Source organism: Lonchura striata, chromosome Z (assembly GCF_046129695.1).
Source record: "Lonchura striata isolate bLonStr1 chromosome Z, bLonStr1.mat, whole genome shotgun sequence".
Lineage (NCBI taxonomy): Eukaryota > Metazoa > Chordata > Aves > Passeriformes > Estrildidae > Lonchura > Lonchura striata.
In genome coordinates this window covers 47,345,101-47,417,189 of record NC_134642.1, presented here as the reverse complement: position 1 = coordinate 47,417,189, position 72,089 = coordinate 47,345,101, and the positions used below count along the sequence as shown (strand labels likewise).

Below are 72,089 nucleotides of genomic sequence, written 5' to 3'. Positions count from 1 at the left end.
TCTTGGTTTAATTGTAACAAAATTATATGAATATAAAACACATACAAAGCATTTATGTTATCTTTAGTCTATATTCATACTTTTTCACTACAAGAATGCCTACAACATATAGTTTATACATATCTATAAATAGAAAACATGTCACATTATAAAAACATATAATATGTGATTATAACACCCTATTAATTTGCACTGCACTCTGCCCCAGAACATGGCATAGCTGAACCAAGGACAGCACTGGGGATGTAGCAGTGGACTGCCTGCATCCCGTGCCTGTTGGAACCAGAATGGAGCTGCGCCCAGATGTGGAGATGGGGGAAAGCTAGAGCCTGACCACACTCCATGCAGAACAGTAAGGTTCTATTAAACTGTACTTCCATCCTCAATTGGACCAGTATTCCTGTTTTAAATAATCATCGTTTTTCCAATAACCAGACTTTATTTCAACTTTGTAGCCTTTCCATTAAGGCTTATGAAACGATAGCAACAAAAATAGTAATATTACATGACAACGTTTATTGTCTATAAAATTGGCAGGGAAACAACATAAAATTGCTAGGCTGATCGCACCAAATAAACAGAGCATGCCCTCAAAACCCAGCAAGGTTAAATACCTAATTGTTATAAATCTGCCTGATGGAGTAGGTCTGGAGTCCCTTCCCAGGACAGGCCCGTGGTGGGAACTACTCACTCCGTGGAAAGATGAAGATCACCGGTGAGATCCCACTTGTCTGTGAAAGCTTCCACAGGCACCTTTTCTTCTGACAGCAGCAGCAGCTCCAGGGCTCGGGGTCCTCCTTGAAAATAAGAATACTAACAGTTAAAACAGACACCAGCAGCAATACACTTTACCAAGAAAGTCCTAAAAGCATTATGTTTAAGGCAGCAGGTTACTCGCAATTTTCATTTTTAATTTGCCACTGTAACCGAGCACATGTGCGAGCACACATATGCCGTTCTGCAGCAGGATGTGCACCCTGTGCACGACGAGCCCCGGCTCGGCCATGCATTCAGCGTTGGTGGGTATTCAGTTTCTATTGCCAAAGCTGTCGGTCCATCCTCTCACCACTGCTCCGGCACCTGCATCCCACAGCTAGGTAGACATTCATTTATCTGAATTTTGCCTTGCCGGTCGGGAAGCAGTAGTCATGGCAGGGGAGTAGAGGAGGAAAAAACAACGGGGGGAGGGAGAAAAAAAGCTTCTCTCGAAAAGTGCTTTCATTTCGAAATGGCCGATTTTGCTCATCCAGTTTCCCAGGCTTGAAATCGGACTTGAAAAGAAACCATTACAGACTTTTCCTTATCAGCATTGTTGTTAGGGTTACTCCGTGCTTTCTGTTGACATTTCGTCCATCCGAGAGAAGGAGGTTTTTATTGTGGGGGGTGTTGTACATATCGAATATGATGATGTTCACCATCCTTCCCAGGGACTGCCACTCCCCAACCCGGCGCTTTTCCCGCTGCTTCCTGCAGTCCCCGCAGTGAGCTGCCCCGATCCCTCTCCCAGCCGCCTCTAGCCGTGACCATCCAAGCCGGGCCCCGCCACGCCCCGGGAGGGGGAAGATGCGCCAGCAGAAATGAAGCTCTCCCGGTCCATTGCTCTTCTCACGCCTCGCACGGAGGTACCTCGCACCCGGGAGGGGGGCAGCGCAAGCAGAAGAATTCTAGGGGTGGGGAATGGGACAGGGAGGTAGCAATAACCCTCTCCACCGCCCAGGGATGCTCTGCCCGGCGTCAGAGCTGGCTCAGCACCGGCTGTCGCGGGTCTCGGCTGCTCACCGGCACTTCCTGGAGCCGGATGGGCAGCGGACTGCCAGCAAGTGGGCAGGGGCTTCTGACTGACCCTCCGCTGTTCCCCCGTCCCGTTCCAAAACCTCGTCCTTCAAAAGGAAAGCGAAGAGGTCCGACACCGCGGAGCACGACCGGGGAGAAGGCCCGGGGGCTGGGCGGGGAACCGTTCATTACCCGTTTCGGTGACCGGCGCGGGGAAATAGAGATCCTCTTTTCTTTTCTCTCCCTACTCTTGGCGCCCCCCCTCCCCCGCTTCGCTGCGCAGCGCTCCCGCGTCGCGTTCAAATGGCCATGTGACAAGGAAATAGCTACTCGCCCGGGCCAGCACTGGCCCGCGCTCTCAGAGGGGCAGCGATCCGCTAGCCGGCTCTCACGAGAGCCAGCGCCGCGCTCCAGGCCGCCGCGGGCCCCCTTCCCGTCGGGGTTTTCCCGGGAGGAGTGCGGTCCGGGAGCAACTGAACAGCAAGAAAAAAAACCCAAACCAAGCGGGAGGCGGTGTGTTTGGAGGGGCAGAGCCGGGGGAGGGCAAGGAGATGTCGTCAAGGCTTTATTTGAAAGCCTCGGAGCGCCCTGCGATTGGCCAGTCCCCACGTCTATCTGGTGGTGGTGCTCTTCCCCGGCGATCTTCCCCCTCCCCATCCCCCGCTGCCAACCTTCCTTCGCCCGCTTTTCGAAGCGGGAGCCATCATCGTGGGAGGAGTTTAGAGCGGGGCGTAGGGGAGGGGTGGGGGAGCGGAGGGGGTGTGAAGTGAAATGGGGAGTCGAAATCAGCTAAACGGAAAAGAAAAAAAAAAAAAAAAAAGAAAAAAAAAAGGAGAAAGAAAATTCTCTCCAATGAATGGAGGGTGAGAGGGCCGATTCACCGGTGGGGCCCGGCTGGGGAGGCTTTTGTAGCCTGACGCGCCCGCGGCTTCTCCGCACCAATGACCCCTCGGATAAGGTGCACCATCCACTTTAGGCGCTCCCGCAGCCTTCCCCGGGCCTGGGCGCTGGGCTGGCGCATCCTCCGCCGCGTTCTCGGGGCGCTGGGGCGGCGCTGGCCGCGGCGCCTTGCCCTGCAGCTGGTTCTGCGGCGGAGGCGCCGCGGGAGCCCCCGGCCCAGGTAGGACACCGGAGCGGGGCCGCTCGGGGGCGGCGCGGGCGGCCCGACGGGGCGGAGGGAGCGGGGACGGCGGCCAGCGCTGGTGGCAGCGCCGCGGGGACCCCTCCGCGCCGCATGCTCAAATGGCACCGGGAAACATCAGATTTCTACGGGGGGGGGGGGTATTTCTGTGCGGATATTTTTTTTTTTTTTTTTTTAACGCAGTAGAAAATGTCCGGTTCTTGAAAAGTTACTGTAACTTATTTCTGGCTTGCCTCCCACCTTTTGAGAAGTTTTCTGTATAGTTTATTAGGAAAATATAAACCCACTACCCCTTCCCATCCTTTTCAGACAGTTTCTTGCAAACAAGGAAGATAGCTACTGCTCTGAAGAGAGAAAATGGCCACTGCTTCCCGGCCGTGTATTACTTTCCACTCATGCAAACGACAGTGAAATACAGTGGCCTACTTTTCCTTCCCTTACTGTCAAAAAATATGGGAAATAAGAGTCAGAGCAGCCAAGCAGCGTCAGAAAGTGTAATTAAAATACACTTGTATTAAAGACCTTGAGAGACATCCGAGGCTCGGGCAGTTTTAGAGACTTTTTCCTTACTGCAGAGTGCAAAATCGGATTGTTGCGCCATTGATTGTCACACATAAAAAACACAATAATAATTAGACATACAGTAAAGTTAAAGTGAATATTAATTTTGCTGAGAATGTGAAGATTGTTCTGCAAAATCCTCATAGAAAGTTATTAGAGCATTACACAACCTTCTCTAATACAGAGTACAGTCTAGAAAGAACAGAGGTGGAAGAGAAGTAGACATACTTGCCTCAAAATTACTTCAAAAATAGAGACCATTTATTTTATATATATATAAATAGATGTATTAAATTTTTGATCTTTCAAGCTATAGGAGTCAGGGTGTGGAGATAAAGTAATTCAGAGTTTCCCAGTTCCACTCGCTGTTTAGATTGCTTCCAATCCTATTTGAATAAAAAGTGTGGGGCCATACACACAGACACACGCAGATATAAAAACTTTCTGCACATATTTATAAATATATAAAACAGAAACTATAGAAGTTTTCCTTGTTGCCTTCAAATTGCCTCATTTTTTTGCATTTGTAGTGGGCCTCATTTCTTGATTATACACTAAATGGGGGGAAAAGAAACGATAAACTCTGTCCAGCCTGAAATGCATGAATCTCAAAAGCAAACATAACTATGCGGGTGCTAATCACCTTGAAGTAAACTCTGTGTAGCAAGGACAAAAATCCCTCACGGATCCGAAGTATGGCTATTATTTTCTCACTCTATTTCCATACTTGCTGTAAATACTGCTACATTTTTATTCCCTTTCCCTGAGCTTTTATTCAGGGAGAGTAAGTTTTTCTAAAATGCCAGTTAGCTCTAGACTGCAAATTTTGAAGGTCCTGGGATGGAGTGAGACACATGTGTGTGTTAAATTTCATTTTAAAAAAGGTAAACCACGAAACAAAACAAAAAACCCTATGAAAAATAGAGTATCTAGGGATAGTTTTTAACTGTATAGGGTAACACAAAATGGAGTTGTGGCTGCCTCATCTCTAGAAGTGTCTGAGACCAGGCAGATGAGGCAGGGCGGTGGGGTGGGATTGGAAGTATTATCTCTGGAGTCCTTTCCAACCCTAAACAATCTGATTGTAAGGTATACTCTATGAAGTATTTATTCATTATTACTGCAGTTTCTCTGAGCTATGTTTGAACTTTTGTGTGTGGTTTTGTTTTGGCTTTCTTTGTTCAGAATAATTTTTTGATCTTTTTAAAGTTAAATAGAAACCTCCATGGCACAACTTCTGAATTACTAAAATTAAGGTGATAGATTTTCCTGGTTTTAACCAATATGTGTAATGAGGATAAATATCTTTACAAATATTCTGACATTTTAAACTGAAGAGAAGAATGATAATGTTAAATTATTTCTGTAAGTGGGTATTGAGTCATTTTTAGTGCAACTTGGAACAACTGTTTCCCCCACTTTCCTTAGATAGGAGGTTCCAGGCTACTTCCATGAAATCTCTCATTGCACCTCCTATCCCTGCCTCTCTTGTGCACATTTACCTAGCTTTTCCCAAGCGAGGAAATCCCAATATTATGTTCTTTATAATTTGTCTCTTTATAGTATTGAATTAATCCCTGAACCTATTATCCAAATACTTGTTGGATAAAACGTAGATTTTTGTTGTTGTTGTTGTTGTTGAAACGGTAATACTTGCTGAGCCTTAAAGAGGGCATAAGATGGCTGCTTTTTTTAACTGAAATTTACCTCTTCCGTCCTTTATGCTCTTATCAAAACATCTGAGAACAATTTGCAGGATTACTGTAGTGTAGTATTAAAATGGATCTGTTTTCAGTGTCAAAGATCTGTATGGTTGAATAATGATTCTAAAATTAAATAAGAGCAGAAATGTAGGATAGGATAGGGACACTGCTTAACATGATCATTTTTTCACTCCCTCTCTTTACTTTTTTTACTCCTAATATTTTTTTTTTACTTTTTTCTCCAAAGATATTTTAATGAAAATATCTTTGCAGTAAGGTTTGCTGGGGGTAAAAGGTGGATTCCCCTCCCTTCCCCAAGATACAAGTGCAATACAAGGTTCTTTCTCAAAATACACTAGCATAGGCTGTGTTATTATTACCCTTACTTCAGATATGACTCTGTATTGTTATGTTTTGATTAATTTGAGGTCCTTTGCTGGTACTAGAATTGTATCACATAAGACTTGCTTTTAGAGAGGGAAGAAATCACATTATTTCAACCACATAACTTAAAATGCTGTGACTTAAAAATGTTCTAGTAGTTTGATACTTTTCTAGTAGTTTGATACTTGATTTGGAGTGTCAGTAATGTTGGGACATAATAATGGGACTGCATTGTTGTTTTACACTATTAGCTTTTAACATAATTTAGTGAAGATGGAGATGGAGATATAGACAGGCCCTCTGATTCGAAGTAACATCTTTATTTATAAATACATTGACATGTGAGTGTGTTTTTCTTTTTAATTTTTTTTTTCTTCAGATAATTACCTAGGTTGGAAAAGTTCTTTAATGTTATTGAATACAACCTCTTTTTATGCTTATATACACATAAAAAGATATGTATTCCTATATTAATACATATGGATGCATAAAATCATACTATTTCACAGAAAGAAACAGGCAGTGATAACCTGCAACACTGCCACTTCACTACTGATTTGAAATTTTAAGACACGTGGCAGACATCACCAATGAGGTTTTCTCCTTGGATTTATCCCTACGCAGCCATCATTAATGTCAGAGAGCACAAGAAGAACTGGAAGATACTTTGCCTTTAGGGAGGGGGGTCATCTTACTTTTTTAGACTTTATAGACTTCTAAAAATTCACTCTTTTAAACACTACTTACTAATTTTTAAATTTTATTTATTTGTTTGTTTTAAACTGCCTATCCGTCCCGAGGACTGATTTGCACCACGCATTGTAGAAAAAACACGATGTGGTGGGAGTTCACCACTAGTCCATGGCAAGCAAGGGTCTTGTCTCAAATTTTGGACCCTGATCTTGCAATGACACTTGCCCCAGAAACTTCACAAGGGAGGTTCCGAAAGCCACTAAACGAAGACATTTTAGTGAACCTCTGACTTGTCTATTCAGGGATAAATCTGTGTTTATTTCTCCGAGGATGTCTCTGCTTTCGGCTAATAGTAAATGTAAACATGAAATCACCGTGTTTTAGCTATGTAGAGATCTTTGGGCGTTGTATCTGCACAATGGATATTCCTTCTGCGGCGTCGCACCGGTCTCCTGAAAATAAAGAAAAAAAAGTAGATTAGGGAACTGACGTTGTGAGGGGTGAGGGGGAGGGGAAAAAAAAAGACAAAAAAAAAAAAAGGAAAACACCACCCTAAAAAAGCCACCTTTATTTCCCCTGCTTCTTACAAAGGTCAGCCCGGAACTTGGAGGTGGCAGAATAGAGACCTCACTGCGCGGGACGTGGGTGCGACCACCCGCTCCCACTCGACGGCGCGGGGGGTCGCTTGTGGCGGGGGGGTGTGTGACAGGCGTGCCTCAACGGGGGCCTGCAGCGGGGAGACCTGGCGCAAAGCCAGGGGGAGGAGCAAGATGCTTGGATTTTGAGGATCTCTCATGGGATTTTGAGGATTTTTCATAGCTGCAGGGCGAGATTTTTCTGCCTAGGCTCTGGCTGCGCGGCTGGAGCTGCACCTTTACCGTGCCAGGCTCTCGCCGCGGCTTTCCTGTTCCCGAGAGACTCTGGCAGGGCCCGGCTGAAGCGATCCTCTTCCATCCGCTGGTTGGTCGCAGACTTGCTGCGGGCACGGCTCCCTTCCTCATCCGGCCCTCCAGCCCTCGGCAGGCACAGGACGGAGGGACGGACCCCGACCCACCTCTCGGAGGGGCTCGGGCAGGGCAGGATCCCTTTTGGAGACAGAAACCAGAGCCATCACTCGTACAAAGAGTCCCTCTCTGTCCCGGGAAAGTATAAGTCAGTCTCCCTTCGTCATGTCGTCGATCCGTCTGCGTTCGGTACTCGCGTGCTGCATCCCCACCTGTCCCGGCCGAGGCAGCTGCCGTGGACGCTTTGTGCCCGGGGGTCTCCGCCCCGCTTCCCTGCCTTCGCAACCCTCTCGATATGGGGAGAGGTTGGGCTCGCAAGGCTGCCGCCCCCCTCCCCTCTCCCCCATCCCCATCCCCTCCCCCCCATCCGCTCTCCGCCGCCCCCACCCCCTCTCCCCGCGAGAGCCCCTCGCACTTGAGGCGGGGATGGAACCGGGCCGCCCTCCCGCCGCGCCGGAGGGTCCGGCTGCCGCCACCCTGCGGTCCTTCTGCCGCCCTGCCCGCACCCCTCGCCCCGGGCGGATGCGCGCTCTCTACCTCAGCCGCTGGCAGCCGCGGGGAGGGGGAGCGGACACCGCAGCGCCGCTCCGCTGGAGGGGTGCCCGGAGCGGGAGGGGACGGGAGGGGCAGGAGGGGGAGCGGGTGCGAGGGGGCGGTCGCTGCCCCCGGGAAAGGAGCTGGCTCGCAGCGACGGGCGAGATCACAGCCGGGGGAGCGGGAAAGCCAGCGGCGGCCGTGCGCCTCAGGGCGGCGGGGGGGGATGGAGGGGTCCCCCCGGAGCGACGGCGACCGCCTGTGCAGCGCCGCCGCCCGCGGGGACCAGGAGGAGGTGAGGAAACTGCTGCAAGCAGGCGTGGATCCCAACGGGACCAACGCCTTTGGGAGAACCCCGATCCAGGTACGGAATACTTCGGGTGGGGGGCAGGGGGGAAGCTGTGCTCTGCCACGTTGGCGGGGAAGGGTGGGCATTTCATGTTTAGAATGAATTTTTATTGTTATGATCGGAACCGTACTCCAGCCGCAGCTGTCTGAATTAAAATCTGCACTTTACTAAGTTCAGCCGTCCTGTAATCACAAGATGGAGTTCAGTGGGCAACCGCTGGCAGCAAACGAATTTTTCTAGGGGATACTCAAAAGGAGAAGTGGGACTGCAAAATCCGCTTCCAGATAACCTACCCAGATAGGTCTGGGGAATGATCTGCACTTCGAGCAAATTTCTTGGTTTTTAAAATACAGCCCAAACAGGGCTTTTTTTCTCCAGGGAAATCGAAGTGGGGTCCTTTTCTAGTATATTCACGAACAAAGAAGGTAGAAACTGTGCTGGCAAAAATTGTAACTTGAAACTAGTATATATTAGTATATATTAGTGACTAGGTAGGCACCTCTTTTTTTTATTTTAGTAGTAGTAATTTTAATACTTTCTATCCATCAATAGTGGCAATATTTATTAATAGATGTTAGAAGTACCAATGTGTAGAGTTGCTTTCCAGGCTGTTTGAGAGTTAGAAGTCTGTTATATTAATCGACATACTTAAATAGACACTTCTAAAATGTTTGTTGAACAATATACTGTGATTTAAGCTAGAGTTAAAATCACAAAATTTTTTTGAGTTGCTATATTTTAGAGATATTATTATTTCTAGAGATATTTAATGATTAACCACGGCTATTTTGTCCTTGCAAAAACTTTACGTGAAAAATTTTATGTGACAAGTATTTGACGTGGGGATTAAATATATTTAATAGTTAATCAGCTAAGCCAAACAGCTATTTTTAGCTGAACTTTACATTAAAAATAAAATATTTCTGAAGTGTATTACTCAGAAAGCTATTCACTTTACTTCTGTTTATGTTCAAATTGCAGATGAAAAGAATCTCTGAACTCTTATAAATTATCTCTTTCCTCATTTCAGGCTAAGTTCTCTTTCACTTGTCAGCAACTTGCAAAATGGCTGACACTCGAATATGTGGACTGTCTTTTTCTTTCTGGAAAAGATTAATATCGGGGATTTATATATTCTGACGTTTATAAGTATTTTCACACTTCTACTACAAATAAACCCAATTATTTGAAGTGCAGAAACCAAAGTCCCGAGAAAGAAATTGATAGAAAAACCTATTGTCTTAATATATTTTTCAAGTTGTTAAGTCGCAATTCATGGTAGTTACAATTCCACTGAAAATGACCAGGATAGTAAGGGAAGCAAAACTCCATGTACTAATTTATTTTGGTTTTCGGTTGATTTTTTTTTTTTATTGCGTTTTGTTCAGTTGTGTATGATCAATCATTGCCGAAAGTTTCTGCTACTAGTAAAAAAAGCAGAATGTCATTAGGAATTTCCCATTTAGACGGCGTCATTCGGAATTTCCCATCAATTAAGTTTTGTGCATTGTTTGTGAGAGCTCAGCAACTGCTCTCACACCTCCGAGAAGAAGACAGAGGTGAGGGAGAAAAGAAAAATAGAAAAATCATATTGGTCAGGAGGGGAAAGATCGAAAAGATGCACACCGAATACCAAAAGGAGCCACACCCAGCTGCATTGCCCTATTGCTGTGCTGATCGTTGATAATGCATTCTAAGTGACAGCAACCTTAATGCAATATCCCTCAGGTCCTTTGCTGTCACAAAATACACGGTGTGTATATATATAGCATACAAGTATTTACAAACTCTTCATAGGTGTAAATATATTTAATGTATTTTTAATATATGTGTATGTCTAAATATATTCATAATATAGAATATATGCACTATTTATTATATAATTACATAAATGGTATCTGTATTGTGTGTACATATCTGTACACACACAGAGCTGCATCTGTACCTGCTTGTAAAAGTGTGTGTACATATATATGCTTATACACGCACCACAAGTACCATTTATACCATGGCGTATATAAATTACATAAATGCGAAGTAGAACATATGCATTTGTTGTACTTAGCGGGAAACCACCAGCTAATATTTTTAATTTATTATCTAATCATAGTCTATCTCGAGTTGGAAGGGATCCGTACGGATAATCGCAAACGGTTGTCACAACGTATGCAGGTCATGACTACAAGAAGCCGACCTAGCAGAATTACTTCTCGAAGGAGAAGTCAGTCGGGTCGCCGCCAGCCCCGGCTGGCCCCTGGGCTCCCCGCGGAAGGGGGGCCCGGCGGTGCTCGGGGCGGGCGGGCGCTGACGCTGTCTCTCCCCGCAGGTGATGATGCTGGGCAGCCCGCGGGTGGCCGAGCTGCTGCTGCGGCACGGAGCCGACCCCAACCGCCCCGACCCGCGCACCGGCTGCCTCCCGGCGCACGACGCGGCCCGCGCCGGCTTCCTGGAGACGCTGGCGGCGCTGCACCGGGCCGGGGCGCGCCTCGACCTCCCCGACGGCCGCGGCCGCCGGCCCCTCGACGTGGCGGCGGGGGGCCCGCACGGAGCGGTGGGGCGGTACCTGCGCGACCCTCCGCCTTTTCTGGGAGCCGGGGGGGCCGCCGAGCAGCCTGCGCCATGACCCGCCCCCGGCCGTCCATCCCGCCGCTCCTCCTGTGCGTCCCGGGCACTCCGGCTCCCGCTTCTGCATGAAGACACGTGCTGAAATTTTCTCAATTTCCTGAGAAAAAGAGGAAAAAAATCCAAAACACAATCAAGATTAGCGCACCTGCTTCTCCGTCTCATGCTCTCCGGAGGGCAGAGCACAAGCGCCAGACGGCTCTTTTGTGCTTTAGAGGGGGGAAAAAAATTTTAAATGTTCACCTTTTCCTCTTTTTGTTTGTTTGTTTATTTGTTTCCAATAAAGCTGCTTAGAAGTGAGAACGCTACTGGCTTCCTCACTGCCCTGCAAAGCTTTGTATTTTAGTTATTCCTTGAGATCATTTTATGTAGTTGCTCTTCAAAATAGGGAACACTTTAGCCATATAATTCACAAATTTAATTTATCCCCAGAGCTTCTCCCCTCACCAGCTAATGCGACATAAAGTTTTAACACCAAGATTTAGCAGTGATTGAATGGTAACAATTTTAACGCTGCTCAGCATTACAGTTGAAGAACTACAAACATTTTGTGTAGCTGTATTTATGGAAATTCGTGTGAGAAAACAACTGGCAATCAATTGGTTATTCCATCGCTTTTTGCATCTAGAGACCACAGTGCTCAGAAGATATGGACAATGAGCTTCTTATTTTTAAGATGGCTCTCTGGGTCTCTATATTTGGAAACAACAACAAGTAACCGAGTTTGGTCATAAATCTGGATTTTTGCACACTCTTTGGTTTCTGTTTTTCCTGCGTAATTTCTATCATCTACCCGCTGTTTATACCACTTATGTATGATTAAATACCTGCTATTATTCTATAATAAAACTTGAAAAAGATTGGCTTAAAAATAATTCACTCCTCGTGTTCGAGTATGCAGGACTATTTAGTTGGGTGGTATTACTTATTTCAACTTTGTTAGTTGCTTTCAATTTTTGTGTGTGTGTCTGCATAAATAAATACATCTAGCACAATCACGCAGGTCAGATACCAGCACTTTTTCCAGATATGCATTATTTAAACACATAGACACAAAGTTTAAAATAGCCAAATCGTTTATTTTCTTCTTGAAAATAACACTTAAAGTACAAAAAAGAAAGGTCACCTGTAGTTTGTACCTCCCTTGCATAATTCATGATCTATTTTTAGAAATGGGAGCGGCAGGGATGGGGAATCATTACTCTCGCAAAAAAAACCAAACCAAACCAAACCAAACCAAAACAAAAAAAAAAAAAAAAAAAAAAAAAAAAACCAAAAACAAAAAAAAACCCAAACAAACAAAAAAAAACCCACCAAAACATAAAACAAAAACCACCAAAAAACAAAACAAAAAACAAACAAAAAACCCAACCAAACAAAAAAACCCCAAAAAACACCAAACCAAGCAAACAACCCAAACAACAACGTTGTTTCTTAGCTCTTTGAGGGACATAGCGGAGACCGACCCCGTAACAGAGCATGTTGGATGTTTGGCGTCTGGGCGCAAACTCATCTGGGGCAAGGCGGGTGGGACAAGTCGGACCCTATGATGCTGGTCGCCCCCTTTCCAACTCAGAATAGTCTGTAATTCTGAGAAGGAACTTTTCGTTTTCTCTCCCGACCCTCCAGGCGGGCGGGAGTCCCGCTCAGCCTCTCGAGCTGGGGTCTGACGACAGGTTTGGCAGAGCTCGGCTGGCGCGGCGGCAGCGCATCCATTCACACATCATTCATTCATATCACGCATCCATTCACACACCGGCCCTCCTGCCATGCCGTGGGAAGGAGGGCCGGAGCTCCGGGAAGTCCACTCCGAAACATGGCAGGGGGAGTGGCATTCACACCGGGATGCCCACGGGGTTTTCACCAGCCTCTCCCCACTCGGGAAAGCTGTGCCAAAAGAGTGTAACCTCCCCAGAGGATTTGGCCTCAGAGCTGCCAAAGCCCAGAACTTCCTTGGGAAGTTGCCTGAAGGGGATGGAAAGTTCTAGGCATGGAGTTATGTATGGTGATTTCAGAGCTGGTGAAATTCTAGTTCATTCTTTGGACAAGGAGCCAGCAGTGCTGTGAGCTGCAAAAACCACACCTCAATTGCATGTGAATGCCAGCATGTGAATGCCTGAATAATTTGACAGGATATTTTCAATTGCAGAGTCATCTGTCAAACTTTAATAAAATACCTTCAGGCATAATGGCACTTAGAAAAGCAGAGTTTGCTATTACACACTACAAACAATTACTCTTTTAGAACATGACTCCCAAGCTTTAAAACAAGTAACATCCTCTCCAATTCACCCAGATTTATTGTGTCCACAGGCTTTAAATCCTGTGTTCAAAGTCTTCGAAAGCTTCAGGGAAAAAAGGAAAAATAGAAACTGTTTTAGTAAAGGAAGTTATCATCCCACCTAGCCTGGAACAAAGGCGTGGAAATAACATTAACTTCATTGCCTACTTACACAGAATAATAAAGCCTCATGTGCGTTAAATCTCAGGAAGAAAATGTAAATGTTCAGAGCTGTTACAGAAGAAAGCGAGGATTTGACTATAGAAAAGGCAAGCCAAAGTACCAAGTGCTGGAGAGGGAACCTCTGAAGACATTTGTGTCTTTTAAGTGCCCTGGTGGGGTAATCACTCCCAGGGAAGAGATGATATACCTAGTAATTTTATGTTAATTATTTTTAAAATAAGATTTCAACCAATCCTAAACCAACACTCATTGAAGTAATTAAATATTTCTTCTTCTTTCTTTCCTCACTCCCCACCCCCTCCCAAACTCACAGGAAAAAAAACAGAAGTAGTTTGAAATACAGTATGAGCAGAAGACAGAACACTCCTTTACTTTGTGGAAAAAAGGGTCCCCAGAGAACCAGTATCTCCACATTTCCGTCTCTTACTATATATTTGTAAGTATCTTCATGCTTTTGGTAGAAACACTTGCAAACAAAGTGTTTCTGTGTTGCAGAAAGTCCAAGAAGGTGTAGTGAAAAAGAGATGGTCGAAAACCAATAATCTTGTAACTAAAGGCGTCGGATTGCCTCCCAGAGAAGTACACAGAAGACTGGATCTGACACTGCTATTGAGTGTTAGTTCAGGATTGACATCGGGCTATGAGAAGCCCTGTTTACACCTATAGCTTCGGGCAAATAAAGACCAAGGGGACAAAACATCTACGTTTAGCTAGACCAGCAGCAGAGGTCATGACATTAGACATATCCTACTTCCTACAACTGAAATAGGTAGCTTTTGCTGCCATTGATGTAACAACGAAACCAAAACAAACAGACAAAAAAAAACCAAAAACCCTCCAAAACCACCACCAAAAAAAAAAAAAAAAAAAAAAGCAAAAAACAACCAACCACCACTAACAACAAACGAAAAACCTCACTAGCAGGAGGCAGCAACCCTGCGCGAACTACCGTACAAACCACCGCAGCACGCCCGATTGCCCGCTCCATGTCGCCGCCTCCTTACAGCCCTCCTTTAATCACCCGCCGCTCGCCAGAGGAAAACTCCGCCTTGCTCCTGGGTGGCTAACAAGAAACAGTCGCTCCTTTCAGGAAGTAGCCTCCTTCATGATTTCTAAACAGAAGCATTCTTACTTGAGGAGCTACGTGGCAATCTAGAATATGAGAGTTTGACCTCCCAGATGGGCACCTTTTTCTCTCCATGGTGCTGGTTGTTTACAGGTAAAAAAACAGGCATGCTGAGACCTGGGAGGAGGGTATCCAGAACAGGGGAGAGAAAAGACAGAGGTCCAGCTCAAGAAAGAGGTGCCTGGGGAAAGCAGAGACAAACATGGCTGCCTGTGCCTGAAAGGATGTACCAGGTACACATATCCCTACCCCACTCCATGGCTGCCTGGGCTAATGCTTTTATGGTTTTGATTGGCTTCTTAATACTCATATTTGCAGAAATCCAATGCATATGGCTTGACAAGTGGCACTTACAATCAGACAGCAGACCCTGCTTGGTGGAGTGGGTGAGAGGGCATTCCTTGCCTACAGAATAAGGACTTGAACATTGCAGGCTTTATGGTGTGGTGGTTTGTTTTTGTGGGCTTTTGTTTGTTTGTTTGTTTACATTTGTTTTTTCTTTAGACAGTGAGCAGCCTAAGGGCCAGAGAAGAAAATGATAGTCAATCCAAGGTATCTGTGACACCATGAAGTGGAGAATTTGTACTGAAATGATCCAAGGACAGAGATTATTCCACTGTCCTCACATGCAATTAAGGAGAAAGAAACTCCTACCAGCTTATCTTGCTGGTTTACTTTGAGGCAGATGCAAAGGAACGATTTTTATGTTTGAAGATGTTATGAAAACACAAAAATTATTGTACAGTTGATAAAAGCACATACAAAAGTCACTTCCTATAAAGCACTAACTATTATGATTGTAAGGTTAAATTAAAATATTTCAAATGAAATGTCTTCCTTCTTGTGCTAGAGGAACCACACTGTGTAGTGGAAACCTACACACTGTGTAGGAAACCAAACAACTGGATAGACTTCATGTGTCCTCTAGAATATGTTTCTCTTATACCAGGCACTATTCTTAGGTTCAGCTGGGTCTCATCTATGAGACCCACTCCGGTGTTCAGATTGAAAACATACTTTCATACAGGTCTTAGCACCACAAATTGCCTGAGCCAATTCATAGCAAAGGTGTTGGAGAAATTGACAATCATCTAAATAAACAATGGCAAACCTCTGCAAAAGCGGGATCAAATGTTAATTTCCATTATTTTGCACTGTCCTGCTTCAGCCAACACTGCAATGACAGTGGGGAGAAGCAGCCATTTAAAACAGTTAAGCCAGAATTTCCATCTTAGAAGGCTGATCCTGCTCAGTGCTGAGTACCTCCTGAATTAATTTCTCATCTTACTGATACTCAGCTGGTTTCAGTAGACAAAATAGTCTCTTGCTGGTTCATTCTGGGAACACCAACTGCTCTCTGATCTGTTTTGAATACTAATACAAAAACTCAATTCTGATGTCATATGCCATGTATGCAAATTCTCAGATCTGCTTTGGATATTAGCATGAAAGAGTGTTAAATCTTAGATACATGAAAATGAGATATGAGTGGGCAATCTCATGTGAGCAAGATATATCAATAGTAGGCCACAAAGAATGCCTTAGAGAAAACAAGAAAAAAGAAGATGAGTAAATCTAATGGCCTGCCTCCTGGTCAAGTTTTGTGCCATACTTGAACCCACAGTATTGCATGGCCATCAGTACCTTATACTGCTAATATGCACAATGGAGAATGCTCTGAGCAAAATAAAGGAGATCTTATCAAAGATAAAAGGACTTCAAAAGCCATGGATACCTGGGCTAAGCAAAATACAACATTCAATTAGTGAAGAGTGGGGTAGGAGATAATATCAAGTCCACAGAGAGCGAGTGCTCATGATACAAGTAAGTGTGGGCTTGGAATATAGACAAGGGAGATGAATTCTACCAAGTCCAATTAGAGAAGTATCTTCACTCAAAGCAAAAGGAGTTCTGTTGCCTGGGACACCTGTGCTAAGATGAAACAGAATGTCTCTGAAGTGACAATTGGACAAAAGCTTCTGTGAGTGGGTGTATGTCTTCTCTCGTACATCATTTGTGTGCTGAACTTACCCTGCTGTGACATTTCTGCCTGTGGTCTGTGTAGATCTGATGTTTAATCAAGTTCCAATCTCTGCCTTCGGACACCAGCTGAAAATTGAGTAAGAAATCAGTTGGCTATTTACTGTGTTTCCTGGTCCTTGCCTAATACTGGCATGCCTCTTGCTTTGTGTATCTGTGCTATTTGCAAGCACTCAGTTCCACTCAGTCTCCCCTCTGTGTATGTGGGAAAGAAAATTAGGCTTTGAGCATTTATTTCTAACATACCCACTGTTTCCCAGCTGCATTTCTCTATTATCCCAAGGCATATCCTGCAGAGAAGCAGAGACTGATCTGCTCTTTAGCAGTTCCTGCAAGCTCTAGGGATGTTCTCTTCAACCCAAAGTCAAGACAGCATTCAGGTTGTACAAATCAGTAAGTTTAGGACAATTCTCTGGAGAACAAGAAGCAGACCTATAAAACTTACAGTAAAATTCCACTAGCTAATATTTTATTAATAGTTCTAATCCCTGTAATTTATGCACAGAAAAGCTTTCCATTGTTCTAATGCCTGTAATTTATGCACAGAGAAGCTACACAATTTACTTCAGTGCTCACTATTTATGTACCTGTCTTGAAGTGAATGATGTTTAGAAGGGGCTTTTAAGTGGTCTGTGAAACATCCACATAGAAAGGAGACAGGTTTCCTGCTGAAACCTTTGCTAATTTTTCTAGGAGACAGCATTTGGTGTAAGACATGTTAGTGTAAAACCAGAAGTGTGTAACATGTCTTATGTAACAACCCAAAACCATGAAGTCTCTGTAAAATGAGCAATGATATCAATCAAGCTTGGAGGCCATACTTTGGAACCTGGGATGTTTGAAAACTAAGCAACAGCCATAATTTACCATCCTATATTGTGATAAGCTATTTACCAGACCAAGATGCAATTTTCTAAGAGCCTCAAAATGGTACTTGCTAACACTGATTTTGATGTTATGATATAGAAGCAACATCAATACTCTGCACCAGAAGGCAGCACTGCAAATCCTGCACAGCAAATAGACTAAAAAACAGATGAAAAAAAAAAAAAAAAAAAAAAAAAAGTCAGGGAGAGACGCTCAAATTGAAGTGTTGCAACTTTTATCAGTGAAGCCCTCTGCGCATCACTGTCTCATTCTTGTGAAACCAGACACATTCTGAGTCCAAGAAAGGGCCATGATTCTTTGTTGGAATATTTACTTGGTTTTAGTAATGCAATACATGTAGTTTGTATCTTTGTCCTATTACACCTGCTGTTACGCCTTCAGTAAATGCATTTCTTAAGACTGTTTAGAAAGACAATTAAAATCACTTATATTTGGCCCTATCTTTACATAACTAAGCATTATCCTATGCTTTTCTTGCCAGTTACTATCTCTGTCTGTAGTCCTATGGATAAATTACTTGAAACACATTTCAGACTGTAAAACATACACTGAACTTTGCAAAAAACCACACTTCACACTACCAGAGTTTTATGGACTTTATATACAAATTCTGCATGAGATACCATCAGGTACCAAGCCTGTGTTGACAGAGCAAGTAAATATGATGGAAAGGTCTCTTCCAGCCCAAACCATCAATCCTCCTGCCACAGGCATGGACACCTTCTGTGTCTTAGCTGATCAGAACTCTGACTATGTGATTCTGAATACTTCCGAAGATATCCACAACTTCTCTAAGCAACTTGTTTCACTGTCTCAGCATCCCCATCAAAAAAACCATTTTTACATCCAATCTAAATATACCCACTTTAAAACTGTTGCCCATTGTCCTGTCACTACAGGCTGTGGTGAAATGTCTCTCTCCCTTATAATACCCCTCTATGTTCTGAAATAGTGTTCTCACCAAGTCTTGGATATGAAGAATTTGTAACAGAAATGTGTAACAGAACCCACTACCCATGGACCTCCTCTGTGCCACTCTCCTGTGGCACTAAGTACCCAGAATATAAGCTAAAAGATTTAGCATAACGATTACCATTATATGTCACTATCAAATGCAAAAACAGAAACCCAGGGGGATTGAAAATGGACACCCAGAAAAACATTTCTCAGAGAACACTGAGATATTAATTTCCTTGCTCTGATCCATTTCACCAAAAGTGCCTATGGAAGAAAGATAAAAATGGAAACCATTCTTAAGGCCAGATATATGATTTGGCTTAGTGCAAGGTAATGAAAGGTACATTCAAGCTCTGGCTCCTGCAGTCCAAATTCTTAAAAAAACACCAGGAAATACAGAAAATTGGTTATGTTCCCCAGTACTCCAGCACCTCTATTGGCTTTGCTAGGAAGAATACATCCAGATCTTTCACAGTAGGAGACTGGGTGTCTAACAGAAAAAGACTGGGAAGCTAAAATGCTTGTGTACCTGCTTTCTTCTGTTTTCCTTTGGATTAATATTTTTTTTTTTACAGTACTATGAGGATCCTTACCGTTCATGTTTCTGGTCTTTCCTTGCATTCTGATCCACCTCTGCCTCAGCAATTCCTGCTGTTCAGGGACTTAGAACCTAAAGTTCTGAGCAACACAGTACCTTCTAGAAAGTGTCTTTCTGAAAGTGTTGTTAGGTATCATCACCAACCTGTTTCATGAATGGCAAAAATCATTGTGAGACATAATGACTAGAAGTAAATAAACTGGCCCCCGCCCTTGATTTCCACACATCTTGGAGAAGCATACGTTTCATTCATTTTATTTACTGGACAAGAAATAGCATGTTATTTTATTAAAATAGAACTGTATTAAAAAATTGAAGTGCATACATTCAAGCCACTCAAGCACATTCATCAATTAATACAGGAACTAAAATTGGAGCTGTTCAATAAAGCGGAAAATAGGTATGTTTGGGACACTGTCAGCAAAGCAATTTTTCTGTACAGTTCTGGAAGTCATGTAAGTACATCCTCAGGCATGAATTTGGTTTAGGTATTACTTTAGTCCCCAACTCTGACTCATAACAGAATTGCTGCTGTGGCAGAACCACCAGGTCTTCTAGCACACAAAACAAATACACTGCTTTAAAAAAATCACTGGAATAAAAAATATGGATAATGTATAAAAATAGTATAATTTTAATTTGAAATTGTTCAGTTTTTCTGTTATGTTTCTGAAGTGAACTGTAACCATGTGCCTTGTTGAAGAAAAAGATGGGAGGTAGAAACAGCAACACAAATAGCCTGCGAATCTGCTTTCTTAGACCTTATTTTATGAAACTGCAACAACAATATTACTTAGACTTTCTACCATCAGTTAAAAGGTACCACTGAATAAAGCATAGTGATTTTTTTTTTCTTTGTCGGATACAGTTTGTCAGGAGGGCTATTTATAGTTGAAAACATACTCAAAATCTAATTTTTACCATCTTATATGTGATCAAACTGACAAAGATTTTAACAGCAGCCTTACACATGATCATCAGTCAATTCTTTTTGCTTAATCAGTTTAGTCCATTCTTTTAAGCTTGTAACAATTGTTGAAGATATTATGACCTCTGAAAGTTTGAAAGTGATCCACTCTTCCTTGAAAGCACTGAAACTTCAAGGTTCATCCAGGTTGTTACTGCTTTGGCAGGATGACCGAACATTGCACCGTTGTCTGAAATACAAAGTCACAGGAAATGAATGCTTCTTTTGCTAATGCAGAGAGAATTACTTTTCATTGTAAAGGTAGATTATGTAGCTTCCATTTGGGTACTAACATGTGAAAATCCTTCCACATGCATAGTACATCCAATTTTTTCCAACACCGCAGAAGTCGATATAATTACAAGGAGGGCAAACACACACAGCGAGTTTTCATTACAACTTTGCAAAGCTATGTGATAGGCTTATTGGTATGGAGAACAACAACCATATTGCAAGAACATTAATTGATGAACTTTGGACTTACAGATGGCAAATAAAAAATTGTGCAGCATGCTTTCTGTAACCTCTACATGACTTTCCATAAATTCTGAAGTACTGCTATCAAGAACAGCAACCAGCCAGATGGCACTGACTGTGCGTGAATGAAATACTCAAGTTATGTAGGGACAGGCAACTTTGACATTAGCCACATTCAAGGGCAGGGTCTGAGAAACATTTTAGTCTCAGTTTTTGTGAGAAGTCCTTAGCCTGCAAGTACCCCTGCATGTAGACCAATGGAATTACAATTGAAGTGAAGCCTACTTTACTCACCTGAGCCAATATACATTCACTGTCCATATATGATCACAGTCATATGATCAGTATCACTGATATTTTTTGAGGAAGAAAATTACTCAAAGATATTTACAAGATTAGAGTTCTATATACAGAACTTAATAATGTATGTTTCAGTTTGAGATAGACTACAAAAAATTACTGAAAAAAATACTAAGCTTGATGCCCTTCAACTTCTTACCTGTCAAATCATATAAATGCCCAAGTGACTCCCTGATTTAGTGTATTGAAATACATCTACAGTTACCTTACCCAATCTAAACTACCCTAGAGTATTCACTTACCACAACTCTCAAAATACAGCATTATTTCTTGGATCAGAGATCTGACAAATTTCTCACAAGCTAGTATAGAAGTTCAAGAAAAAGGCAGGTAGTACCAGCAGGTTTCCCCACAGAGCCAAGAAATTTACCTAAGAAGCACTCATAAAAGCTGTCATCTTACCACAAGCTAATCTTCTTACAGCCACACTGTAAAAAAAAAATCAGTTCTAACAGGACATTCCTTCTACCATTATAGTACAGATTCTCTCCCGATACTCATGGGACCGAACCTTATTTTAATAAAGGTACAGAGCTCAATCCCTAGTTATGATGAGCTAAAATTCTTTTCAACAGGACAGTTTTTTCCTAACTTATACTTTTCTTAGCAAAGATTAAACAAAAATCTACCTTATCAGTTCCTATATGAAATTGTCTGCTGCCACCAATTCATTTACTTATGGGCAATGAGCCCATGTTTTACATTGTAAGTTTTTGTTATCAATGCATTGGCTGCAGTTCTTGCTGCCTTTGACATCTCTTCCAATTGTCAACTATAGACAAGCTCCTATTGTCCTGAAAGCATCCCTAACATACCTGCACTTCTGTCTGGGTTCTCTCTTTGCAACTTGCTTCTGCTTCCAACCCTTGAATGCTACATTTTTGCACTAGAGCTGTTTCCTGTTCAGTGAAGGTCTTTCTGTGGATTAGTACTGTGCTTGGAGAATGCTGCCCACAAAGACCTGCCAACTTTCTGGAGCTCCTTGACTCTTCAGAGCTATCTCCTATGAGATTATACATACTAATTCATTGATTGAAAACAAGTATGTTCACCTGAACTCCAGCAACTGTACTGTTAATTGCCTTATTTGCTCTTCATAGAATGTTGAATGCCACAATTTCATGATGATTACAGCAAAAACTGTCAGTACTTATCACCTCACTAAATAACTCTTCTCAGTAAACAGCATACCCAGCTATATATTACACATAATTGACCAGCTTATGCAGTAATTTCCTTGACACCCATCAGAAATCACTTGGACCACTGTGATCAAAAGCATCATCTGTGTTTCCTGACACATGACATAAATACCATGTGGTCACCCCTGTTCTGAAGGAGTGAGGGCTTTAACTTGACACTGGAAGATTATCTCTTTACAGCAAGAAAGCCACAAACTACTGGCCTAAAGACATATTAGCCAGTTAAAAAAATAGAAACTTTCAAACTACACTTACACTCCCTGACATATCAAAGATTAAATGATACCGTAAAGAGAACCAATGGCAAGCAGCCTATCCTTTATAAACAAAAACCCCAGCCCTTGGACGTTTTGTTTCAACACTAAAGTCCTTCCTTGAGATTACTGTGAGATTCACAGGTGACACCACTGGCATGTATGTTGATCTGGGATTAATACTTCCACACAAGGAGACAGGGAAATACAGGTGGGCAGAGATGACAGCACGTTTTATCCTGCCAGGTGAAGTTCCTCCATCAAAGCAGACAGATTACAGGTCTTGGAGAAGAAAAGCTGTGTCTATATAGAGCTTTACTGTTTCACAAGCTTCCCCAACACTAAACCTGACATTTGCCCATTTGACATGCACAGCTATGGCTTGGATATATGCTGTCACTGATAGTAGTGTACCAGCTGCAGTCTTACATAGTTTGCTCCTTGTCTGTGTTCCTTAACACATTTCCACATCGTATGCAAGATGTGCTGCCTTCAAGCTCTAGGAAAAGAGCTCCAAAACAGTTCAAAAACTCTATCATCTGGCTTTCAAAACTCACACTATAAAATATACTGAAGTGCACTACAAGACAATAGTTTTAAAAAAACTCTTTATGGTTCAATTATGTAGCTGTACAGAGGCATATACATGTGTCTTTCTCCTTGCTGCCCTGCAAAATTGCCTCTCTCATTCATTAACACCAATCCTTTATCACCACTGAATTCCCCAAACAGGAACATTTGTAATCTTTCCTGATATTCCTATGTAAAATTAAAGGAAGCCTCCAAAGCCTGTGGAGCTTCAGAATTTCTCACTATTCCATAGCTCTTGTTCTTTCAAATCATTAACACCTGTGGCTCCTACTTTTTTGATATAAAATTTCAATCCCCACTGCCTGTTTCCAGCTCTTCCAGTGCCTTCAGATCAACTCTCTTTCTCAGTACACTATCACTCAAACCTATCTGCAAAGAACATAAACACCTACGAATTGTAAGTGAAACTATTTCATTATTCATCATTGATATGAGGCAGTAGATCTTTTAAGAGAAAAAGAGTTAAGAAGCAAGATTATGATGGAGTGACTCCTCCTCTGGTGCATAACATTTTCTTTTCTGCAAACAGTGAACTAAGCTGGAAGAAGTACTTGACAATGAACTGAAAGAACAGCTGGTGTTCCTTAAGGGGGAATATTGCAAATGTAGTACCAGCTCTATTTCACTCCCAGTGAAGATTCAAGACAATCATAAAAATGAACACACTGCTCACTGAAGTATGCCTGCCAGAAACCAAGGCAGATTCATCAGTACTCAAGCAGTGTAATATACTTGGGAACCACTTCCTTTCATGCCAGTATGAAAAAAAAGTGCCTGAGGAGTATCTAACACATTTTGTATTATTTGTTCAAACTCTGAGTTTGCTGTATAGCTAGGAATCTGTATTAAAAAGTGCAGTCCCATTCTCTGAAAATGTTTTCCATGGATTAGAGGGAAGAAGCAACAGTGATTTTGGTGCCTCCCTTATCCATTCAATGATACAACTTCCTAACAAATGCAAAAGGGAAAGAGTCAGTTACCTCTCTCATATGAACAGAGAGAACATTAAAATAACTGTTTCAGATAACCAGGTGAAAAATATTCATAAAGATAATTCAGGCTGTCCTAAAGAAAAGTATGTTTTTCAGTAATGAATTAGCAAAAGACTAATTTAAAGAATTTGGGTTAGAATTCTACAAACCTGACTGGCCATTTATGCTTAAGAAGTGGCTGAGGTGCATTTTACTGAATATGTCTTCCCTTCATGACATTGACTAACCTAGAAATGAGAATCACTAATACAACGTATTGGTTTTGTGTGGCCTGGTTTTAGTAGTGGTGGGGGGAATACAGAGGTACCTTCTATGAGAAAAGCATGGAAGCTGGGCCAATTACAAATGGTAGCAATGCCTCTGTGATAAAACACTAAAGAAAAACTAAAAACTAAAAGGGGTTGTGTAGTTGTAACTGAAGAGAAGAGTGGAGTGAGAACATGTGCAGACACCAAGAAAACTCTGAGAACTCCGCAGACATCAGGGTCAGTGAAGAAGGAGGGACAGGTGGTGCTCCAGGCCTCCAGAAGCTGGGATTGCCCTGCAGGCCGTGGTGCAGCCCATTGTGAAGCAGCTGTGACCGTGCAGCCCATTAGAAAAACTGGTTAACACCTCTATGATAACATATTTAAGAAAGACAAAACGATGGGAACTCTCTTTTTTTCCTCTGCTTGGAGGGGTGGCAACGGGGGCCATCAGTCCCCTTCTTGGCAGGTCCACCAGACCATGCCGGGAGGGGCCATCCTGGAGCGGAGAGCAGCCCTGCAGCCAGAACTGAGAGTGGTCCTGCAGATGCGACCCAGAGTGGCTGGGGCCAGGAATGGCCATGTGCCCACTGCCATCTTGGCATGGCCAGCAATGGACTTTGCCTGCTTGGCCACTTCTAGCCTGCCACACCACAAACAGAAGGAGAGAAGCAGCGGCAGCAGCTTCTCCTTTTTGGCACCCTACATAAAGAGAGGCACTAAGTGGAGCTGGCACTATGGTGGCCAGCATGGCCTGCATGGTGCTGGTGGGGACCACATGATCAGCAGTGAAAGGCATGACAAGCAATTCCCTGATGCAGAGCCCAGACAAAATCAAATCTTTCAGCACAACTCTTTTAAGAACTTTTCAATTGATAGAAATTGAGAACAAACAAACCTATGAACACCAATTCCCTCCTGAGTCAGAGGAAAGGGGAAGGTGAAGACATGTGAGGAGAACAACACAGAGACACTAAGGTCAGTGAAAAGGAGGGAGGGGGAGGAGGAGCTGCTCCAAATATCGGAGCTGAGATTCTTCTGCAAGCCATGGTGAGGACTATACTAGAACAAACTGTTTCCCTGTAATTCATGAAGTGCATGGGGGATGCACGATTCACCTGCCGCCCATGAGAAGAAAGTGCTCACGCTGGCACATGTGGATGCTGAAAAGCTGTGATCTGGTGACAGACTTGAACAGAGAGAGAGAGAGAGAACCCTTGCTCCCAGAGGTAGAAAAAGAGGAGCCTTGCTTCTAAACTAGAACAGCTCATCCTTAAAAGACTATACTCCATGAACTAAAACGGCCCATGAAAAACAGTTGTGGGAAAACTGTTTGCCCTTGGGAGAGACTCAGGCTGCAGCAGATTGGGTGGGACTGCTACTTGTGAACATTAGAACCATGTTGGAGAAGTTCACAGAGAATTGTCTCCTGTGAGAAAGACCCTATGGCATTGCAAAAGAGACTCCCCTCCCTAAGCAAACTGAAGATTTTTAGAGGTGACAAACTCTAAAACTAAAACCCTCATGCTTTGTCTTTCTTTGCTGTCGGTGGGAAGGAAGGGCTGGGGTAGGGGAGGAGAGGTGTTCTCAAGGTTTTAGTTCTCATTATCCTCTTTTAATTCTGTTAATAAAGTTTTTCTTTATACCTTTTAAAGTTTCGAGCCTGTTTTGCCCTTAGAGTGTTTTGTCCTAATCTCTATCTCACCCCATGAGCCTTTTAATTTCTTTTTCCTTCCCCCTCCTCTGCTCAGCTATAGCAGAGAAGAAGGAGTGAATGATTTTTCATGGGAGCACTAGCATTTGGCCAGTGTCAAAACTGTGACATTTTTGGTGGAGGCAAACATGAAAACTTTGACATAAGGATATGAAGTGGGAGAAATAAAAGCAAAACAAGTATTAAATCACAAAATTGTGTAGAATGATAGTGGGAAATTTGTATTGTAATTGTAGTGAAAATCTAGGGGTGTGATGTTTTTTTTGTGTAATTTGTCTTTTTTGTTCTGTGTAGTGACTGTACCTTAGATTAAGTCTAGATAATTTTCTCTTCTGTTTAGTTTAGTAGTTTTTTGTTGTTCAAACTAAGGATTATATGTTGAGTGTAATTTTGATAGTAATTCTTAAATATTCATAGAAGCCAGAATTGGAATTATCATGCTCTGATTTTGTTAATAATAAATTCAATTAATATCTCTAAGATGAGCCTGTTTTTCTCGTGACAGTATTTGATGAATGATCACTCCTGGTCCTTACGTCAACCCAGTCAAAAAAAGTTTGTTGAGAAGCTGGATAGCTGTTTTAACATTGTTTTTCCCCTCTTTCTTACATCCACAAAAGAATCTCAAGTATGCCTGTGATATACAGATGATAAAAAACACAAGTAAACCTTGTCTAAGAAAAATTCTGCTTAATAACTCCCTTGCCAATGCATTTTGAAATGTTTTCTTTTCCCTATTTCTTTAATCTTGGACTTAAAACGTATGGAGAACACAATTCTAATAATTTTAAATTCGTTATTACACATATCTTTTAAGACTTCCTGTTCTACATATTAAGGTAAGCATAACGTTTTTGGTTAGGTTCAGTCTCTTCTATTTGATTCTTCTTTGCGTTAAGATCCAAAATCAAGGTTTCATTTGGATACTCACATATGTATTTGTATCTTACTTTGTATCTAATTTATTTGTATCTTATGAACATCTTATGGCTGATGTCTCACTTCATCAACAATATACAGCTATCTGGTTTTTTTAACCTTTTCCAAAACTTCTTGTAAAACTGAAGCTACAGTTGCAAGCTAAACTTGAAAACAAAACTTGCAAGAAACATGTAGAATCTGTCTGCCCTTCTTGAATGAATTTGGTTTCTTGAAGCATTTACTCTGAAACATTTTGATTTACGCAAAAACATCCTGTAAAATGCACCAGTGTTGTGTGTGCACACACATACCCTGTCCCTGGTACTCATCAGCCTCATTTGGATACTTACTTTCAGAGTGTGCAGGGTGCTGGTCCATTCCATGGAGCCTATCTGAGGTATGGCAGTAAGGAGTATGCTTGTAGCCTTATTTGCATTCCCTTTCAGTGTCTTTAAAACTTTATCCACTGAAACCTAGAAATACAATACAACTGAGTGGTGTCTCTCAATTTTGATGTCACACATTTTAAACACCCAAATAAATTTAACTCGGAAGTGTAAAAGTGGAGCCTTAGAATACCAGTCTTTTTAGATAGTATAAATGTTTTTAACTCAGTGTGTGTATGGTTTATAGTTGTGTACTGCAAACAAATAAGAGAACTAGAGCATATACATTGTTTCGCACAGAGCTGCAAAAGGAAAATCACCAGACTAATTGAGTCACAAAGAAGACAGAATTCATGAGCTTCATATCCACAGATGCCCTTATTCAGACAACAGGAAACAAAAAGTTTGCTAGCAGTGAGGCAGGTTCATGAAAATTAATGTAATAGCAACGACTGACTCTATTTTTACTTTCACAATAATTCATCGAGAATAACTCAGGGATTCTAATGTAATTAAGAATAGATTTGGTACAGTATGTCATCTCTGATCAAAACCTACACATTCTCATCCAAATCCCTCAGGGCAACAACAAAGGAAAAAAGTTTCACTCACAGCTTCTTCATGTTCCTTCCAGCAGTCATAATCTGTTGCCATGGCAATACTAGCATAACTCATTCCAGCTTCCTTTGCAAGAATCACTTCAGGCACTGTAGTCATGTTGATAACATCAGCTCCCCAACTGCGAAACATGCAGCTTTCTGCTCGAGAGCTGAAACGTGGGCCTTCAATTGTGATCATTGTCCCCTTGGAGTGACACTGGAGCCCCAGCTTCTTGGCAGTCTCAATAAGAACCTGCAAAACATGCCAATGTCGAAGAAAGGAAACAATTCCCTTTGTACTCAGCCTTTGCATTCCATCAAAAACTTCCACACAAAAGGAGTTAGCTTTATACAGAGTAGTCGTATTTCATATGACTGTCCAAAATCAAAGATGAGTTTTGTTTTCCTCACCCAACAAGAAAAATAAGCAGTCCTACCAACAGGGATGAACTTGAACTCATCTGATTTTGTTGGTATCAATTGGATTACTGCTTTCAATGCAGACCAAGAAAATTAGGAAACAGAATTTTTTGCACATTTAGACTGTGCCTACATTGCAGGCAGAATTGCAGATAAAAGCATTCCACTGAGCACTGCATTATCACACGTAGAGCTAAGTCATTGAAAACAGTAGTAAGAAATTTGTATTTTGAAAGTAAAACTTTACAAGCACATACTTCAAAGAGTACCCTGAGAATCTGTGCAGAAATTATTACCATATTTTCACGTGTCAGTGGCTGAACTGTATACTGGACATACAGTATGTAGTCTGTTGGGGGTTAGGTTTCTTTTCTTTTGCTTCTTTTTACTTACATAATTTTCCCCGTAAGTTGTTAGGAAACTTTAATGACTGAGTACTTAAGGAAAAACAGGGTACTGAAGAAAATCAAAAGAATTGGCCAGGCTCAAGGGAGTGGGACAGGTAAAGGAGGGCTGGGGAGCTGCTAATTTTCTTGCTCTGCGACTTAAGAGGAAGACGGTCTGAACTGCTGCTTCGGGAAAGAAATTTGCTGCTACCGCTGGAGCCCAGTTCTGTCCAGCTTCTGCTGCGGGCTCGACGCTCCCCAAGTCCCGCTCGGCCCCGGGAGCGGCCGCCCCGGGCCGGTGAGGCGCAGCCGCTGCTCCACCCCCGCCCGCCCGGCCCGGCCGCCATCGCCGCCCGAGCCCGCCCACAGCGCCCCCGCGGCCGCGCGCGGAACTGCAGCAGAGGGAGCGCGCCGCGCCGCGCCGCGCCGGGCCGGGCCGGGCCGGGCCGGGCCGGGCGGTACCGCAATGCTGGCGTTGGTTCGCTTGGACACACCGGCAATGAACTGCTGCTCCGAGCCTCGTGTGCTTTGCCTCAGAGCCCCTTACCTTCAAACTTACAATAATTCAGAGGGAAGGGCTTTACATTCTCCATCCCAAGGGAAGCTCCTGCCTTCCCTAGCAGACACCTGTCTTTCAAACAAGACAACTTCCCATCAGTTAGTCCAAATGAGAACCTGATACATGGCAGAATAATCCTGACTTTCTCTCTTGGTAATCAGCCTGGATAATACCAGTTGATAACTTGGAATAAGAGGATACCAGCCTAGATAAATAGGACTAGGATGCCCATCACTGTCTTGAGTAGGAAATGAAAGGAACTACAATGACATCTATTTAAAATGGCCATCAGCAAAAAAAAAAAAAAAGATAGAAAAGAAAGCAAAAGCACTTTCAAAAACTGTGGTAGGCAGGAGATACCTTCATAACACAGCAGCGTGAAAAACCTAGTCTGACACCACTAGAAGCAACTTCTTAGCATCATGACTTACGTTCTGTGGAGCAGTTTCCCTGCAAAACACTGCGAGAGGCCCACAGTCAACACAAATAGATGCAACAAACAGCCACAGCTGAAGTGTGGGGTGCCTTCTCCCTGGCTTGCAGGTCAGTGGATTGTGTGTAGCAGTGGATTTTGTGGAGCAGCACAAAAACATAAAGCTGGAGTACGCACATCTGCCACTGCAGATGCAAGTAAATGGGTAAGTTTGCATTGTACCTGGGTTGTGGCAACACCAGACACATAGGTTGGAAGAAGTGATTGAGTGCAGCCCTGCTGAGGAGGACTTTGGTGGGATAGTTGATGCAAAACTCAACACAACCCAGCCATGAGCACTCAAAGACCAGAAAGGCAATGGGATCCTGAGTTACATCCAGAGCAGTGTGGGGAGCAGGGTGAGGGAAGGGATTCTGCCCCTCTGCTCTGATCTGGTGAGACCCTACTGAAATACTGCATCCAGCTCTGGGATCTTTACTGTAAGAAAGGCATGGAACTGTTGGAATAAGTCCAGAGAAGGGCCACAAAATTGGTAAGAGCAGTGGAGCACCTCCCTTATGAAGACAGGCTGAGAAAGTTGGGGCTGTTCAGCCTGGAGAAGGCTGTGGAGAAGCCTCATAGCAACCTTCCAGTATCTGAAGGGTTCTACAGGGAAGGTGGAGAGGGACTCCTTGTCAGGAACCGTAGTGATAAGACAAGGAGTAACAACCACAAATTGAAAGAGAGGAAATTTAGGTTAGATATTAGGAAGAAAATTTTTAACTTGAGAGTGGTGAGACACTGGAACAGGCTGCCCATGTGGATGCTGCAACACTGGGAGAGTTCAAGTCCTGGTTGGATAAGGCCTTGAGCAACTTGTTCTAGTGGAAGGTACCTCTGTACACGGCACTGGCAGTTGGAGCTAGATAATCTTCAAGGTCCTTTATAACCCCTTAATATTCTTAATATGTGAATCGTTCTGTGTGGTAAGTTGATCTAGTATTAATCACACCTAATATTCTTGTTTATTGATGCTATTAATTCTGAATATATGCTTAGAGGAATGGCAGTTAATTACACTGTTAATAAATCAACAGACCAACTGACATGACATAACCAAAAGTGAGCAGTATCTTTCTGAAACTCTTTAGGCAGTTCCAACTTTACTGCCTATAAGATGTTGTATTGAGCCTCAGTTTCCAAAAGCAGCAATACTCAAGATACCCTATATGATTCAAAACTTCTGAGAGAAAAAGATAAACTCTGTTTAGATTCTCATTTAACTTACAGTGCATCAACCAACGAAACCAGATCATTTTAATGTATTTGCACATATGCAATAGAATATGAAGGTTTCAGATATTTTGTTGCAAAATTCTTTAAATGTGCTACATTCACAAATTTGGTTTTATTATTATTATTATTATTGCACTTATCTATGAAATTCCTTTGAACTGGGATAAACTGGGCTAAAAATTTTCAGACATAGTTTCAGAAAAAAATTTAAATCACTTTTATCTGGTATTTTCAAATGAAGTGAAAATACTCCTTTTCAGTCTCACAAAGAGCTCAAAACCCACATGTTCTTTAAAACATCTCTCAGGCTGATTAGAATGCATAGGCTAATGACATAATGATCACATGTGAGACTGGGAAGTACCTAAATGTTTTTTCTCTGTTTGAAAAGGCATATTTCTCTGCTGGCTTTTCAAAAAAATGTAAAACCCAAATAACATCTCTAGCTAGTTAACAACTGAAAGAAAACTGTTTCTTGCAGTCCCAGGAAATTTCTTATGTATGAGTACTTACTTTTGAAAAAAAATTACAATGTGAAGTACTGCCAATCATCAAAGTAATAACACTTTTCAATCAATTTCTGAATAAAATCCTCGCATCTACTGTGACATGACATCATTCTTGCAGTAGAAAGTAATGAAATACCAACTAATCTTTGGTAAGAGCATGCAGCTAGGCTCTTTTTGCAAGAAAAATGCAAAGTATTTTGCATAATTTACTGCTAATTGAAAAGAGGGCAAAAGCATGCATACATATAATATGCAGTGGTTTGTTTCTTCATGAGAAGAAACAAACTCATTATAAACAAGCTCATTATAAAACACCTTGATTCTCAGTGCAGGTATCTCTAAACGACAGTGTGGCCAATTAACAAAAATAGCATATAACGACACTGAAGCTAATTGGTGACAAAAGCAGGATAGCTCAGTAGTCCAAATGTTTGTACATGCTCTGGTTAATTGTGCCACCTGCTTCACAATTCAACTTTGTCTTGATTGTAGAGAGCAGGTCTTAGATGAATATGACTGATTCTGTAAATACTCCTGTTCCTCTGAAGTATGTACCTCCTTGCAGCTATTGATCAGAGCATTCCACAAAACCACAAAACATGCAGTTTAATTTTCACCTTCCCTTTTCCTCAACTTTAGGAATACACTAGGGTGACATATTTAATCAGAGGCACTCCTCCCAGAAACTTATAAAGGTACTGAAAAACAGAGAAGTGTTTCATATTCTGTAATTTGAGAAGCCTGAAAATATTGAAGTGACGCAACTGAGAGCAACAACTAAGAATAAATGGCAAATACAATTTGGCTTGTTTCAATGCTTAACATCCTAAGCCTTGACTCTCCACCACCACCCACCTCTACAATACACAAAAGCACAAATGCAATACTGCAACTCTTGTGGAATGTGAAAACACTACTTGTTTAAATATTTGAGTATGTAGAATGCCTCTACCATAGGTGCAGCTTTATTCAGAAAAAAATTGAACTAATTTATAATCCTATCTGCTTTGTTCACTTCATTGCTTTCTTAGCTGGCTACCTGATTAAAACAAAGATCATTTGTCCTGTTATTAAGACTCTGGGAAAATATGTTGCCAACTGACTTAGGAAGACAGACACAATTTCTTTTACTTCCCATGCCTTCTAAATGTTATAATCGTCCTTAATACCATGATGTATCTGAGAAACAGGATAAAGAGGTGCATATTGCCTCTACATTCTAAGAATGCACAATTAGACTACTATATCACAAATAAGCGCCATAAAAACAACATTTCTTAAGACTATTACAGAATTCACTAACCTCTCTGGTTTTGGTGCAGAAAGGCTCAGCCATTGGAATATGACATACTCCTGAGAGAGTGGAATGCTGTCCATCATATAAAGTACAATGTCTTTTAGTTGTCCTAGAGAAGCAGAAAACTTGCTTAGAGAGAACAGAAAGAGAAACCAACAAATTGATACAAATAAAACCACACAGCATTCCTGGGAGCGGAAAAAAAAAAAACAGGATTTTATTAGTGACTACCTGTAATCCCGTTCTGCCTCTGTACAAACCTTTGAGAATTGAGCTGGAGACTATAAAACTGTTACTTCACTAGTCCATTGTCAATTCATTATGAAAATCTTTTGTTAACCAAGATAGTGAAATGCTGATTTGTTCCTAAATGACACAAACAGCCCTACTGTGATGCAATTCTACTGCAAAACAACCAGCTAATTCAAAAGTCAGGCATGTAACCTCTGGAAAAACATATAAGTAAGCTTTAAGAAAGGGAATGAATAAAATCTCAACTACCACAAGACTAGTTAAAACAGCACTTGTTTGTATCACTGCATTCCTACGTCCCAAAGGATAGGAATTTACAGAAACAGTTTCCACCATGAAGGAAGTGTAAATTCAACTAGAAAACCTTGGAACAGGGTGTTCTGAGAACTTCATTTTCTCAGAAAGATCACACACACATGCAGTGCCAGCTTCCAAGTAAAATCATCCTTTTCCTCTCTTCTTTCAATGGATGGAAATGGTCAAACCATGTTGAAATCGCCATTCAGCATACCATTTTGGAACACATGGAACTGCTACCCACTATCACTTCACCCTCAAAAGCACTGCCTCAAGCTAATCCACCCAATTGGATGGTGTAAACCATCTGGAATAATATTCTCAGACACTCCATTCTACCCTGCAGAGTGTCACATATTGTGCTTTACAGGAGAAAATAAAGACAGTAGCCAAATTCAATCCCCAGTTCAAATACAAAGTATCTGCTGGTAATACTTTTTATAACAGTTCCCCAGTAAAGTTCCCCAGGAAATATTTAAAAGAAGGTCTTAAATACAATTCATATGTTAGAGTAGGTTTGAACACAAAAATGCATCAAAAAAGCATCAATAGTATGCATTAAGAATGAGAAATACTGCCAATCACCAATTCTTAAGAATGAGATTATAAAACAGGAAAGGATGGACAAATTAAAAACTTCTGGAAAATAGGATACAGCTGTTAAAATCAGCTGAAACACTGAAATTAATTCTTCTTGTATGTGATCCTGAAAAGCTGCAAATAGAATATATCAAATTTTTCACACTTTTCTATTTTGTCTGCTAATTAATTATTTAGAGTTGGAGGAAATGGTAAAAGCCACAATCCATTTCCTGCATTATGGTATTCAGATGCTGTTAGCCAGGTACTTTCAATCAGAAAAGCCCAAGGAAAGATCTCATACGCATAAATATTAATATCTTACTTTCAGACACTCTGTGTTCTTTGAAGAGAATAGCTACATCATTACATGGCCTCATAAAGAAATCCCACTATGTTTAGCATCATTCATACAAACTGCATGGGATTAAATAACAACAGTAAAACCTACAAATGCTTTGAGCAATAGACCACATGTATTTGCACTGAGATAATTTTTATTCTCCCTCTGTTGTAGTTTAAACCCACCTGGAAATTAAACCCCCTTAAGCCCCTGTACCTACAGCAACAGTTACAATTTTAATCTGACAATAAGGTGGCTTTTGCTCCTTCTTTTTGGTTTTATTACAGTATCGCAAGATTTTCTGGCAATTCTGACTGTGACTGATTCTAGGAAGCAAAATACAACTCAAATGAACAAACCAGTCATTTCCATTTGTGACAAACAGCCCTCTACCACTTCCATCATCACCTTCTTCCAGTGGTGTTGAATTATCATACTACTGGTAATTAAAAAACAAAATGTAAATTCAGACTGGCATATGCATATAAAAAGCAAGCTTAGTAAGCTCTGCATCTTCAGAGACACTGAAAGAAAATTCTACCAAAAAAGTTTATGAAGTTTGACAATATTGGAGTAATTGTAGTTGGTTTTGAGACACAGAGAACTGAAACAATAGAATGGGCAGGTGTTAGAGGAAGCTAATTTTTGCATCTCCCCAGCTAAACTGAGTCATTCAAGTAAGTACTTACTATCTTGCTCTTCTCTTCCTAGCAAATAAATCAGAAAGTACTCTAAAGCCCTCAATTACTCTGACGTAGTCAACTGATTAACAGTACTGCAATTTACCAACAGGAGTCAAAGGCAGAAAAAAAAATCCTAGATTTTTCAAGTACCTTTCTTTCAAAGAAGAGAACAACTTTTGCAGCCTACACTAGCAAGTGGTTATTTTTGGATTTGGAAGCAAGGAGAACACAATATATGTATTTTTGTATTTATCTAATAAAATATGTTTTTATTGTTTAAATAAACAAAATACTAAGCATAAAGAAAGCAGAGAATATATATGGAATCAAACACTAGGTATGGTAATGACCTGCAGAATTAGGCTCTCAGAAGTTTGGAAATCTTACACAGTTCTAATTACACCTATTCAGTGTTTCACACTGTAAGTCAAACCTATGCTAGGCATAAGTCCTACACAACTCCTTATATTGCAATCCTGTCATTAATTTCATGGTGTGCATGCCCAAGGAGAGCAAATTACAGTAGTTGCCTACAGTTTTCTGCTCAGTTCTAGCTCTTCTCCAATTCCTATTCACTATTTCTTCTTTTTGCTTCACACCTGTCAGGAGAATTGAGAATAGGAATTCTCCCTATTGAAAATATATATAGAGGGAGCCCAGATATTAAAAGGCACCTAGATACCAGAAGGCACCGATTTTAATGGTGGACTGAGTAAAGCCTTGCCACCTAGACCACAACTTCTTTCCTACGTACTGCCTGGCATGAATTAACAACTATATAGAAGCCAGAATACCTTTGAAGAAAAATAACTGACTGTTTTTGCAAATTTAACCAGCACAATCTTTCCAAGACTATTAACACTGTTTGCATGACCCTGATCTTCCATTAGAAGGTATTTCAGAACAATTCCAACTTTTCAGATTTTGGTGGACAACTAAAATATTCTGTCCCATGAAAATATCTTCCCATCAGTAGCACTGTTGGCATAGTGGCTTATATAATGCAATCACTCTTAGACTGCTGTGAAGAGCTAAATGCAGACCCTACCTCCGAAGGCCTGTCAGTCTAACACTCCCTGGCATAGAACATTATGAGAAAAAGATTTGACACAAAAATTCAGCTGTCAAAAGAGACAGACTATTACAATGTATCATTTTCTGAATTAAACTGCACTTTGGGGATGATTTAAAAATTCATATTACGTGTAATTTTCCACAGGGAAACATTTGCACATGCTTTTCTGAGAAGCTTTTTGGTTTCCTGATGCCATTAAACAAGCATCTTCATAGTATGCTGCTGGGCTCTCTCTAGAATGCCCATATCCAAATTGCATGGTAGAGCCCAGAACTGGATACAGTACTCCAGGTGTGGTTCACCAATGGCAAACAGAGGCTCCTGTCACTTACCCAGGAGTCTGTCAGGCGATAATGCAGTCAAAATAACTGGTGCTTGACTCACAATCATCCAAACCATGTCCCCAAGTCTGTTTAATATCTCTCCTACATAAATCAGTATCACTACTAAAAAAAAAAAAAAGAGTATTGTCAGCAATATAGCTCACATTCACTCATAAATAATCTCTAGTATAACTGGAAGCATTTTATATGGGGCTTGCCCCTGCAGGGTACTTAGTAATTTATATACACTGTACCTAAAACCTACTCTCACAGAAAAAAAGCATTTCACTTACACATTAAAAAAAAAAAAAAAAAAGTTAGTAAGTCAAAATTTGAATAGCACAGCAATGTGGGGAACAAATCTAAGTTTACGTGTTCAGGTGGCAGTGAAACACTACCAGCAGCACCACAAATGCCCAAAGAAGCTGCATAAGCCATTTTAAATACTTCATACTATGTGGAATACTGAAATAAGACTTCAAGATATAATACTCCTCCAAGTATTAAAAGCAAATTTACCTTTAAAATGTGCAGCCATATCTTTGAATTATTGGTGTTTCTGGTGATCTTTAAATATAACTTTATTTTTCCCCCAGCTTTGCTTGAACTTTTCTAGTCAGATGATCAAGGAAGATAAGACCAGCTGGTGTAGAGACTTCGGAAACAAATTTATTTCCTTATGATTCTTAACAAATAAGATATGTAAGCATCTATTCTTGTTTTAGAACAAACTCTTCTCTTTTGCTACTGTGCTACATTTATCTCTCTTCTGCAGGACCTCATTATTATGACATATATTTACCTACCTGACTTCTATTATGCTTTCTTGTACCACGCCATCTCATTTCAGATTCTTCATAAAGTTTGGAGTGGCCTGCGCTTTTATTCATGTTTCTCTCCCACATCTGAGAATGTAAGATTTCTTTTACTTCTGAACAGTCTTCCCGTGGAGCTACACTTTGGCTCTTTTATGGCCATTTCTCACCTAGTACTTCTGTGTCCGTTAGAATGGAACTTCTTATAATCACATTCCCATTTCCTATCATATTTTCTTGTATGAATCTTACTTTTTGACAAAAGATTGAGGCTATCATCTTATTTTACAAAAACTTAATTTAACATGAACATGTTATTATATGGTTTAACCCTGTTTCTCCTCTTTTTCCTCCTTCTTACTCACCTGTCAATGAACTGGTCAATTATGACAAGATCACCAGGTTGTATTTCCTCTCGTAATGAACCACAGGCAGTAGTCACTAATACATGGGAACAATTTTCTTCTTTTAATGCCCAGATATTGGCACGATAATTGACGTTTGATGGCATAATTGTATGATGCCTTCCATGTCTGCAAAGATACATGAAGCAAGACAGTAAAATAAATCAGACTGAAGTTGCATTCCTTCTCCCAAGTAAGGAGAATTTTGGGAAACATATTTCTCCTGACAAAATTGGAAGTAGAACTGACCATTTCAGCTACTTCTGGTATATTTTGTTTACCTAAATATATTGAGCTTCTCCTGGCATTCAATTTAAGAAGCAGTGGTATAATTTTATTTTCAAATGCAAAATTTTAAGTTCAAGACTGTAATGAAAATAATCTTAAAAATACAATCAAATATACATCAGCAGTCTCAAGATTAAAATAAGCATTTTTCTCTGAATCTTCTAAGTCAGTTCCATAGATTCTGAAACCCCTTTTCCAAACATTACAGGAAAGATTTATATACACCTCCACAAATTTTCTGCCCAGAAGCATTGCTTGTATTCTCCTACACAGAGTGGCACATCACAGACATTGTGTTCTGTCATCTTTCCAAAGAAAACAGTAGAATCATCACACTTTTCTCTTTGATCTTTAAGTGATCTGACAGCGTTCATAAATTAAAAGTATGCTTCACACTGCTGCAGTATTCCTTTTCACCAAGACAGGAAATACTTGGTCTTATAAGCATGAGCTTTTGTGCTATCTCTGTCTTTGCTACAGAAGCACATCACTTACATGATTAAACACATTATAAAATGATTTTCAACCATGTAAGAGAAAAGAAGGAACTTAATTTCTCAACTGATTTTTTTTCAGAGGTCAAAAGGCCCTAAGAATTTGGTCATTCAGGAACTGCACACAACATGACCAAGCACTGTCAGACAGGATTCCCATGTTGTCATTAGCATTTCTGATAATGCTAATGGCACACAGATCTATTGCTTTATTGCAGTTGCTGTCATAATCCTCTTATAAAATATACATGCCTCTTCCTTTCCAATCTGATTCAGAAGCCGGAACACAAAGAAAAATTTGCAGGTACCTTAGCTCTAAAAGTAAACTTGTGAGGTTTCTATATGAATAGTAATAAATGCCAGGGAGAAGATAAACCATAGCCAAGTTGTTCAGACATCTGTGGTCCAAAGACTAGTTTGAAACAGTACAGCTATGAGAACTTGAATTAGTAGTTCATTTTAGAAAATGAGAAAAATGTTATCCATTTTAGAAATGAGAAAAATGTGTAATAAAATACATGAGCAAAGTCCATGAAAGATAAGAAAAGAAAACCACAGACAAAAATGTAGTTGCAGAGATGGTTAGCAGTTAGCAGCTTCAATGGAAAAACAATGGAATAAAAAGAATCAGGGCCCATAGTGCACCACTGAGTCCTAAGTGCCCTGACCAGTCTCAGCCTGAGCCTCCACAGAAACTCCTGATGCCTGTGAGTCTGGATGCTCCTACCTCTAAGATCAGGCCCCAGTCTTCACCCCTGGCCTGAGCTATATCCTAGTGTGCCAGTCCACAGCCCGGTGTCCCCCACTGCCTTCAGACCTATGCTGTAGCTTGTCTCCAGAGCGAGATAGGCTTTAGACACATGCTACATCTTCATATCTCGCCTCCTAAGGTTCCTGCCTGGATTTCCTGGATGGATCCTGTGCTTGACTAATTACCTTGACTTGGCCTGCTGAGAGGCCCTGTCATCAGCATCTGCTCTGTCCATTCTGCCCAGGTGCCACAAATTGTGTTAATAGTCTTACATTTAATCCAGTAGCATGTTGGTCCTAGACATCCATGGTTACACCAGTGTGAAATTTCCACACATTCACCTGCAGATCCTACTTCCAGAGTCTCTTCAAGTATAGTAAAAATGTCTGAATAAAAATTATATAGGGAGGGACAACTGTAGGGAATGCAATAAACAATAATTGTAACAACAAGAGGACTCAATAATATAAGGGAATGATTTGGAGGAGTGTACAGAAGTAACAGAGACATAGTTCACCTGGAAGCAGACATTTTCTCTATTTCACAAAGGAAATCTACAAACATAGTAAGCCGATGAATTAATTAGTAAGGTCATCAGCATCACCGACCAACCATCAGAGCAGGTGGCCTTGCAGCCTACCATTCTCATTAGGGCAATACCTCCCACTAGATTTTTTTACCTAACTTAGACAGCATTTTCAATACTTCCAGTCCTTGCAGCATCAAACTTGCTTATGAAAAAACCCAACTGTGTGCTGGATTTTGCTAGCAACCATAGAGAGCAAGATGATGTCAGAGCAGAAATTCAGTTCACCAAATGAAAAGAGAAAAAATTCTGAGAAGACTTTAAGATGTATAATACAAGCCCCCTTAAAATGCTAATTTACCTTGCCAAGAGCACACAGTCCACATTTTTGATCTTTCCCAAAATCAGAGCATCTGATGGCTGCAACACAAGCACATAAGAACAAGTAACCGTTTGACAATCACATTATAAACCTTTACTACGACCTAAAAATAACTGCAACAGTTACAGAAGAAAATACTGGTTACAATTGTACTCTCACATTTTCTTGAGCTCAGCTGTGTAATTTGATATGACAAATTAGTAAAACAGCCTGGAAAAGGAAGATCAAACTTGAAACAGAAAGGATTACCATAAATTTTCTGTGTTCGTACAAAAGTTAACATTGCAACTCTTTATTTTGGGGTTTGAAACTGTAATACCTTCTAATACATGAAAAGAGTATTTCAAACACAAAAATAGTACCATGCACATGTTACCATCAAATTGGTTAGCATGATTCACTCTTTCCTGTAAACTTCAGCTTCTTTTTGCTAAATAGCTGCCATTCTCTACTAAATCCCTCTTCCAGCATAAAACCCATTTAATCTGTGCTTTTCCATAACACTCACCATTCTCTTCTCTGTTCCCTTTCTAACTTGGGCTTGCAGTAGGGTGTGAATAGTCTGGATTCCTCCAACCCATCCCACACTCAAGCCTAGCTTCCTGAAAAACTCTCTCTTCCCTGTTGCTGGGAGTCCTGCTTTTGGGAAATGAAATGTGATACAACAGAGAAATTCTGGTACGTAAGTGGCAGAAGCAGTGTTGTACTTGCTCAGCCCAGGGACTTCTCTTACAGCTATACAAGAAAATACAATCTTCCTGGCTACCAACCAGCCAGGACAACAGAGCATTTTGACTTTAGCTGTCCAGCTGGAATGTGTACCTTGCCATGGAGATGGGTCATCCTGCCCATGAGAGGCAGCCTCCAAGTCATCAACCACCATTACAATAAATTAATTGCTCTGTGGGCTGTGTTCTGCTCCTGGCCTTCAGGGATCTCAAATATACTACACTTTCCTTTTTGTTAAAACAGCTACTAACAAAACCATGGTTTATTTACTGATCACGTTTGCAAGTGTCTTGACTCACACATTTGCACTTAGAAATGTTCTGCTGCCAGCTACTTGACAGCAAAGAAATAAAATTATAATGCTAGATGCAAGATTTCAATTAGCATTTATTTTACAGCTGTTGATTTTATTATATAGTTGAAATTTTGCAGAGGTTGACAATGAAGCGATATGGGAGCCCCATGTTAAAGATACCCATTTCTTAAAAAAAAAATCACCTTCTACTTCCTACTGCACTGCTCTTTTTGGCAATTATACATTTGAAAGCTCTCTAAAGCACCATAATTTACTCAATCACCAAGGCTGAAATTCTGGCAGACACTTACTACTTATTTTTAAAAAATGGGAACATTCCAGAACATTTATGTTTAAAACAGCTGTTCTTTTTTTTTTTTTCAAGTATCAATTTAATATTAAATTACTGATATTTAAATCTTTAATCTTTACCTTACGCTCTTCTCAAACAAACATGGCTTTAAGAGTGAAATTTCACATAGGGCAAAAGCCTTGCTGTCTAGTGGCCACAGCAACTTGCCATTGCAACACTCCATAACAAGCAAGGTTCACAAAAATTAGCATTTGGGATTTTGTTTTGTTTGCACACACTTGCTGTGTTAAATAATAAGCAATTATTAAAACTGGGGACTTAAGTCCCCAAAAGAATACAAAAATACTCTTAAAAACTAAAGAGGATTTCCAGTAAAAGTTCTTGCCTCATATCAAAAAGGTCAGCAAATTAAAGACTGAGCTTTTTGCTTTATAAGTTACAGATTCAAGTTTGTTCCAAGAGGTAGATTTATGCCCATTTTCAAAAGACTTGGGGTAGTTTGATATTAATTCCCATCACAGAAGTCCACTGAATTCTAGTATACATTGATGATGCAGAAAGAACATAACAGGTTTGAAATTCACAGGCTTCAAAATCTAATTGCTGCAGCCAGGGTTTCCTTTCCTATCTGCTCATATCCCAGCACTTCAACAGGCCTCAGGATGGTTGTGTAAGAATCTGGCTGACACCTTTGAACTGATGCATTCTGCACATTTTCCACGTGATATACTGAATCTTTTTGGCACATGATTTCTAGAAAACTGGAAGAGAAAAAGAAACACTTGAAACAAAGAGAGCACTGCTAAATGATGAGTGGACAGTATAAGAAAAGAATTGTAGATACTGTGTCATGCTTCATTAAAAGACATTAAATAAAGATCACAAAATCACAGAAATTGTTAGGGTTGGAAAAGACCTGTGGAGATCTTCTAGTCCAGCCTCCTGTGAAGGCAGGCTTGCCTAGAGCAGGCTACACAGCGACATATCCAGGTGGGTGTTTGTCCTGGTTCAGGTCAAATTTGGGGAAAGAACCCCAAAAAGGGTCCCTTTAGGAAAAGCAGATTCAATTGCCCCCCCTCTCCCCCCCCCAACCAGTTCGGGAAAGATACCTCCTTGGAGAAAAGTGGAACAAACCTGTTTATTAAACAAGCAAACTTAAACAATATTAAACAATAAAACTTCTTGCCACTCCAAGAGAGAGACAAACTCAGAAACCCCCCGGGCTGCAGCTGGGCTCACTCAGTCTCTGATCCGTCCCTCCGGCGCTGGAAATGCCACGGCCCAGGCCCGGCCCGCTGGGCCACCAGCGATGCTGCTGCTGCTCTCCTGGTGTTCATCCAGAGCAGGTCCAGAGAGAGGGAAAAAAACCACAGTCCAGGGAACTTCTTTGCCTCAGCTAGCTAAAACTAACTAAAGAGCAAAGGAGAGCTCTGTCTCGCTGTCTGTCCATCTGCAAACAACACAGTCCAGCAGCAGGAATGTGGAGGAGGGAGTGCAGTTCTTGAAAACAAACTCTGTGCTTCTTCCTCCCCCTTCACTCTTGGAACAAGCCTTAAAGGTGTAGAACTTATTGTTCAACATAAACAGGGCAGACAACTGGGGATAAAGGCATCATACAGTCAACCTAGGACAGGGTTTGAGTGTCTCCAGCAAGGGAGGCTCCATGATCTCATTGAGCAGCCTGTTCCAGTGCTCAGCCATCCTCAATGTAAAGAAATTCTTCCTCATATTGAGTTTTAGTTTATGGCCATTACTGCTTATCCTGTCACTGAGCACCATTGAAAAGAGTCTGGTATCATCCGCTGGGCACCCACTGTTAAAATATTTCTATGTACTGACAAGATCCCCTCTCAGTCTTCTCTTTTCTGGACTAAGAAGGTCCAGCTTCTACAGTCTCTCCTTGTAAGAGAGATACTCCAGACCCTGAATGCAGACCCTGAACCACCTCTATGGCTCTGCCAGACCCTTTCCAGTAACTCCTTGTCTTTCTTGTACTGAGAAGCCCAGAACTCAACATAGCACTCCAGATGTAGCCTCACCAGCACCAGGGAGAGAGGGAATCACAGCCTTTGACCTGCTGGCCACACCCTAGCTGCTGAACCCCAGGACAGCACTGGTCCTCCTGACTGCAAGGGTGAACTTGTCATCCAGCACCCCAGGTTCTTCTCCACAGAGCTGCTTTTCAGGAGGTCAGCCTCCAGCTGTGCTGATACTTGGGGTTATTCCCACCCCAGGTGGGAATTCAACCCTAGGTGCAGGATTCTAAACTTGCCCTTGTTAAATCCCATTAGGTTTCTCTATGCCCAGTTCTCCAGACTAAGGTCCCTCTGAGTGGCAGAAAAGCCCCTGAGTGTGTCAACCACTCCCCCCAGTTTTGTGTCATCTGCAAACTGGCTCAGGGTTCATTCTATCCTTTCATCCAGGTTGCTCATAAAGAGATTGAATAGCCGGACCAACTATTGATATGTGCATAAAGTCATAGAAACAGACATTTCAAACTATGTATTGACCAGCTAACCTAGCTAATGTATACTTCCATTCTGCTTTCTTTCTCCACTACTTCTTTCCAAGTGCTGTACCTCTCTACTATTATCTCAGTCATAGCCAGGAGTAATGATAAAATAATAAAAACTTTCAATGGAACAATTTGAAGTCAAAGCTCTAATACTGTATTTTAAAAGGATAATTTAATAAAAGGTCCAATAAAAACCTCAAACATTAAAATTTTATAAATGTCTTTAACTACTTCTGTCTTTTCACAAAATACAAGTCAGATATATATTACTCACTGTTGCAAAACAGAAAATAAATAATCTTTTTTTTCTGAGCAATTAATCCCAAATTATTACAATAACAAACAATTGGAATAAATTCCCTTTGCCTATAATGTAAATATGCATAAAGTACAATTCATGTAGTGTCTACAGAATTCATTTTCCCCTTGATCTCACCCAGAGCTTGTTGGAACAGAAAACAGAATGAATACAGAACACTCACGATGAAAAAGTACTTCAGAGGTTCTGCAAGCCTCCATTCAATCTGTAAGTTAGTTTAGGAACCAAACAATGTACATTGTTTTGGGGAGGTAAAAGATGAGCTTATGTATTATGTTAAATGGTCAGGTTTTCCTGATGCATCATGTTTTCCTGATGGAAGCAAAAAACGCTCAATTGAAAGGTGGAACTACCCCCCTGCTTTGTTTGCCTGATATATTTATGACCAGAAAAAAACACAGAGGCACTAGAATAATTTTCTAGAGTGGGAAGATCTCTTGCCCACCAGAGAAGGTGATTCAGAATCAAGATCCATCATACAGAAAGGAAGATAATCTAACTGAAAATATATTCTGAACAAAGCTTTTTAGGAGCTCCAAAATTCAATGACGAAGATAAAACTGCTTGGAACAGCATCTATTATCCTGTAGGAGACTAATATTTTCCATATCTGAAGACAGTATATCAAATTTGGGACATTTCCCACAGAATACCAAATTTTTGATGTACTGAAAATGTTGGAAGACAAGAAAAAAAGACAGCTGGAATATTAAGAGCTGTAAGCTTACTCAATTTTTTTTAAAAGCTATTGTTCTGCATTTTCACTATTACTAATGTAACTTGATTTATCATAGAGGACCAATGCCAACATAGAAAACAGCAAAAAATTGTCACCATAGTTTCCTTTAAACTTTTCATTTTTCCCACATTCCCTAGTGCTAAATTTTGTAGTTAAATGATTCTTACTATTCAAGAAGGCCAAAGCAGAAGACAATTAAAGGACTCTGTATGAAAAAAAAAGTAAGCTATTATTCGTCTTTTAAAAGAAAAGAAAAAGCATTTTTCATTAGAGAAAAATCTATTTTGCTGCTGTCAAGTGTCAAAGGTCCCAAGGAAAATCTACTCCAGAAAGCTTTTCTCCAACATCTTTTGGCAGAAGCCTCCTTGTCTAGAAACTTAAGAATTAAAGATTTAAGCAAAGTGGAATTGTATCCTCTGCATTTTTACATGACAGAAGGAAATGGACATACATTCTAGTAACTATGCCTTGCAATTTCCTTTTGACATTCATTCATTCATTCTATTCTTCCTAGTTTTGCTTGAACTAAATAGGTTCATGATTCACCACTGTTTCTCTCAGAAAACCAAAGACCACAAAGTTCCAAAATTTATTTAAATTAAGCCCTTTACTTCTTAAAATGTCAGGCAGATTATCTCTCCACTGATTTAACAGCTCTATGAAAAAGTATCTTTATGGCAGAAAAGTCCCAATTTGGTTTTATTCCAGTAACAATCAAGAACAAAACATATCTTTAGGAAAAAATAGTAACAAACCATAAACTTCTAAGCTTTTCCAGGCACACTTAAATAAAAAGAAAACTGCCCTCTTGCATTCAGCTGTTCCTCTCATCTATGTAGCTCTAAAATGTGTGGTAGGTCGTGTAACGTCTCCTTCCTGAATACTAAATAGTCTCAGCTGCAAAGTAAGTGAGTATTGATCCACCTAATAATACTAATTGAACTTGAGGCTTTGTTCTGCTTCAATCAAAATCCATTGTACTTTGTGTGACTGCAACTTGTGGACTAAACGCTGCACATCTCACACTAAGGCTAATCCATCAGCTGCTGAACTGGAAACTGCATTCATTCCCTGAAGTTAATGTGATTCTATACAGGAGGAAATCTACATGAAACAACCATCAGGTCAATGGCCTGATTATCAGAAGTTCAGATCTACAGAGAGAAAGAAGGAAGACAGGCCATTACAGGTAAAAGGATAAAAGCCTCCTGTTTGGCTGTGCTGTCCTTTGACTGACCTGACTCCATTCAGGTCAGCTAAACAGTCCCAGTTCAGCTCAGGACATTATCTTGAATTCAGGCTTGGATTCATACCCTGGTATCTCAGTTCTATTCTCATCCCCCTCACACAAACAAAAAATATTAATGAGCTCTTTTTTTTAAGTTCAGTCTGTGCTAAATGCATAACATGCAGGCTCAGGCATAAGCAGTCCATTGATCAAGGTCTCTCACTATCCACAACAGGCACCAACATTAATTTTCTGCTATTTATGTTGCACTCTGTGAAGAACACAAAACAAAACAAAACAAACAAAACAAAACCAAACCAAACCAAACCAAACCAAAACAAAACAAAACAAAAAAAGTAAAGAAGCCTTCCATACTTGTCGGAGTCCAGGACATTCCTCTGGCTGCCCTGGCTGTCTCAAGACCCTGGAAGGGGGCTCGGAGACCTTGGCAAGAAGCCAAAAACATCTGTGGCTTCAATTTTAACCCATGGAAAAACTGCCAACTTTGTATGAGGCATTACAAGCCACAAGGGTTTGAATAGTGTGATATTTGAATTAATACAGGGTGGAAAAGTAGAAATTTGGGGTTTTTAGAATATAATTCAGGGGGTCAAGATGGAAGAATTTAGGCATGTCCCAGACTTCTTCTCCTTAATCTTGTCCTGTCTTGATGTGATGGTGACACTTTTCTATTGGCTTAAGGTAGAGACACACTGACCAACACAGATGTTAGGTATTGGTATGGAATTGTAAACATATTACACGTACTTTTGAGTATATAATGTGGGAGCTGCCCAAGGCTTGAAGCAAACTACCATGGCTTCCTTTCTGGACAGACCTCAGCAGGTCAGAGAAAGGATGTTACAGATAAGGGAAAATAAACAACCTTGAAAATGCAATTGGACATATTCCAGACTCCTTCTTTGGCTGCAACGGGCTAGGGAAAGGACTTCCACACTGTTGGGGTCCTGACAAGCTGACCCTGACACATACTGACCTAAGGTGCATGGCTGATGAAGATTATTTCACTCCTTTGTGCAGGAGCCATCCTGAAAGTATTCCTACTCTTCCCAGGAATACTGAACCCTAATGCAGGCCACTTACTGCACTGCAGAATTTGCATTCCCCAATTCCTGTGGCACCTCAATGCTGTGACAGAACAGACCTTCAAATGATGTGCTGCCACTGTGCCCTCAACTCTGATCCAAACAGAATCCTGTGAGGGAGAAATGTTCCATCTGTCCTAGATAGGAAAGCTTCAGTTAATATCTGCAGCAAGTACAGTATTACTTCTGCTTTGTCAGCAGTCTCCAAACATCCATTCATCATTCTCAAGAAACAGGGAATACAATGGCAACTGGTTTGGTTTAGACAGTGGATTCTCCTTCAAACCAAAGCTCGCTACTTTTGCAAACCAGGATAGAAAACAGAGGAGGTGAGTTCCCTTCATTCTATTACAATTTGTTAACCAATCCTGAAAGAGGATGGAAAAGTCAAATGCATTCTTCTGATTATATTTTCACTTCCTTTAATATACTTCTCCTTCATAATGGTGGATATGAAGTCCTCTTGTTCTTTACACTCCATTTTAAACCATTTTTGAGTGGAGGCATGGATTTGGCTTTCAATCACACACCACACCACTGAGTTTTCTAGCAAGCTTCCAGTCACAAAATAGCACTTGCTACCAGATTTTTTTGTATGCATACCAGCATATACTGGTAGACTGTGTAAGATATAATTCTAATGGCAATTATGAAGCACCCAGACTCTCCATGTCCTACGACATGATTACCTAGGATCCAGTTCTTCTATGAGCTTTGTGTGACAAATAAAACATCACTCCCCCTTGACTTCCTGCCTATAAAACTCTCTCATCCTTTGTCTTGTCTGTTTGTACTATGAACGCTTTGTGCCAGGAATTATCCTTCAAAACGCACCCAGCACTGTGTACAGAGCAACAGCCTTAGCCAGCATTCCCTTCTGCTAAGGAAAAGGACAGAAGCAATGTAAAGAAGAATTGTATAGGTGTATCAGTCTCACAAACACAGTTTCAGAGCTTAATTTTTAAATAGCTTTCAAATTATGTGGCTATAAGCATGATCTTAAATTGGCATGTAAAACAAATCATTAGTTACAGCAAAAATGGTGTTTCATATGCCTCAAAGGCGAATTGTCTGCAATTCAGAAAGGTGACAGATAACACAGTTCATTCACCAGTACAAATTTGAAAGAGAGGGATTGTAAATTCAGCAGTGAGTTTCTAAATTCATCCAATCTACAAATGAGAAGAGGTATAGTCTCCTTTGCACATCATCTTTGCAATAATACTTTGTTTTTACAAACTAAGAATCATACAATACATAGCTACTAAGAACAGTTGTGCCAGCACCTCCTTTATACATTCATTTACCAGTCTGAAAATTCTTAAAGCATATAAACATCTTGAGATGTTGGCAAAAACTTTCAGTAATAACAAAAAAGGTTATACAGACCTTGCCATAAGGAGTGTCAACATACTTTTCTGTTCTTCCTTCTAAAATATCTGGATCATCCAGGCCAGTTCCACCGATAATTCCAATCTTACACAGAAAGTACATATTAGTCTTCCTGCAATTCACATTTAACAGCATGCCTAAAACCTAACCAGGCAGTTAGAAAATGTATCTTTTCTCAAGATGAGGACAGACAACAGATCAACAAAGCCTAGCATGCCCACCACAATTTTCCAGAATGCCAATTTCAAATATCTGATTTTAAACAACTGTATTTAGCTTGACATTTTCTCATGAATGATTCTTGCCGCACTCCCGCCCCAGATCCCTGTGCTCTCAGCCCCGGCTAGCTCTCATCCTGGGGCGAGAGGGGCGATTGAGGCACCCTCCGCCGCTCCCAGCTGGGGTTTGGAGAGTGCCTTTGTGGGTTCCGGGCAGCGCTAGCAAGCCTCGCGGTGGTAAATGAAGAGCGGATCCTGCTGGGGGCTAAGTCCAAGTTTATTGTAGCCCAACGGGGCCAAATATCCTAGAACGGTGCCAGCCAACAGGAACAAGCACAAGGTGCTTGCACTGGCTTATAAACTGTAAGGGAGGGGTAACCAACGACCAATGGGGATAGGGATAGGGAGTGGCTCCGAGATGGGGTGATATAACGTGGTCTAATGGGGGAAGGATATGAGAGGGGCCCCAGGCCCTCGCCCAATCACCCGGTGCCCAAGGTGGAAGCTTCTGGATGGATGGGAAGGAACACCGAGTGACAGACAAGGCACCAGGGAGGGGTAAAGGGAAAGACTGCGCCTCTTCCAGGGTGATGGATAGATACTGGAAAGGCGGGAAGGGAGGACAAGGCGGGAAAACTGGGGATAAACCAAGTTGTACATGGGGGTACAAAGGAATAAACCAATACATAATACAGGGATAATAAAACATACAAATAATGCAACTCCACATCTCCTCCTTTTTTGTTTAAAAACAAAGAGAGGGGAAGAGGGTAAAATAAGTATTTAAACAGGGGCTTCACAGTCTCTGGGCTCATTTTGAAACCAGATGTTTCCTTTTTCTGGAAATTCTTCTTCTTGAAACCCTTCCTTGTTTAAGGGTTCCAGTTCATAAGGTGCTGTCAGTGCGGCGTGGTTGACGCTGGTTGTGGAGTTAATTGCTTTTAAAATCAAGCTTTTCACCACACTAAAGCCTACAATAAACACAATGAGTCCCAGCAGCAGCAAAAGTCCTGTTTTTCTAGAAAACAACTGAAATATAAATTAATATTCGAGGTAGGGGAGGTTCAACTCAAAGAGGAACAGAGAATCCCAGGAGCCAGAGAGGGAAGAGGGGCGATCAGGTGAGGGGGACCTTCTCCACCGTCTGAGGGTGGCGTGCCCAACCTGAGGACTTTCTGGTTCTCTTTTCTGGATCTTAGGAATATATGGTCTGACAAACTTCGAAGGGACCCATCTCAGGCCTGAGGGCGTGGATACGCAAGCGTACCCCCGTCCCCAGGTGACCAAGTCATAGGATCCCTCCTGCCGCCAGGTCTCAGGGTCTTTAATGAGAACCGGTGGCTTCTCCCTGACCTTGCTTGGCTCATATGAATTGAAGTGCCTTGCGATGGGGGGGTTGAGGCACTCGAAGGAACAGTTTAAGAAATTTAAGGTAAAAAGGGCCCGTGCCAACTGAACCTGAGGGGACTCATTTTTTGATGACGCTTTTTTTTTGTTGTTGTTTGAGCATTCTTTTGATGCTCTGATGAGTCCGTTCCACCACGGCTTGACCTGATGGGGAATAGGCGATGCCAGTTTTATGTTCTATTCCCCATTGCTGTAGGAAGCCTGCGAATTCCTTGGATTTGTACCCGGGGGCATTGTCTGTTTTGATTAATTTTGGGATGCCCAGCATGGAGAAGGTTTGTATCAGGTGTTTCTCCACGTCCTTGGCCTTCTCCCCCGTGTGGGCAGAGGCGAAAACTGCACCAGAGAAGGTGTCTACAGAGACATGGACGTACTTCATCCTCCCGAAGGAGGGGATGTGAGTAACGTCCATCTGCCACACCTCACAAGACTTCAGACCCCTGGGATTAGCCCCTGCGCTCACTGATGGTAGAGGGAGCGACTTACAGGACGGGCATGTGGCCACAATGGCCCGGGCCTGGTCACGGGTGAGATGGAATTGCCTCACCAGGCCGGGCGCATTCTGATGGTAGAGCTGGTGGCTGATCTTTGCTTGCTGGAACTTGTCCGGGAGCGGCGCCAGCTGTGCGGGGGCGGCAGCGAGGGAATCGGCACGCCGATTGCCCTCGGCCAAGAACCCCAGCAGGTCGGTGTGTGACCTGATGTGCATCACATAAAATGGTTGCTCTCGGTGGGAGACTAGCCTTATCAGCTTTGAGAGCAACCTGTTTAGGGCATCGTTGGAGACACCTTGCAGGATTGCATCCTGTGCTCTAGACACTACACCTGCTACGTAAGCCGAATCAGTAACCAAATTGAAAGGTTCAGAGAACCGCTCAAAAGCTCTAACGACTGCGGCCAACTCAGCTACTTGAGGGGATCCTTCCACCTCAACAACATCCGCCTCCCACCGCTGAGTTTGAGGATCTTTCCAAGTCACTACTGCCTTGTGGGACCCTCCGGACGCGTCCGTAAAAACTGTTAGAGCCTTTAAGGGTTTTTTGCTCTGAATTTGTTTTGTTGACAGAGTGAATTGGATTTCCGAATTGAAAATTTTGTGGGCCGGTCTCAAAACAGAAATTTTTCCGGTGTAGCTGTCCAGTGTGAACTGCAATGATTCGTTTTCTTGCAGCAGGTGTTCCAACATTGCCTTTGTGAATTGGCCCGATTCCAATTTCAAAGGAATGTGGATGTGATCAAAGTCACACCCTGCCAGCTCCCGAATCCGCGTTCTTGCCTTGCGGATTAGTTCCGCCACCAGCTCTTGTGGCCGTGTCATCTTTTTGGATCGTGAATGACTCAGGAATACCCACTCTATGATGGAGAGTGAGTCCCTTTTGTCCTGATCCTTGCCCTTTCCTAGGGAGTCTGCCCACTGGAAGATGACACCGTGGAGGTGTGGCAGTCTGCCCAATATGATGAATCGGAAGGGCAGGCCCGGGTCATACCTGTGGGCCTGCCTGGCAGACATTGCCTCCTGAACCTTCTGCAAAGCAGCTTTGGCCTCCGGAGTGAGTTCCCTGGGAGAACTAGGCTCTTCCCCCCCTTTCAATAAATTGAAAAGAGGGGCTAGGTCTTCGTTGTTAATACCTAACCAGGGTCTCACCCAATTTAAAGACCCACACAGCTGCTGAACGTCGGATAGAGTCCGAATTGAATTTTTTATTGCCAATTTCTGCGGAACAATGGTCCGCTTGTTTATCTCCAAACCCAGGTACTTCCAAGGTGGCATCCTTTGAATCTTATCCTCTCGCAGCTTGAACCCTACAGTAACCAACGCACTGGTTGTCAGTTCAAGCGCGTGTGTAAGTAGATCGTTGTTGGGGGCACAAATAAAAATATCATCCATATAGTGCTGGATGATCACGCCCTCGGTGGCTGCATGCACAGGGGACAGCAATGAAGAGACGTACCACTAGCAAATGGTTGGGCTGTTTTTTATGCCTTGGGGGAGACATTTCCAGTGGTATCTCTCCATTGGGGCTTCTTGGCTGATGGAAGGAACCGAGAAGGCGAACCGTGGTGCGTCATCAGGGTGTAGGGGAATTTGGAAGAAACAATTCTTGATATCAATTACAGCCAATTCCCAATTTTCTGGTAACATCGTAGGGGACGGCATCCCTGGCTGGAGAGGACCCATGTCTTTGATTACGTTGTTGATGGCACGGAGGTCGTGGAGGAGGCGCCACTGGTCTTTGCCAGGTTTTTTCAAAACAAAGACGGGGGAATTCCAGGGAGATGTTGTTTCCTGGATATTCCCTTTGGCGAGTTGCTCCTTCACAAGCTCCTGGAGCGCTTTTAATTTTTGTTTATTGAGCGGCCACTGCTCTACCCACACTGGTGTATCGGTGAGCCAATTAAGTTTTCGGGTAGGACGCTCCTCTGTGACCGCTGCCCGAAAAACCTGAGGGGTCGGGATGTCAATTGTGACCCCCCACTGGGCCATCAGGTCTCTCCCCCACAAGGGTTCCGTGTAATCTAATACGAACGGGCTGATTGCCCATTCGGCCCCTCAAATTTTACGATGTTCTTAGATTGTTTTGCCAATTGAGAACCCCCTACACCTTGAATTTTCCCCGCCACGTTTTGCAGCTCCCAGCGTGACGACCAATCCCATGCGGGGATGACTGTCACGTCTGCCCCTGTGTCCAGGAGTCCACTGAGATGTTTGAACTCCCCATCCTTTCGCATATAGCAGGAGAGTTTTGGTCTTTCCTTCCCTATGACCTGGGCCTGGCACACCTGATAGCTCTTCTTAGCTGTTTTCTTCCAGAGATCTTCAGGGTGTGCCGGAGGCCCAGATGCTGGAATGGCCTGGGCGATGACTTGGCCCTTGGGAAGGAAGACCGGAGGATGGGAGCAGTGCAGCCACACCACCAATTGCTCAGTGTTCTTGGATGTCAGGGATGGTGCAATTGTGACTTCGAGAGGCGTGACTTTTGTGTCCCCAAGAACGATATACTTACTGTGGAGGTTCCTCCAGGTTCCTGGGTCCTCGGTGTCGACGGCGATGGAATGCCAGTCACTGTCCCTTAGATGTAGAGCCTCGGTCAGGGCCAACCTATATGGGGAGAAATTAGATACGGTGTTAAGTATTGGCCTGGGCTGGTTCGGGTCTCGACCCAGCCAAGCGGTGGGGATGAAATCCACGTCCTCCCTCATATAGGTTGGTTTGTCAGCCATAGTCCGTTGTGTCCAGTCCAGTGAAATGTCTTCAGGTGGGCATTGCAGGTGTTTGTCCCTCCCCTCCTCTGATGTTATAGAGCCCACCATACTTATGTCCTCGCGCAGGGAGGGACTGCGCTGATGACTCAGTTTTTTTGTTTTCCCCCAGGGTTGGGGGCACTCCTCCCCTGATGTCGCTGCCTGTATTTAAAAAATTCGTCCCTCAGAGGGCATTGGGAAGCCCAATGTCCCTTCTGCCTACACAAATTGCAGGCCTGTTGGTGATAGTGACTCCTCGGGCGTGCTCCTGTGGGTCGGCGGTCCGGAGAAGGGGTGGTTGGCGGCGTCACGGCTGCAGCAAAAGCCACTCTCTTTGTTGGTGGTTTAGGAGTCCTTGGAATGTCCTTAGCAGGAACCGTCACCTTCCTCGCACAGACCTGCAGCATGCTTTGAAGGGTAGGCTCAGGGTCCAGGGGCAGCTGAGGATTGCTTGCCTGCAAGCGTCGTTTGCATTCTGCCTTGCTACCATAGCAAGCATCCCCTCTCTCAGTTTCTCATCCGGGACCTGAGCCTCTATCGCGTGATGTAATCGGTCCACGAACGCGACAAAAGGTTCTAGGGGTTCCTGCTTTAGGGACAAGAAGTTAATCGCCGTACCGCTGGGTCTTAACTTAAAAAACGCCTTTTCTGCCGCCCTGGTGCCGACCTGCAGTGCCTCTCTGGGGATTTTTTCCACTTGCTTCATCCCCATTAGCCAATCCCCCTCCCCGCACAAGTGGTCTAACGATATTACAGCCCCATCCTCATACCTAGAGCTATCTGCATTGGCCCAGAGGTCAGGTAACACCTCCCTTATCTCCCGCTTCCACTCGGACTCCCAGATGAGGAAATCTCTGTGGGTGATTAAACAGGAGAAGAGAGTTCGAATGTCCGCGGGGACATATTCTTTGGAGGAAAGGGTTGCCTTCAATAAGCCTCGGAAGTATTCACTTTCCATCCCGAACCCCTTCTTGGCCTTGCAGAGCTCTTTGATGGTCTGCTGGGGGATGGGGGACCACTGTGCAAGGGGCCTACCCCCCCGCCGCGGGGTACAGGTGACAGGTGCGGCTGAGAAGGCAGGCAAGGATTGGGGTGGATCGGGGTTCCCACGCTCCCCCCCACCCGGAACCGAAAGCGTGGGAACTGGAAGTGGGGTTGTGGGAACCAGGGGACGAGGCGTGGTCTGGAGCAGGGGGAGTGGTATGGTGGGGACTCCCCTCCCCGGGGGTGGAGCTGAGGGGTGGGGTGTTGAATAATTCAAGGAAGGAGGAGTCGGCAGGGGGTTGAGGAGGGAGGTGGGCGGAGAAGTCTGGGGAGCAGAAGGGGTTGGTTTGCCGGAAGGGGTTTTGGGAGGAGGGAGGATAGGGATCATGGGAAGAAGGAGCACAAGTGGCGGGAAAAGCCATGTGGCGTTCACCATCTTGTGTCCTGGGGAAGGGGGGAGAAGGGAAGCCATTTTGTGGGGTTTGGGGATGGAGGATGGGGGATGAGGGATCTTTGGGGGTCTGTGACAATTTAAAACGAACTGAACTCTTACGGGACGGGGCTGTACAGAGCAGGGAAGAAGGGGAACGGGTAGAAGCAGAGACAGTGCCTGCACCGTCCTGCGGGGAGTCAAGGATATTCTCAGAGGGGCCAGAATCTGCCTGCGGGCAACACCGGGATGCCTGTCTGAGAATACCCGACTTCGGGAGAGAGGGAGAGGAAAGCGGAGTAGGGTTATTCGAACTAACAGCCGAACTGGGGATCGGTTTGTTTGCGGCTGGCTGTGGCAGACTTTCATAATGATTTTTAATAATATCCCGAATTTGGAGAGCCAAATGGGTGAATTTGGAGAGAGAGAGATCCGACTGCCACAGGATCTTTTTCCCTACCTGGTTCCAAAAGGGCACTTGGTATAATTTAGCTGCCGAAATGTCCGGGAAAGTCTGCGACAGCCACCAGACAAACCGTTTAACTTCTGATTTTTTAACTCTTATACCCCCCACTAAAAGGATACCCACAACCTGGGAATAGACGCTCTTCTGCGGCACAGACAGCCTTGCACCCATGCTGCCTGATGTTAAAAGGTGCCGCAAAGTTTACGATTGGGGAAACGAAAATGAAAAACAGAAGACTGCCTCACCCGCTCTTTCCGAAGTCCTTATAGCTTCCCGCCCGGGAAGGGAAGCACCAGAAGCTCGCGAGGGAGCACCGAAAACAGGGATCTTTTCCCCGAACCCCAGGGAGAAAGAAACCCACTAAAAAGGGACAAACCCCCAACTAAAAAGGACAGGGAAAGCGCCAGGGACCCCTATAATTAGGGGTATAAACCAACCGGGGTCCGGGAGGGTAGGGAAGAAACTAAAAGCCCAATCGTAAAACCTCACCACGAGAGGACCGACTCCGGCGGTGCGTTCTGGAGCTGCCGGTCCTGTCCCCGGGAGCGCCACCCACTAAAACGTGGGTCTGCTCCCACCGGGGTAGCTGACGGCCAGGAGGACGAGTCTTCGGGTCCGAACGACCCTAAAAATCCTCAGACGAGGGGTCCAATGCCATGGAAAGGGCCTCTCGTTGGGCGCCAGCTGCCGCGCTCCCGCCCCAGATCCCTGATCTCAGCCCCGGCTAGCTCTCGTCCCGGGGCAAGGGCGGGCGATTGAGGCACCCTCCGCCGCTCCCAGCTGGGGTTTGGAGAGTGCCTTTGTGGGTTCCGGGCAGCGCTAGCAAGCCTCGCGGTGATAAATGAAGAGCGGATCCTGTTGGGGGCTAAGTCCAAGTTTATTGTGGGCCAACGGGGCCAAATGTCCTAGAACGGTGCCAGCCAACAGGAACAAGCACAAGGTGCTTGCACTGGCTTATAAACTGTAAGGGAGGGGTAACCGACAACTGATGGGGATAGGGATAGGGAGTGGCTCCGAGATGGGGTGATACAACGTGGTCCAATGGGGGAAGGATATGAGAGGGGCCCCAGGTCCTCGCCCAATCACCCGGTGCCCAAGGTGGAAGCTTCTGGATGGATGGGAAGGGACACCGAGTGACAGACAAGGCACCTGGGAGGGGTAAAGGGAAAGACTGCGCCTCTTCCAGGGTGATGGATAGATACTGGAAAGGCGGGAAGGGAGGACAAGGCGGGAAAACTGGGGATAAACCAAGTTGTACATGGGGGTACAAAGGAATAAACCAATACATAATACAGGGATAATAAAACATACAAATAACGCAACTCCACAGATTCTCCTTTTTAAGATACCAAATTAAAAAAAAAAAAAAAGCTATGAAAAAACGCACAAAGATGCACCATTAAACATTTATTTCCAATATAAAAATTAAGACTATTTGGGAATGCCTGTAATGAGTGAGAAATACATGTAAAAAGCCCATTAAAACAGACGCTTTTTGTTTATATAGACAAAAAGTTTTACATATAACCACCATAATGAATATCAGGCTGCCATGGTTTTAAGCCCAGCTGGAAGTTAAGCCACTTGCAGAAACTCCATTTCTTTCCTCCTACACTCTGGTGGAATGGGGAGTGGAATCCAAGTAAAACTTGTATATTGATATAAAAAAAGCTTAACAACTGAAAATAAAGTAAAACATTATAATAAGGGTAAATGGTAGCAATAATAATAAAAAAGGGAAAAACTAGTGATGCATAATACAATTTCTCTGCACCCATTGACTAATGTCAGACCCCATTCCCAAATCCAGAATGGCCACTCTCTGGGTAACTCCCTCTGTTTATATAATGGGCATGGCATTCCATGGTGTGGAATATCCCTTCAATCAGTTTAGGTCACCTGTCCCAGCTATGCTCCGTCCCAGTTTTGCTTGCATATCCCCTCCACTCTCTCCCTGGCACAGCATGAGACAGGGAAAAAAGAAGTCCTTGATTTAGGATTAATATGACTCATCAAAACCCAAAACATCAGTGTGTTATCAATACCATTCTCATTCTGAATCCAAAACACAGCACTGGAACAGCTATTGAGGGGAAATTAATTTTACTACAGCCATAACCAGGACACAGGCATTTCTATATGGTATTAAACCTCCAAAAGAAAGAAAACTTTGTGGGAAAAAATTAGTCTTTTGTGCTGACTCAACAAAATCTAAGAGATTTTCCAACTAAAATCCCTGTTGTGTTTTGATTTACCTATGATTGCATATTCCAGCTAAGAAAAATGCATCTGATTATTTTTATTTCTAGTTAATCATTGAAAAGTAACTTGGTTTTTGTCTCTCTAGGGATAATTAGATTTTCAATCAAGTCAAGATTTTCCTTGAGTTCAGAACACTCATAACACTTCGGAGGGAATTATTATTGTCAAGCTTTTCACAACTGAAAGCTTAGCAATGGTACTTAAAAGAGATGTTGAAATAGAGATTTTTGAAGTTTACTTGAGTTAACAAAATGAATTAAACATTTAAATTTTAGCTTGTAGAATTATGTGTTGAATTTTAACCTTTTACTTAAGAAACCTCTGCCATGGTACATAGGGGATAGGAAAATGCAAATTTCTGAAGCATCTTTCATAAAGAATAATACCGGAGGATACCAAAAGATGCAAAGAACCCAGATAAAGAGGCTCCTCTGTCTCCAAGCTTATCAAGACTGACAGATGGTATTCAGATACCAAAAGCACACGTGCAGAGGGGAGAAGTTCAAAAGTTCAGTCATGAGGAAGACCACGATCTTCAGCCTCAGAGACCACTGAGAGACCCCCATATGACCACCACAGCAAACCAAGCATGCCCAGAAGGATGTGGACCTATTTAGCATGAGAGGTGAGGACAGGTGGGGCCAGGGGTTGAATATGCATGGAAAGGTTGTGTAATGTATTGCATATGGAACACCTTTCTAAATAAAAGTGGGTGTCAGACTGAAGCTCGGGCCACAAGGTTTTGGAGAGCTATCTCACTTGTGCCGAGTGACAACACATACCCACTTTGTAACTACATCAGGTTGTGGAGTAGATTTACTCCACGTATCGTTTCAATCACACATAGAGAAAATGAGTGGGTTTTTTTTTGTGATTCAAACTGATTCAATGTGATCAGTTGTTACAAAGTTTGTATCACTTTCAAGCTGACTACATATCATGACTGATTTGCCTCAAAATCAACCTTTCTGACATAACTTATTACCACAAAGACTGAAAACTTCTCAAGTAAAACCTCCAGACTTGAACATACAACACTCTCCTTCCACAACAGAGAGCTGCCTCTTACTCCAGCTTTTTCTTAGTTTCACATTTGTAGAGACCCCATCTGTTCAACCACTGTATTAACTGGCTCATTCAGCACTTCTTTCCAACAAGCAGAGGCTCCGTGGTCTTGGTTACATAGAAGCACCTCTCTGACAAAGCTTTCCACTTTGTAAACGCTGTACATGTGATGGTTTTAACCAACCTCCTACTTCCTCCTGCTACCCCCCTATGGAGCATGAGAAGCGCAATAGAAAATAGCAGCGCTAACCCACATGCTCTGACTCTGAATACACACACAAGCTTTAGGGAAGACTTAGTCCATTGTTTCCAGTAATATTGATGGGTTTGTTCCTGTGTTACTCCTTACTTAGCTATCACAAAGGTTCTGACTTTGATTGCTCATGAAAATCCTGAAAACTACTATACACTTTAGGATGAATTAAGGATAAATTGCCTTAAGAATTGTGAAAGGTATGCAACAGGAACAACCACAAAACTCAAAATCAAGAAAATACTATGTTTAACACTGTTCATGCATATATTCAGTAAACACTGATGATTGCTATATTGCCAGAGGACAGGACCAAAATGGTGCCTTTTTAATTTTCTTCAGTCTAGGAAAAAAAAAAAAAAAGGTTCCTTCAGCTACTTTATTGGTTTTAGATGGGTATAGCACTTGTTTTACTAGTGTCCTGTGACTTAGGATTCAAAAGGGAACTGAACTTTTGCATCTAGCAAAATGAAAGTTGTTGGGACTGAGAATGCTGGAGAGAGCAGCTACAGATGCATGACATAAAAGCTACTTTGGAAGTACAGCACTTTAAGGTTATTATAAACACAGAGATCCATCACAGTAACAGACTGCTCCTGTACAGAAAGCAGCATGCCTGGCCTGCAGCAACATAGGCCTAGTGTGGTTGCTCTCAAATTTGTTCTCAGGCTCCGTAATGCAGGGGGCTGCAGCGGCATCAATATGTACTTTGGCTGCACTGTTCAGTTCCTGCGTAGGCTTTTACACCAATAGCCATGCTGTCAGAAATTGCAGACTGCAATGAGCCTGCAAAATATTCACAGCTCCCATGGTGCAGAACCCAAAGCACAGAAGACCTAGACTATGGTGAGTTTATTCTGCTTTCTTACACGCTGCAAGCTTACCACAGTGGCAGTCTGGACAGCCCTCAGGCCACCTGAGGCAACACTGGCTGGAGAAATACTGGGCTTACTTATAATTCACTGGGGAGTTACTTCAGTGGAAGGAAAGTTAGGCAGCAGAGATTTTTGAAGTAGCTGCTGCTCTAATCATGTAAGGTCAATTTGGAGCTGGCAGCTCTAATCCTAAACTTAATTCTACTTGACAATTATTTTTCATTCAGTTTACATGACCTCCAGAAATACTATTTGTGTCTGGGAACAAGACAGAAAAATCTGGGTCTATACTAAATTCTGCTTTCCAAGCCTTCTAGTGAATTATCAAAATGAATGCAAATGCTCTAGTCTCAGTGGGAGAGATACCCTATGTCATGGCTCTGGCCAGGACAGGATTATTTTTTGCAGTAGTCTGGAAGGGCCTTGACTAGGACCTGGAGGTTATTCTACATGACTTTGTATCATTTTCCAGTAACAGAGAAAGGGGCCCTGGGTGAGTGTATCATGACAACTGGGTATTTTTGGGCTCTGCATAGTGGTGAGCAGTTGCATATTAGCTGTTCATCTCTTTCTTTTTATATAGTTGTTGTTACTGTTTGTTTTCTTATTTCATTTCCAGTAAATTGTTCTTATCTCAACCCATCATCTTCACCTTTTGTGCCTCCAACTCTCCTCTCATTCTGCTGCAGGGGTTGGGATGATATGTGGTTTGGAGTGGTTTCAGTGGGAATTGTAAATTGGAGAGCATCATGTCTAAACCACAATACCCCTGTCAGGGGCACTGACTTCTATTCCCAGCTACGAGCTGTCGGAGTCCAGGACATCCCTCTGGCTGCCCTGGCTGTCTCAAGACACTGGCAGGAGGCTCAGAGACCCTGACATGAAGTCAAAAACATCTGTGGCTTTGATTTTAGCCAGTGGAAAAAGCTGCCAATTTTGTATGAGGAATTACAAGCCACAAGGGTTTGAGTAGTGTGATATTTGAATTAACACAGGGTGGAAAAGTAGAATTTTGGGATTTTTAGAATGAGGTTCAAGGGGATACAAGATGGAGGAATTTGGGCATGTCCTAGCCTTCTTTCCCTTTTTGTCCTCCATGTCTTGGTGTGATGGTGGCACTTTTCTATTGGTTTAAGGCAGAGATTCACAGTCTAACATAGATTATAGGAATTGGTAAAGAAATTGTAAACATAGACATGTAGTTTTGAGTATATAAGGTGGGAGTCCCTCAAGGCTCGAGCTTAGATGGCCATGGCTTCCGTGCTAACCAGAGCTCGGCAGGTCAGAGAAATAATATTTAGATAAGAAGAAATAAACAACTTTGAAAACTCGATTTCACGCATTCCAGACCTCTTCTTCAGCTGCTGGGCTAGGGGAACAAGGACTTTCACACTGTTGGGGTCTCACCAACTGACCCTGACAGCCAACCCAGGAGCTGAACATATGGGAAGGCAGAGAGGATGTGACCAAGGAAGGACAAGTTTCACCTTTCCTCAAAAGCCAGAGAAGTGACCTCACACCTAGGAATGACTTCAGAATGAAAATATGTAAGACTGTTCTTCATTCCAGACTTTGCATCCTACAAAGGGACACAAAGGATATAACTTGCAAAATTTAACAGAGCCTGTATCAAAGGTTATCTGGAATGAAATCTCAAGTAAAATGGCATTACAATAGAGTGAATCTCAAACAGTGGGATGAAGAGCAACAGAAGTGAAACCTAACAAAAAGTTATCACACCACTAACTTCAAAAATCAAACCCATTTTCCTGTCAGAGTTCAAGTAGAAATCACACTGAAGTGTATGCCTTTCTTCATGTGGTGTTTGGTGAACTTCTCTAAGGTTTAAGCCAAAGGCATAGAGGTACCAGTGCAGTAACAGCCTACATTTGCTCATCATGAACAAGTCTTAAACACTAATACATGGCATGATCACCTATGGGTCATTTTGACAACTAACCACCAACAAACCATTCTGTATTCCTCTCTTCTGTTTTGGGGATACTGAGAAAGGGACAAAGAAGGCATTACAAATAATTTTGCTTAAAAGGAGATAAACATCAAGCTGCTTATAAGTTACACTTAAGAGACTAAATCTATACTTTGAAGAGAGGTTCTAACTATTTTCTGCACCTAGAAAAGGTGTAGGATTGGGATTTTTCTACTTCATGGCAGAAAAATAATGCACAGTTTGTGAAAACTCAAATTTCAGCCTGAGCCTGCTCGCCCCTGAGTGCCATCACCGCTCTAAGCAGCTCTTCAAACACACAGGAAATGAGTCTTAAGAGAGGAAGTTTTGCACTCCTTACTTCTGCCAAAGCTGAGAGTTCCATGCACGTTCAAAAACAGAGCCCACATCTACAGACCCGCCACGGTTCCTCTCACTGACAAATCCAACACACCGCACACGGGCCAGATACCCGGAAAAGCAGATTTCTCCGGAAAAAAACCAACAAAACAAAACAAAACACCAAAACCAACCAAACAAAAAATCGTCGCTTCCGGGTCGGCCACGGTCGCCGCCGGCCGGGCCCGGGCGCGGGAGCGCTGGGGCGGACGCCGCCCCGCAGCGGCACCGCCGCGCTCCCCAGCCCGCTCCCGACAGGCGGCGCAGCAGGAGGGTGGGAAGGCGGCAGGAAGCGCGGAAAGACGCGGCGGGCAGGAGGGAGGGAACAAGGAAAGAAGCAAGCAAAGAAGGCAGCGCCCCTCGGCACGCGCTCGGCAGCGCCACAGCCCCCGCCACCTCGCTCCCGCAGGCGTCCCGAGACGGCGGCAGGGAGGGTTCGCGGGCGGCGATGGACGCCACCTCCGCCCTCCTGGAGCGCCGCTGGGCGGAAGCACTCTTACCTTCACAGGCGCCGAGGCGGCGGCGGCGGCGGCCATGCTGGCGGGAGGGCGGGGCGGGGCCGCGCTCAGCGCGCCGGGGAGGGCGCTCCGGCCGGCAGGGGGCGGCAGCCGGCCGCGGGCCGGAGCGCCGGGCCGGGCGGCGGCAGCGCTCCCGCACGGCGGTGCTACACGGCGCTCCCGCACGGCGGTGACACACGGCGCTCCCGCACGGCGCTCCCGCACGGCGGTGACACACGGCGGTGCTACACGGCGGTCCCGCACGGCGGTGACACACGGCGCTCCCGCACGGCGCTCCCGCACGGTGGTGACACACGGCGCTCCCGCACGGCGCTCCCGCACGGCGGTGACACACGGCGGTGCTACACGGCGCTCCCGCACGGCGCTCCCGCACGGCGGTGACACACGGCGGTGCTACACGGCGCTCCCGCACGGCGCTCCCGCACGGCGGTGACATACGGCGCTCCCGCACGGCGCTCCCGCACGGCGGTGACACACGGCGGTGCCGCACGGCGCTCCCGCACGGCGGTGACACACGGCGCTCCCGCACGGCGCTCCCGCACGGCGGTGACACACGGCGGTGCTACACGGCGCTCCCGCACGGCGCTCCCGCACGGCGGTGCCACACGGCGCTCCCGCACGGCGCTCCCGCACGGCGCTCCCGCACGGCGGTGACACACGGCGCTCCCGCACGGCGCTCCCGCACGGCGGTGACACACGGCGGTGCTACACGGCGCTCCCGCACGGCGGTGACACACGGCGGTGCTACACGGCGCTCCCGCACGGCTCTCCCGCACGGCGGTGACACACGGCGGTGCTACACGGCGCTCCCGCACGGCGCTCCCGCACGGCGGTGCCACACGGCGCTCCCGCACGGCGCTCCCGCACGGCGCTCCCGCACGGCGGTGACACACGGCGCTCCCGCACGGCGCTCCCGCACGGCGGTGACACACGGCGGTGCTACACGGCGCTCCCGCACGGCGGTGACACACGGCGGTGCTACACGGCGCTCCCGCACGGCTCTCCCGCACGGCGGTGACACACGGCGCTCCCGCACGGCTCTCCCGCACGGCGGTGACACACGGCGCTCCCGCACGGCGCTCCCACTGCTTCGTCCTTCCGCTTCGTCCTTCCGAGCCGCGCTCCGCGGCGCTCTGCCAGCCGCTTCGTGCGGCCGGAGTGCTGCTGCGGGGCATGCCATGGAAATGGTTTGTCTGCTTAAAGGTGCGGCTGTGTGCCCAGATTGCCAAGGTCTGGCTCGGCTTCTCTGAAAACAGTGTTGTCAGAGAATCTGTATTTCAGTCAGACCACCTTTCCATATTCCTGGAAATACAGCAGTTTGACTTCCCCCCTCCAGTTCAAATCCTTGAATTCACCAGCAGAGGTGGAGCTAAAGTGCACTAAAGAATCCCTGAAGTATCCTAAAAAACTAACATGAAGCCAAAAAGTGCTAATTAGCTTTGGACTGCCAGAAACGGCAAAATGAGACCTAAAAGGGCCCTTTCAACTTTTTGTAAATATTGGTAAGCGTACTGGCCACGGAGTTCTAACTCAGGAATGGGCAGGGGCCAAGAAACTGTTTGGATACCTATCCAAGCTCCTGGATCCTGTCAGCAGGGGGTGGCCCACTTACAAGCTATTGTGGCAGTGGCAATATTAGTAGAAGAAGCCAAAAAGGTAACATTCAGGGCTTCATTAACCATCTACTCCCCCCACAATGTAAGAAGCATCTTACAGCAAAAAGCTGACAAGTGGCTGACAGATGCTAGGCTTCTAAAATGCAAAGCTATTTCAATCCATTCCCACGACTTGGAGCTAAAAACCACTCCAGCACAAAATCTGACTCAATTCCTGTTCAGAGATGCCCCAGGGGATCTTTCCCATGATTGTGCTGAGGTGGTAGAATTGCAGACCAAAATAAGACCAGATTTAGAGGAAGAAGAACTAGAGGAAGGGGAGAAATGCTTGATGGACAGTTCTGCAAGGGCGGTGGAAGGAAAAAGAAAGTCAGGATATGCAATTATCAATGGGCCAACAGGAAAAGTGGTGGAATCTGGACTGTTGTAGCGCGACGTGCGCTCCCCTCGCCGCGATTCCCCGAGCGGAGGCGTGCTGGGCGGCGAGAGGGAAGAGAACGGGCGGCCGCTCCCCCTGCGAAGCTCTGCTGTCCCAGTTGGTGGTGCGGGAACAGACGGAGGCGACACGGGACTTGGGGGTGAACAGGATGGTTTTATTCAGTGAGCCCCAAGACCCCCTTGGGAGGGGGAGCAGACGCTGTATACAAGAATTCAGGGAGACGGGTGTAGGAACAGCAACCAATGAGGGAATAGCAGGGGAGGAGTTTAGGGCAGAATTAACCCATCACAAACCTATCGGGGAAGCAGGGAAGTGGAATAACACAAAATAAGCAATAGGGTTTTGAGTCTCACTAAACAGACAGGAAATGCTCTGGAAGCAGAGGAGGGGGCTAGGAGGAATGACAGGGAAGGTTCCAGGGAAAGGGGCAGGGAAAGGGAGGATTGACAACTTGGAGATGAGGGGGTTAGGGGAGAGCTAGGGAATACTGACAACTGGGGAGAGGAGGAGATTAGCGATGGGGGGGGGGGGGGGAACAGATATTGAACAAAAATCAAATTAAAGACACACCACCGCACTGGACCCCTGAGTTTCAGGGTGGTCAGCTCAAGCTTGTGAGCTGTATGCAGTATACAGGGCATTACTGGGTCTTGAAGGGAAAAAGGGGGTGATTTTCACTGATTCCAAATATGCATTTGGGGTAATGCACACTTTTGGAAAAATTGGGGAGGAAAGGGGTCTACTTAATACCTGGGGAAAGGGGCTAACTAATGAGGAAATAATTAGACAAATATTAAAAGCTATCAGGGGGCCAGAGGCAATTGCTGTAGTCCATGTAAAAGGACACCAGGCTGGGGTGCAGTTCAGAACTCAGGGAAACAATTTAGCTGACAAAGAGGCAAAAAGCGCAGCTTTGTTAAAGGTAAGTATCCCAGAAGTTGAAAGAGAGGAAACCCAAGAATTCTCCTCTCTACCCTCCAAAAAGGAGATAGAGGATTGCCAGAGGACTGTGGGGCATCTGGAAGAAGGTAAGTGGAAGTTACCAGACGGGAGGGAATTACTGTCAAAGGAATATACTAGCAAAATTCTGAGGAGATTGCACCAACAGACACACTGGGGGGCCCAAGCCCTAGAAGAGCAATTCCTGAGATTCTCTGGCTGCAAAGATATATACAAATTGGCTAAACAAGAGGTAGAGGGGTGCATAATTAGCAAGAAAATAAATAGGGCAAACTCCCGAAAACTAACAATGGGAAGTCACCCAGCAGCTTACTGACCTTTTGAAGGAATCCAGGTAGATTTCACTGATCCACATAAGGTCGGGAGATACAAATTCTTATTAATCATAGTAGATAAACTAACCCACTGGGTGGATGCTTTCCCAAGCTCCAGGGCTACAGCCCAAACAGTATCGAGATTCTTATTGGAAGAAATCATACCCCCATATGGGTTAGCAAGCTGCATTGATTCAGACCAAGGAACACATTTTAGTTCAAAAATTATCAAACAATTGGCAGATACCTTAGGTATTCGGTGGGACTATCACACCCCATGGCACCCTCAGGATTCCAGGCAAGTTGAAAGAATGAATCAAATGTTAAAAGCCCAATTAGCCAAATTGATGTTTGAAACAAAAATGTCATGGATAAAAGGCCTCTGGTTGGCCTTATGAAATGTAAGAACTATGCCTCATTCTGAAACGGGACTTTTGAAATGTTATATGGGATGCCTTATACCTGTGGTATGCCTGTAGGGCATCCAGGATTAGGGGATGGACAGATACAACCATACCTGATAGCATTAAATAAGAATGTGAGGAATTGAGAAAGCAGGGGGTCATCATGCAACACAACCCTTCTTGATACATAAGATACAGCTGGGGGACAGGGTACTCGTAAAAGCATTGAAGGAGGCAACATTAACCCCTCATTGGGAAGGACGCTATATTGTCCTTTTTACTACAGATACTGCTATACGAACTGCAGAAAATGGGTGGACACACGCATTGAGGGTAAAGAAAGTTAATCTTCAGGACCTGGCACTGGAATGGACAATCACATCCCCCCTTGGAGATTTGAAGACAACCCTGCCCGGCCATGTAAATGAATGACTGAGAGTATCTCAATCAAATGCTCTGTGCCAGAGTGTAATTTATCCCTTTGTACATTTCACTTGTGAGTACTGTCATAAGGTTTGGGTGCTCATTGTTCAGAGGAATAAGACTAAGTGGATTGTGTGCAAAGTGCTTTGAACAGGAACAAGACCTGACTAGCCATTTTCTGGTATTAGCCACAAGACTGAGATTGTTTCAATTGGATTCAATAATTTGGTTTTGTTTATATCAAAACTGATTAAGGGGGGAGGTTACAAGCAAAACCTAAAATTATTACTGTTGAGTGCCGTAGGTTGAACAAGGTACCCTGCAGCACAGATCCTGGTGGGGCATTTTTAAGTGAAGATATGCAGCTCGGCCTTGGCATGAAACCATGGACAAAGATTCCTGCTGCGAAGAAGATGGTTTACCCCACCGCTGGAAGCACCCCACCGGGAGCTGGGAATGGCAGAGAAATCCTAGCAGTGGGAGTAATCCTGATGAGCCTGAGTCTGGTCTTGTGCCTCTGAAACCTTCCTAATCCTGAGACGGGGGGACCTGGTGGCAGGTACCCAGAAGGTCCAGAACTCCTTACCCCATGGAACTGCAGTGAGGGTAAGCCTAATAAACCTTGTTTTAAAACAAACACTCAACAGTAGGCATACAAATTCAAAGAAAAACCAAAAACATACCTTGAAAACAGTCAGCACATAAATTGCACCGAAGGAGCATGGGTGAAATATCAGTTCCAGCTTCTAACAAATGTAGTCGTACTGTATGGATTGGTGGGAAGCAGAAGTCAGTCTTTGTTGCTTATTTTTAAGCTAATTCATTGTTTTATAACCCAAATTAATTAGGTGTGTGTGTAATGTGGGCGAAAACCTACTGGGTGGGAAATAACCTAAAATATGAAAATAAGATAACTCTAGAAACTGAGCCAATTATCCTGGATGTCTTAGAGGACCAGGACGACAGGGTCTGTCTACGGTATGATAAAACAGTTTGTTTCACAAAGGATAAAGAAGGAATGGTCCCAGAAAATAAAATGAAACAGGCAATGCAAGAGGTAAAGAGACAGGAGACCAAGATGAGGAAAAAGAGAATGGAAAAGGAAAGGCTGAAAACCTTTAGTGAGCAATATGACCAATTGGAAAAACAGTACACAAAATGGGGATTGCCTGCTTCAGACCAGAATCTATTTGTGGATCTGATGCAGGAGATTGCCACAGAACTAGGGCTGTCTAATTGATGGATCTGTGGGGGGCTGAAATCCGCTGAGAAATGGCCTTGGAAGGGCGAGGGTTTGACTCCTGAACAACTATTGAAGTGGAAGGTTGACAAAACTCCCAAAATAATACAAAGACCCGAGGGATGGGTGCTGGACAAACAAGTAATTGGAACATTCTCCCTCAGCAGAGAGGGGAGGGAGTATTCAGAAGTTGTAGGATACGCTCCATGTGTATCCACTCTAACCATAAGTTCTACCAGCAAAATTAAGACCTGGCAGCCCGAAAGCCCAACCCATACCAGTTAATCAGTGAGCTAAGTAAGTATTGGGATGAGCCTGAGAACACAAGAATCAGATGGAAAGCACCTAATGGATTATACTGGATTTGTGGAAAGAAAGCCTGCTGCGAGTAACCTCAATGCTGGAAGGGATCCTGCATGGTAGGACTGATCAGACTTGTTTTTTACACCTTACCCAGGTCAGAAAGCAGTTCACTGGGGGCCCCCTTGTATGAGTCTTTAAACCGAGAGGGGAAAAGCTTAAAAGAAAATTTTCCTCTCATTGGTGGGGGACAAACTTGGGGAGAGGACAAATGGCCTGCTGAATGGATCATTGAATACTATGGTCCTGCCACATGGGCTCAGGATGGGTCATGGGGATATAGGACCCCCATCTATTTGCTAAACCACTTAATAAGACTGCAGGCTGTGGTAGAGATTGTATCCAATCATACCTTGGATGCCGTCGAATTATTATCCAGGCAACACTCTCAAATGAGGGCTTTTGTATACCTAAACAGGATAGCCCTTGATTACTGGCTGAGGAAGGGGGTGTTTGTGGTAAATTTAATGAATCTCAGGTCCTGGTGCAAAAATGGAACTCCCTGCTCCAGGCATCATGGTGGGACCATTTGTTCAATGGGGCCTGGTGGAAAAAGGTAATTTTCTTCATTTCACGTTCAGTAGCAGGAGTCATATTCCTATCTTGCCTCATCCCCTGTTTTATAAGGCTCGTACACTCAGTGGTACAGGGGATGCAAATAGCAGCCTTACCTACAGATCCAGAATCCGCCCTAGGTATCAAAATTAATGACACTAGGAGAAGAAATGCCACACAGCAGGGCAGCTGAAGCCCAAAATAAAATGATTTTATTTTTATTTTTAATTTGGCTGGATCAATTTTCATTTATGCCATTGTTAATGACAAAGGTATTTGGAGACATGTTGAGCTGGAAGCTCAAAAGAAGTTTCCTTAGATGGAATTTCTGAAGATAGCTGGTCTGAGCAAATGTTTTGGCACAGTCCAGACAATGGATGAACAACTTAGAATCAGAGTTAGAAAAGGAGCTAAAACACTGCTTTCTTGAAGTACCTTTTCACATTTAATACCATGTGAATTCCAGTTAGCAATTTATTAGAAGAAAAACCTGTATCAATATGAAATTTTGCACTTCTTCAAGTGAGGTGTTTATCAACAATTAAGTGAGTTCTCATTACTTATTTTATAACCTAGATTAAGACATACACATATTTAGCCTTCAAAATTATTTAACTGATCAGTCACAGGTAAGAAACAGTGCTTTGTGAAATGAACATTTTAAATGCTTTCATTTCTGTACACCATGTACTTTTGATACTTCAGTTTTGAATAGCTTAAAATTAAATTACTGTTATAGGATTGAGAGATGGAATCCAGTTCAGTGACAGTTCATCAAGAAACTCTAATCCAGAAATCTTTAAGACTACCCTTATCATTGTGAGTAGTCAGCTTTCTGTAGGAGTTATTTGAAACTGGAAGCAGGTAATTAAACAGCATCCCAACAAAACCAAAATGTTCAGGAAAACACAATGAACATAAACTATTAAAAAGATACTTGTTACAGGATTACTAGAGAGGTTGCAATTTCAGTTCAAAATTCCATTTGTGGCATTACAGTAAAAAACACCTTAAAATAAAGTGATAGCTTTGTATTTTCCCAGAGATTGCACTTTGTACTTCATATTCTAAATGATGAACTGTAAATCCATTTATCTGAATGAAAAGGAACAGTTAAATGATGTTTAATCTTTTCAAAAATTAAAATAAAGGCACAATTACTTGGAATCTCTCTGCTTTGATTTCTCACTATTTCTGTTGGCTTTGTCTCATGGGCAGTGTTTCCTTAGCTGAAGTTAAAATAATGTGTAAAAATAATTTACACATTATATCATTCAAAAAAATACAAAAGAATCTTTAGATGAAAATAGGTAATTTAAAACCTGTCCCTCCTGAGGTCAGAATTGTGATGGTAATCAATCTTAACTGTGTTAAGGGGTGCTCAGGATAGCTAGAATGTATCTGTGAAAATGCTTTGAAGATGAAAAGCTCTATATCAAGGTAAAAGGTCTTACTTTTTTATTACAACAAAAGTTTCTGTAAAGAAATAATAGTGCTGTGTACACATAGCTGAGTTTTGAATTGCTTTTGCTAATATTACTTCAAAGAAACACTATTTGCATGGGAGAAAGGAAAATAAAGCTGCAGCCAAATCCAGTTTACCTTTTCCATTCATTCATGCCAATCTCACTGTCAAGAGTTCCCATTATGCTGCACTGCTTGTAGACTTTGTTGTTTCTGCCCTAAAGGTTCACAGAATGTCTTCAGTAGTGATGGAATACTGCATGCATTAAAAGAAGAGTATTCTGTGTCAGACAAAATTTGACCCAAAAAGGGAGCCCATATTTGCCATTTGCTCTTACTGTGAAACTGTCTATCTCTTTCACATTCCATGCTGCTTTCATCTTTGCTCCTGTATACTGGAAACAGTTTTCTGGCCCTTGTCCCCAAAATAATGATTTGTTATTTCAACTGACTCAAAAAAAAAAAAAAAAAAAACAACCCAAAAAACTGTATTTGTTGTTAGGAAAAATAACTTTTGAAGCATAAATAAGCTTAAGGACTACTGTATGTAAGCATCCGAGTCTGGTTCAGGAAAAAACCTGTTTCCAACTCTTTATTGTGATCTACTACCTAAACTGCTAGTTTTTTGTTTCTACAGATATCTTGTGGAGCAGAAGGGTCTGTGAACCCTCAAAAGCATGCCAGCAAAAGGCTAACTGAGGAAGTTCAAGAGACCTTTAGCAGAGGCTGAAAACATCTGTCTTTACACTGACTCTGCTATGGGGTTGTAACACTTTACGTTGGTCCATCCATTTGTGAAATGAGAAGTCGTGTTTTCCCTAATTTGAAACAAGTGGAAGTATCTTGAAGGGACCATTTTAGCAAAACAAACATCAGAAAATTCATTCTCTAACATAATTTTTTTTCACAAGGAGGAACCATGAAGAAGATGACCTCATCATCTTCAAAGCTGAAATATGCTTCTTGTGCACTAAACAACCTTAATTTGATGAAGATTGCACAGTCCACCGACAGAGCAACTCTGGCATTTACAAAAGAGAATTTTTTATCTTAGAGATAATTTACTGATATAATAATTCTGAAAGTGTCCATGCTAAGAAACACACACTGTGAGCTCCGGTATGTCAAATTTGCAAGATAAGATAGTGAGTTCAGAAACTTGACTTTTGGCATTAGTGGCATAAGCTAGTTCAGAAAATAAAATCCAAACTGCAATTATGTGGTCATACTTTTCTTCCTGATCATAATGTAAGGACTCAAAATCCCCATTATCCTCAGTAATGCTACAGAGAAAAAGGGAATCTCAGATCAAGTAGGAAATGGTTACAGAATATGAACATTATTATAATTATTAGCTGCATTGGTCTGCTAGTGTTAAGATGTGAGTGATTCTCTCTAATTTGGTCCATGTACCAGTTAATTAGCTTTTATTCATCAAGTACATGAGTGCATCCATATCACCTGTGCATAGAAGTGCTTATAAAATGAATGTACGTAGCTACAGTAAAAGCTGCCTTCCCATGTGGCTCAGCTGGAACTTGCTCTTCTACCAAATGCTTCTACTTCCAGTATTTTTTCAAACATACATATCAGCTTAGCTTCCACCCAACAGGTATTAAAAGGAGAGAAGAGTGAAAAAGAGTGGCCTAAGTATTTCACTGGTTTATGCTGAGGTATGGTTATTCAAACCCTACCTGGATTTTTATTTCCCATAACCGTTCTTTTACTACATCTTGACTTCAGGTGCCTTCCTTGGCTCTGTTCAGGCATCACTTCTGAATGATCTTGATCGGCAAAAGTTAAGTCCTGGAAATTGTAGACTGCTTCCCATGGGACTGGCTCAGGAAGCACAGTGACTCAGAGGCTGCTTCCTTGCCTCCTCCTGGCCATGGTCATGCCGGTACTCACTGCTGACCTAAGGCATCCTTCAGTTATTACATGCCCATCCCACACAGCTGTGCTCTAGATGGGACC

At 43.1% G+C, this 72,089-nt stretch overlaps 2 protein-coding genes across 3 annotated transcripts; one reads left to right on the top strand and one right to left on the bottom strand.

Moving 5' to 3' along the window:
• Positions 1 to 8,019: 8,019 nt before the first annotated feature.
• On the top strand, positions 8,020 to 11,096 carry CDKN2B (cyclin dependent kinase inhibitor 2B). The gene is made up of 2 exons (XM_077790220.1): positions 8,020 to 8,157; positions 10,469 to 11,096. The coding sequence occupies exons 1-2, from the start codon at positions 8,020 to 8,022 to the stop codon at positions 10,763 to 10,765; spliced, it is 435 nt and encodes a 144-aa protein (XP_077646346.1). The 3' UTR covers positions 10,766 to 11,096.
• Positions 11,097 to 19,076: 7,980 nt separating this feature from the next.
• Positions 19,077 to 62,372, bottom strand: MTAP (methylthioadenosine phosphorylase). 2 transcript variants are annotated; one of them, XM_021537140.2, is made up of 8 exons: positions 62,323 to 62,372; positions 48,270 to 48,356; positions 39,616 to 39,674; positions 37,157 to 37,324; positions 32,431 to 32,533; positions 27,559 to 27,798; positions 26,911 to 27,033; positions 19,077 to 19,994 (listed from the first exon to the last, which is right to left on the bottom strand). In XM_021537140.2, exons 1-8 carry the CDS (start codon positions 62,356 to 62,358, stop codon positions 19,956 to 19,958), a joined length of 855 nt encoding a protein of 284 aa, XP_021392815.2. In that variant the 5' UTR covers positions 62,359 to 62,372; the 3' UTR covers positions 19,077 to 19,955. The 2 variants fall into 2 exon arrangements, with proteins under 2 accessions (XP_021392815.2, XP_077646365.1); XM_077790239.1 differs by lacking the exon at positions 48,270 to 48,356 and having other exon boundaries at positions 62,323 to 62,366.
• Positions 62,373 to 72,089: the final 9,717 nt, after the last annotated feature.

Excerpts from the sequence above, each read along its gene's own strand:
- CDKN2B (XM_077790220.1), top strand. The coding sequence starts at position 8,020 with ATGGAGGGGTCCCCCCGGAGCGACGGCGACCGCCTGTGCAGCGCCGCC. Across the intron at positions 8,158-10,468 it reads TTGGGAGAACCCCGATCCAG|GTGATGATGCTGGGCAGCCC; the intron begins GTACGGAATACT and ends CTCTCCCCGCAG.
- MTAP (XM_021537140.2), bottom strand. The coding sequence starts at position 62,358 with ATGGCCGCCGCCGCCGCCGCCTCGGCGCCTGTGAAG. Across the intron at positions 48,357-62,322 it reads CCGCCTCGGCGCCTGTGAAG|ATTGGAATTATCGGTGGAAC; the intron begins GTAAGAGTGCTT and ends TTTCTGTGTAAG. Across the intron at positions 27,034-27,558 it reads GGAAGGAACATGAAGAAGCT|GTTTCAGTGGATAAAGTTTT; the intron begins GTGAGTGAAACT and ends TTGTATTTCTAG.